The following is a 72,089-nucleotide window of genomic DNA, read 5'->3' as shown; positions in this document are numbered from 1 at the left end:
AACATTGCAAATAAAATTTCCTTCTCCATGTATGAAACAAACCAAAGGTTTTTGAGAGTGGCCAAAGAATGAAGTTCTGTTTGCTGCCAAACTTTGGAAACTGCACATTTGGTCTCTGAAGTGATATGCCAATATTTTGGGGTGGATAACAAAGAAGGAATATTCAAAGGTCTTTGGGGATATTGTAATCTACTACTACTATGTCTATCAAATGTTTGTTTTTTAAATTGAGTGTGTTTTTATTTTGTGAATTAGTTTACATACAAACACAAAACATACAAACAGTTAAAACATTAACTGTGAACAGACAACCATCAGATAGCATGTAAAAGATATATCGATAGAGCCGCATTATATCATAGAAATAGCTCAGGTACAACAAAGTTATCAATATATACAGGTATCAATGCATAAGAGACATAGATGCAAATAAGGCAAACATAGAGAACATCGAGAAACGTGCATTAGACACTGGAAAAAGTCATGAGGATTTAATTGAGTATCAGAACCATTATAATTAGAAGACCAAGGAGAACAACGAAATTAAAGACATCAACAGTAACAACCTCAAGAGTGCATCCGGGCTTAAATCCAGAGTCTCGCCATAGAGGGCAATGCAAAAGATGAGTGAAGTCATCAGCCCCAAATATGTTCATACTTTAAGTGGCATTCCCTATTAGTATGAACACAAAGTTCATGCCCCCCTAAGGCGAAACCTCCAGAGCACCTGGAGTTACAAAAAACAATACATTTTATTTTAGCCCTATTATCACCCCATACCAAGGAGGAAAGGGACTGATTAATTTTGCAAATAAAGAAGAGGTTAAAAAAATTGTCAAATGTTGCAAAACATAGAGAAACTTAATTTTAATTAGATTGATTATGCCCAACACTGAAAGAGGCTGTCTCTGCCAGGTATGAACTTTAGATTTAAAAAAAATTAGTTTGTGATTGAATGTTCAGTGGGACGTAATCACATATAGCATTAGAAATCCATATACCAAAATATTTCAAATGGGAGGTCCATTTCAGGGGGAGCAGAGCATGGTCGAAGTCCGGACAGAGACACCCAGGTGGACAATATTCGATTTATCACAGTTAATTCCTAAACCAGAATAGGTACCAAATTCATTAACTACCAGAAAGGAGGTTGTCCATTGAGCTCCATGCATCTGACAGAAACAACAACATATCATCCGTATAAAGGGCCCCCTTGTCCAGGGGCGCATGGAGCATTTTTAAGGGGGGGTTTCCCCTCCACCAAAAAACAAAAGAAAAGCGAGAGCTGCCGCGCATGCGCAGCAGCTCCGTTTAGGCAGCACTGTAGTATACAGCAGCCGCGGTGCTGTCAAAGAAGCGTCCGCGGTGGTGGACCGCTATATAGGGCACCTTTTTAGCGGAGGGGAGGGGTTTCTGGAGACCCAGAAACCCCCCCTGCGTGCGCCACTGTTGTCCTCTCTATGAGTAGCCCTAATGCCACAGATTGTGGGAGTATTATGATTTAAAGAAGCAAGAGGCTCAATGGCCAATGCAAGTAAGGTAGGAGAGAGAGGACATCCTTGTTTAGTGCCTCTTTCCAATTTGAAGGAACAGGACACATAGCCGATAACACTCGCTTGTGTCACTGGGTTAGAATAAAGGAGCTTGATGCAGCTAACAAATACAGGACCCATCCCAATCCATCTCATTACCTCCCATAGATATAACCACTCAATGGAGTTGAACGTCTTAGTGGTGTCTAAGGAAACAATCACCACTTCCTGGGAATTCGAACCGCCACCTGCATAAGGCAATATAAGCGCCATAAACTGAAACAGGTAGACTTCCAGGGCATAGGGCGGAGAGGGGTGCGCCACCACGGGGGAGCTGGGCGGGATGTACAACCACGGGGATGGGGGCGCCAGGTGTACAGGGAAGCCATCTAAAATATTGGTGGTCAGTGGGCAGCAACAGGCAGCCAATTGCTGGGCTGACTGCTGCTGTATGGGCTCCCACACTCCTGTGCGGCAGACAGGAAGTAAGACTTCACTTTCTGTCTGCCTGATGTGAGGAGCGACGCCGGCCAGAGCAGCTGAAGGTAAGTAAATGAGTGGGGGGGTGCCTATACAAATCTATACTATACTAAGGGGGGTTGCCTATACTATACTATAGGAAGGGGGGGCTGCCTATACTATACTATAGGAAGGAAGGGGGGCTGCCTATACTATACTATAGGAAGGGGGGCTGCCTATAATATAGCAAGTGGAGGCTGCCTAAACTATAGGAAGGGGGGACTGCTTATATATTATAGGATGGGGGTACTCCCTATATACTATATTATAGAAAGGGGGCACTGCCTATATACTATACTATAGGAAGGTGGGGAGGGGACTGCCTATACTAAACTATAGGAAAGTGGGGGGGCTGCCTATACTAAACTATAGGAAGGTGGGGGGCTGGGGGGGCTGCCTATACTAAACTATAGGAAGGTAGAGGGCTACCTATACTAAACTATAGGAAGGTTGGGGGGCTACCTATACTAAACTGTAGAGAGTGTAAGGGACGGGGGGGGCTACTATAATTTGTGAAGGAAAGGGGGGGTATGTTGCTATAATGTGTGATATGGGGGAAGGGAGGAGGCTGTCTCAATAACACATTGGTGGAAGGTAGGCTATTAATTTAATGGTGGTGTTTCAGTGGGGAATGATTAATTAATGTGTGCTATTTTATTTGTGGGGTGATGTCGGGGAAATTTAATTTATTTGTGGGCTATTTCATTAAATAGTGGGGCCTATTAAATTAAGATGGGGTGGTGGAACCTTTAATTTGAAGCTGGTGTAATATGGGGACAATTGCAGATAAAACAAAACAGTTGGATACAATCAAATACTATAAATATTGGATTTTATCCAACTCATTTGTTGCCTACTAGGGACAGTGTCATCTCCTACTCATTAACCACGCATTACTTATTTTTGTCCATATATCTGGAGAATTGAGTCCAATTTGATATTTGGCAAACCACTCATATCTACAGCTCTTTTTAGCTTAATCAATAGCGGCAGTCACTGAAGGGTGTACAGATTTTAATATAATATAATTATTATAATAATTTTTTTCTATTTCTTTTTCACTTGTTTTTATCCTTATATTTCGCCCATATGTTTTTCAATAAAGGCTACGGCCCTGACATTTATTATTATAATCATCATTTATGAACTAGAGTGCCCTATAGTGTTCAGTGAACCCAACTCCTTTTTTTCTTTCTACTCTTATAATATGGGGCTATTAACTAAATGTGGGGCTGAGTTTGGGGAGGAGAGTTATTTACTAAATGTGAATATAAATTATTTAATGCCAGGGATGGTTGTGGGAAATGGTAATATTAAACATAAATGTTATTAATATTTTTGCTGGGGTTGATTGGAGGGAAGTAGGTCTACTTATTAAATGTGTATACTGTTAATTTATTGTCAGGGCTAGTTGGAGTTGCATTGATTCCATTACCTCATTTTACCTTGCACTGGTCCCATTCTCAGATCACTATGTTGAACATATGGCCAGTCCCCATTGCACTGACAATATCATTAATCCTGCCTCCTTTGCACTTATCACTAGCAAACACTTGTAATAGTTCTCCCCTTTACTTATGCCATTGTCTGTCAACCCTCCCTGCACTGTTAATTCAAACCACCCCAATCACTGGGCACATTTAGGGCTTATACAAATTTGTTACAAAAGAAGTATTTTCTTGCAGATGCTATTTCACCTTTGTGATGATTGCACCTGGACAGCCATTTATTATAAAGATTATTATTAATCCACTTTTGAAACAAATGGTACACGTATTTATATGTTATCAGGGCCGGACTGGGACTAAAAATCAGCCCTGGCATTTAAAGCACACAGGCCCATCTCTTGTGGGCTCCATGCACTATATTGTTGCACACTGATGCTGGCGCAGTGCGCGTTGCTGATGCAGTACAACATGATGTAGTATAAGTGTGTGTGTGTGGGGGGGTATTTATTTCTCCTAATGACCCCCAACATTACATTGTTAGCACCCCAATTACATCAATAAATACCATGACAATACATTATTAGTACCCAAATTACAGCAGTAAATAACCCCCCCCACACGCACTCATACTACATCAATCACCCTCACATTACAGCAGCCAGCATCACCCCCACATTACAGCAACCAGCATCACCCCCACATTACAGCAACCAGCATCACCCCCCACATTACAGCAACCAGCATCACCCCCCACATTACAGCAACCAGCATCACCCCCACATTACAGCAACCAGCATCACCCTCCACATTACAGCAACCAGCATCACCCCCCACATTACAGCAACCAGCATCACCCCCACATTACAGCAACCAGCATCACCCCCACATTACAGCAACCAGCATCACCCCCACATTACAGCAACCAGCATCACCCCCACATTACAGCAACCGGCATCACCCCCCACATTACAGCCATACCCTATCATACTTATTAGCAATACTAAGCCCCAAACACACTACAACATTGCCGCCACCCCATACTACAGCAATACCACCAATTATACAGGCGCCACTGTAGGAAACCAATGTTTTGCTTTTTCCAAATCTCCCACAAAATAGCAACAACAGGGTACTTACACACACATATAGGTAACAGGTACCCTTTTCCCTCAATTAAATAGTAATGGCAGAATTTTCATGAATCATTCCGCATGAAATAAAACTAACAAATATATCAGAAAAACATAACTATTGAATGATCATTTGAACCCATACGGCTGCATTAAAAGTATTTCCATCTACAGAAAAATGGCAGAGAAAAATATTTTTTATACTACAGTAACTGGATATGCGTCTTTTCTATTCATTTTAAATAACACAGTATATTAATTAAGGGGGATAGAGGAGGTGGGTGAGTGATAATTGGATGTGATCCATCAGTTTGATTAGATAGGAAACATTTAGCTTATTTACCTGGAGACATCTACCCCCTTGACTCACAGGCAGGGCTGACAAGAGGAATTTTGGGCCCCAATACAGCTACTTCTTTGGGCCCCCGTCATATTTAACAATGAGAGACTTGCCTTTGGCAGAAGTTCATATTATGCCACACTGTAGTGCCCCCAGTTCATATTATACCACACCGTAGTGCGCCCAGTTCATATTATGCCACAGCGTAGTGCGTCATTTATATTATGCCACACAGTAGTGTGCCCAGGTCATATTATGCCACGCCATAGTGCCCCCAGGTCATATTATGCCATGCCGTAGTGCCCCCAGGTCATATTATGCCACATAATATTACCCTCAATTCATATTTGGCCATGCAGTAGTGCCCACAAATCACATACCATACAGTAGTGCCCCCAAATCATATTATGCCACAATAGTGCCCCCAAATAACATTATGCCATACAGTAGTGCCAACAAATAACATTATGCCATACAGTAGTGCCCAGACAAAAAACTCATCCACAAATAAAAATTGGTACAGCATATCAGATACTGAGAGTGTGAGTCCCAGGAGCAGCTTAATACACCATTTACAATGCAAACAAAAATAGATATATTGACACAATCACAGATAAAATTTATGACAAGCAGTGCTTTTTCCTCTTAATTAAATGTCTCTGTACAGATAAATATGCAATAAAATTACAGGGCAATAATGAGCAATGCATAGTGTTTTAAACGTCATTGGATACACAGTAGTGCTCCCAGTTCAAGAAAGGATGGTTAAAAACACATTGCACACGAGAAAATATATGAACTTGCCTGATTATGGCATCCTGTGTTCTGTTCTCCTACTGGGCACCCAGGGCGATGAGGAATCTGCAGCTGTCGGCTCACACAGGCAGTCGATAACAGGGATCGAGGGCAGTGGTCAAAGTGAATGGAGTATGAAGGCTTTATTTTTTATTTTCTTTTAACACTTGTCCCTGTTACGAGCCGCGGCTCCCCGAAGGGCTGCCGCGACTCACATCCGCCAGCGCCAGGCGTCCCGGCCGTCTCCATGACGACCGGGAAGTCACTTCCTCCTCCTACGTCCCGGTTGCCTGGGCAACAACCAGGACGCTGTTACTCTACTGCTGCAGCGCCCGGCCAGTGATCTAACACCCGGGCGCATGCAAGCAGGAAAAAATAATGCTGGCTGCATAGTGCTGTAAGACTCTGTTAGAGTCTTTTAGTAGGAAGTCTCTGGGCGCTTTTCTGACATAGGATTCTGGTGTCAGGTAGCAGGGAGGAGTCTCTCTGGTTCACATTTTCATTGGCTCTCCTTGCTATTTAAGGCAGTGAGGACAGAGCCTCATTGCCAGTTATAGCTTCCTGTGTAGCTAGGCTCCTGTTTCTGTTTTCCTGCTCCTGTGCTGTATTCTAGTTGGATTTCCCGTGTATGACCCCTGGCTTGTTTCTTGACCTCGTTGTATTGCCTGTGACCCCTGACCTCGGCTTCCTATCTGGTATCGCTGCCTGCTGCCGGCCCTTGACCTTTTGCTTGGATCTCACTCTGCTGTGTACTGCTTCACTACCCCAGGGTTAGTCCCCAGTCAGTGCACATTACACGACCCTCCGTTTGTCTGCAGCCAAGTCTGTCCCCACCTCTAGGGGCTCCAGCGAACACCAGACTTCGGAGCAGACTCCGGGTTTTGTCGTGCTGACTGAAGGAGTTCCTAACAGTCCCCTCTGTGCATTCCCATTCTTCATTACTACTTGTGTTTTATGATGGCTGCTTCCCTGATATTTCCATTCTTAAGATGTCTCTCCCTTTACACTTTCTTTTACCTATGCCCCTGCACCATCTTCTCCTATGTCCCTCTCACTTTACTCCCTGCACAACCTTCTCCCCTGGCTCTCTCACACGTCTTCCTGCACACCTTCTCCCCTGGCACTCTCACCCCTCTTCCTGCACCCCCTTCCCCCCTGGCTCTCACCCCTCTTCCAGCAACCCTTTCCCCCCTGGCTCTCTCACCCCTCTTCCAGCACCCCCTTCCCCCCTGGCTCTCTCACCTCTCTTCCAGCACCCCCTTCCCCCCTGGCTCTCTCACCCCTCTTCCAGCACCCCATTCCCCCTGGCTCTCTCACCCCTCTTCCAGCACCCCCTTCCCCCTGGCTCTCTCCCTATTCCAGCACTCCCTTCCCCCCTGGTTCTCTCACCCCGCTTTCAGCCCCCCCTTCCCCCCTGGCTCTCTCACCCCTCTTCCAGCACCCCCTTCTCCCCTGGCTCTCTCACCCCTCTTCCTGCACCCCCTTCCCCCCTGGCTCTCTCACCCCTCTTTCAGCATCCCCTTCCCCCTGGGTCTCACCCTCTTATGGCACCCCCTTCCCCCTGGCTCTCACCCTCTTCAGCACCCCCTTCCCCCCTCGCTCTCTCACCCCTTTTCCAGCACCCCCTTCCCCCCTGGCTCTCTTACCCCTTTCATCACCCCCTTTCCCCCTGGCTCTCTCACCCCTCTTTCAGCACCCCCTATGCCCCTGGCTCTTTCACCCCTCTTCCAGCACCCCCTTCCCCCCTGGCTCTCACCCCTCTTCCAGCACCACCTTCCCCCTGGCTCTTACCCTACACCAGCACCCCCTTCCCCCTGGCTCTCACCCTCTTCCAGCACCCCCTTTCCCCCTGGCTCTCTCACCCCTCTACCAGCACCACCTCCCCCACTGGCTTTTTCACCCCTCTTCCAGCACCCCCTTTCCCCCCCCTCACTCTCACCCTCTTCCAGCACCCCCTTCCCCCCCTGGCTCTCACCCTCTTCCAGCACCCCCTTCCCCCCTGGCTCTCTCACCCCTCTTCCACCACCCCCTTCCATCCTGGCTCTCTCACAGGTCTTCCTGCACCACCTTCTCCCCTGGCACTCTCACCCCTCTTCCTTCCTGTACCCCCCTTCCCCCCTGGCTCTCACCCCTCTTCCAGCACCCCCTTCACCCCTGGCTCTCTCACCCCTCTTCCAGCACCCCCTTCCCCCTGGCTCTCACTCTATTCCAGCACCCCCTTCCCCCCTGGCTCTCTCACCCCTCTTCCAGCATACCCTTCCCCCCTGGCTCTCTCACCCCTCTTCCAGCACCCCCTTCCTTCCTGGCTCTCTCACCCCTCTTCCAGCACCCCCTTCCCCCCTGGCTCTCTCACCCCTCTTCCAGCACCCCCTTCCCCCCTGGCTCTCTTACCCCTCTTCCAGCACCCCCTTCCCCCCTGGCTCTCTCACTCCTCTTCCAGCACCCCCTTCCCCCTGGGTCTCACCCTCTTATGGCACCCCCTTCCCCCTGGCTTTCACCCTCTTCAGCACCCCCTTCCCCCATGGCTCTCTCACCCCTTTTCCAGCACCCCCTTCCCCCCAGGCTCTCTCACCCCTTTCATCATCCCCTTTTCCCCTGGCTCTCTCACCCTCTTCCAGCACCCCCTTCCCCCCTGGCTCTCTCACCCCTCTTCCAGCACCCCCTTCCATCCTGGCTCTCTCACAGGTCTTCCTGCACCCCCTTCCCCCCTGGCTCTTTCACCCCTCTTCCAGCACCCCATTCCCTCCTGGCTCTCTCACCCCTCTTCCAGCACCCCCTTCCCTCCTGGCTCTCTCACCCCTCTTCCAGCACCCTTTCCTCCTGGCTCTCTCACTTCTCTTCCAGCACCCCCTTCCCCCCTGGCTCTCTCACCCCTCTTCCAGCACCACCTCCCCCACTGGCTTTCTCACCCCTCTTCCAGCACCCCCTTTCCTCCTGGCTCTCTCTCACCTCTCTTCCAGTACCCCCTTCCCTCCTGGCTCTCTCACCTCTCTTCCAGCACCCCCTTCCCTCCTGGCTCTCTGACCTCTCTCCCAGCACCCCCTTCCCTCCGGACTCTCATCCCTCTTCCAGCACCCCCTTCCCTCCTGGCTCTCACCCCTCTACCAGCACTCCCTCCCCCATCCCCCCCCCTGGCTCTCACCGTCTTCCAAAATCGCGCCCCCCCCTACTGTGTGAAAATCACGGCACCCCCCACGACCCCATGCGAAAATCGTGGCAACCCCGTGCAAAAATCGTGGCACCCCCCTCTTGCGAAAATCGCGACACCCCTCCCTGCGATCCCCTCCCTATTCAGAGACAAAAATATAAACTGTGTGCACATTGCAGGGCACAGTGCACAGGATAAGGGGGAGGGAGCAGAGGAGCTCTCGTCCATCGCGCAACAGAGGTGCCCAGGAATCCAAGAAGTGTCGGCTGGCCCATCTAGCCATTGGCTCTTCTGGCATTTGCCAGAAGTCCGAGATGGCCTGTCCGGCCCTGTATGTTATATAGAGAGAGAGATTTAACTGGTAGTTTGCATTTCATGATGTCAAGGAAACAACAGTGCGGTGAGGTGCTCATATGCTGCTCTGGCAGTCTGATCAAATACGATTGTGCCAACATGTTTTGCAACAGTTAAACTTATTAAACAAAGTCAGGTATGTTTCTATGAAGGGACTTTTCGAAGGATGTGTTAGTAGGCAACTAAACAAGTTGGAGCACAGAGACATAAACCAGTCGCAGATAATGTAAAAGGATTCATGTAATTTTATAGCACAGGACTGGCAGCATTTGCCCTGCATTGCTTTAGAGATGACCCACTGTGTGTAAAGTGATCAAATCTAGGTTTTCCTAAATGTTACTACAACCACCTTCCAGAAGTTCTAAATCCCACCTACTTTTGTGTTGGCTCCACCTACAGTTATTTTGGTCTCTTCCACATGAGGCCACTTCAATCATTTTTTCCAGGGCCACTTTAATTTCCCAATCTGCCCCTGGATGGAGGGGACACATTGTGATGGAGGGGGCACATTGAGATGAGTGAAGAGGTATATTGTGATGACAGGTGCACAGTATTATAATATGAACTGAGATCTGCATAGGAGCGAAGGACAATAAAAGCTTTGCTGTATCTTTAACTGAGTTATTCTCTGGAGTGTTAATAGTTAACTTTTTGATACGCCCATCCGGTGTCATAGGGGAGGGGTATAGGGCTATAAGTTGGATGGGCGGAGTGTGGTTCAGCCTTGGCAGATCTGGATGTTGCCCACCCACCCTCCCTGTTTCATTTGGTTCCTGGGAGAAAAAGGAATTGGCTGGATGCTGTTACGATAGATATCAGCGTTGGAGGCAGGCATGGTTCTCCGCAAAGATGGATGGAGTATTGGCCGGAAAAGCAGTACAGTCGACGGCCAGCGGTTGTTTGGACGCACATTTACGGTATTGGGCATGGTGAACCCGCCTCTCTTCTAGTGAATCGGCTATTAGTCTCGGTTTCAGGTACCGCCCCTGTGGGTTGCCCTGTGGTTGCTTCCCGTATAGCCCAGAGGAGGGGCGGGTTCGGTAGAATTGGGACGTGGTGCCCCGTCCAGGTAGATATGTGCGCCCGGGGTTTGATTGGTTGGTCCCCCACTTGAACCCAGGGGTTTGGTTGTTCCCCAGTGAGTAGTCCTAAGGATATGCTAGGACAGTTGGGTTTTGCCTGGCACACATCGAATTGACTGCTTTATTCACCTCCACCATAGTTAAATAAATAATTTAATTTTGCCACACTCAAGTCTCGCGTCGTTACTATTAAAGTTATAGTTGAATAAGAGGAAGAAGGTAAAAGAGGTTAAGATATCAGACATAAGACTTTTATGAGGGCACAATATGATAAAGAGTTCAAAATGTGATGGAGGGGGTACAGTGTGATGAGTGAGGGCACAGTGTGATGAATGGGGCACAGTGGGATAATGAGGGCCCAGAGCGATGGAGGGGCACAGTGTGAGTGAGGGGGCACATTGAGATGATTGAAGAGGCATATTGTGATGAATGGTGTACAGTGTCATAATGAGGGCCAAATATGATAAAGAGTGCACAGTGTGATAGAGGGAGCACAGTGTGATTAGTGAGGGGGCACAGTGTGATGAATGGGGAACAGTGTGATGAAGGAGGACACAGTGTGATGAGTGAGGGGGCACAATGTGATGAATGGGGCACAGTGTGATGAGTGAGGGGGCACAGTGGGATAATAAGGGGTCCAGTGTGATGGAGGGACACAGTGTGATGGAGGGAGGGCATTGATATGAGTGAAGAGGCATATTGAGATGAACAGAACACACAGTGTGATAATGAGGGCACACTATGATAAAGAGTGCATAGTGTGATAGAGGTGGCACAGTGTGGTGAAGGAGGACACAGGCACAGCATGACCTTGTTAAACGGACCTGCACCGATCTCTGCCTGCCCTGACCTTAGCCTGTTTAAATGGAATTGCATTTAACTTTGACTGTCCTAACCTTGACTTGTTTGACGAAATTTCATTAACCCCTGCCTGTCCTGATCTCACTTTGTTTTGGACTATTCTGATACATACGCATACCTGGATCCCAAAATTTTTTAAAGAATACCTTTCCAAAACACTCTCAGAGGGTCATAGTTAAGTAAGAGAGAACAAAATATAACTGCAATAAAGTAAAATTAAAAAAGAGAGAAAGGAGATGTAATTGGCCTTAACATCAAGGTCCCTCCATCCTAAAATTGAGAATAGTGAACATAATAATCAGCAATATGAGAACCCAAATAACACATGAGATCTGAAAAAATCCCCCACATTACAAACAAGATCAATGACCAATATCTAGGAGGAATAGTATGTTAAGCTGGGTACACACTACAGGCTTTTTGTCCAATAATCGGCTCAACCAGCCGACATAAGACCGCTCCTGTCATTTTATACACTCAGACATGGGCGTTCGTTTCTGCTGTGGACCAATCAGCGATGATGCCCGCAGAGAATGGAGCATTGTGGGCGATGCCTATTCGTGTATAATAACCTCGTGTATGGAGATTTTGGGCTCTTACTTTAACCCGTACAGGACCATTACATAGGAAGGGATTTTATTATTAGAGAATAATTATTGCACTGCACTTTACAGGTTAAATGTTTTTTCTAAATTTTATGTATGGTAATAAACTTCTATTTTATAGGAATGAATGAAGAGACAGTGTGGCCTTCTCATTTTATGCGGTTTTGGGTGTTAATTATAATGAAAGCTCTGCCCCTTTATGCTAATGTATTTGGTATATTGTTACATGCCCCGCAAATGTTGCTTCTGTGTGTACGAAATTAAAATCATTGCTCACGACAGCATGGCTGTAAAAAGTCGCTACTGGGACGGCCGCTCTTCCCTTTATCGTCTAAAACAAGGCTAGTGTGTATGCAGTCCATGGACCGACCGATCTGATGTAAAATCGATCGGCATAAAAAGTTGGTGGAAAATTATGTAGTGTGTACCCAGCTTTAGTTAGTAATAGGCAGTACATCGTATTGAACAGTAAACATTAGCATACAATACTCGTCCTACTACAGAGCAGTGCAGGAGAGAGCGTCTGCATAAAGAGGTTAATAGAAGGCAGTAAAGGGCAAAATCATGGTGTCAGGCGCTGTCCCCGCTGATTACCTGTCAGTCGGAGACGAACGCCTTTCCTTCCGGGCCGCAGCGCTCTGTTGCTAGGCAACAGACGCGCTGCGGCTTCCGCTTCTGGAGGCCAGTCGGGCGCATGCACCCTATCTCGTCCCTGTTCCACTTCTTCCCCGCCTCCTGGCTCCTACAATCAGTCTCTTTGCCTGCACTATTTAAACCTGGCTCTGGCGCCATTAGGGTGCCAGAGTAACAGGTCCTGTTCCTTGTAATCCTGGTTCTCCTGCTCCCTTCTCCTGATTAGTGCTACTTCTGTTCCTGCTCTCCGTTGTGACCCGGCTTGGCGACTACCCCTTGATCTGTGTGACCCATATTGTTCTGCGACCTTGTCTTGTTGACTACCCCTTTGGATTCTTCCTAGTACCGTACATTCCTGATTGGCTCGACCCGGACCGTCTGACCCTTCTACACTACACCGGCAACTGGCTAGTAGGACCGCGACCTGCGTACCCTGTGCAGCGAAGTCCAAACCTCCTTGCGGGGGTCCCTGGCGAACACCAGGGGTACGTTAGACTCCGTACCTGCTAGTTCAGTGGCGCTAATACCGGTTAGTGTTTTGCTCCGTTGTACTCCTTAGAAGGCCTACGGCCTGACACATGGAGGAACATTTCTATGAAGCCATTCTCCTGTGGAGAATCAAAGAAGTGTGTGGGACCCTCTGCAACCACACATAACCATGCCGGATAGAGCATAGTATAGGGCAACTGGATATTCCGCAACTGTCTCTTAACTTGGATGAATTGAGCTCTGCTCTTTTGCACATCAAAGGAGATGTCAGGAAAGACAGTGACATGCTGGTTTTGATACAGCAGAGGACCTTCACTGCGTGATAAGCGTAACACAGCATTTCTGTCCTTGCAGTGGAGGATTTTAGCAATAAAAGTACGTGGAGTTGCACCCTGTGGCTGTCACACATTAGAAATGCGGTGCAAATTGATCAGAGAATTCACCTCTATCATACAGTTACGTCCCACACATCTCCAGAAAACTCTCGGGGTTGACACCCTCTACCTTTTCAGGAATAAATACAAAATGGATATTATTGCGTCTCAGATGCCCTACAATGTCCAACAGCTTCGGTTTACAGGAATCCTTTTGCGATTCCAAATTAGCAATTTGTCATTTCATAGGTGCAATATTGTTCTCCAGAGTTTTTGCATGTCTTGATTCAATAAGGACCAATCTACCTGCATCTCACCAATTTTTCTCCGTCACCCTTTTTTCAGAGGAATTAATGGCATGTAAGACCTCCTGCAGGGTAATCGTGGGCACACCAGCATATGGTGTCCCCTGACTAGGGTCCCCTAGAAGTAGATTGCGGCACTTCACCTGTCGTAGAAGTGCAGGCAGAGAGGTCAAAGCAATCTTGCCCATATTAGTTAGCGGGTATAGGCAGTCCATAGACACATACCCCTTGGAGAATGAGAAATTGACAATAAAAAGTTCTTGTTAGGAAATAAAAATCAGGGCTTGTGGTACTGCAATGCGAAATGCAGAAAATGCAATAACGAATAGTAGAACGAGCAGAAAGAAAAAACAAATACTGAGAGAGCTGTGTAGAAAAATCAAATTGAAAGACAACTATGCACGCAGACGAGCAATTAGTGCAGGGGAAAGTGAAAGGAGTCTAAACGTGGAGGTATAATATTAAAGCACCAGACAGTACAGTAGATTCAGCCACAAGGTGTATGTTATGTACTCAATAACTACTTATAGCCAGTAAGTACAATACCTAAAATAGTGGTAGCCACACCAGGATAGGGTTAACAGGAAAGAATATTCGGAGGCACATGCAGAGGACACAGTCAGTATAACAAAGAACATACAGTAGCAACGTGTCTGTCACCACAAACAGCTTGGCATCTCACTAGTTAGAGTGGTGCAGCTGCCAGCATTCCAGGTCCCAACAGCTAGAGGAGTAAGCAGAGGACACACCGTCCATGCAGTATAATGAAGCCAAGATGGCGCCAAGACTGGCCAGTGGCGGGAACAAGCCATCAGGACTCCTGAACACTCTGGGGCACCAGAGGTCTGGGTATATGGATACACCTGTGGGTGCAGTAGATAACAGTTTGGCCTCCAAGTGATGACACCACGAGGGGTTACAGACCTGGCTCCGTCTCCATTGTATGTGAAGGTAGACGGCTGGGCTGGATATGGGGGGACTGCAGGTCACGTTCTCGGAGCAACAGTAAAGGGGGGGGTTAAAAACCCCTCTGGAGAGTGTCTGGGGAGAGGATTTCGCCAGAGCAAGATGAATGGACGAATTATGAGGATGGAGAACATGCAGCAAAACATGCTACTCCATGAATGACCAGGAGACACCGCCGGTCTTTCAAAAGTGTTTACTTTCTCTCAAAGGTGATTATATATTGGCAGGTCCATCAGATGTGGAGAAGAGTTCCATTAGTGGTCACAATTCAATGCAACAAATAATCTTTATAAAATACCAGCAGACCTATAATGGGAACCCCCTTCTCCAATATCGCTGGAGAAGGAGCTCATTTTATTTAGTCATTCAGCTCCTTCAGTTCACTTCAGTCTGTTTCTGTAACTAGCATGTGTCCAATGTTAGGCTTTAACATTATTATCTTCAAATTATAGAGCTTTCAGCTGTATGCACATCCACCTAAATGCTTTTGTATTTTGCTAATTGTTCATTGTTACATTGCCAAGTACTGGCTGCAGTGTTCTGTTCCTTGCTGCTTATTTGTCAAAAGCTGTTACTTTGTGATCTATATGAAAGAGTATCCTGTTACTTGTTGTTAGTGTCATAAATCTACTGCAGTGACGTTTAACCTGATTCACTTCGGTGTGGCTCTCTAGCCTTCAGAAGGGCCGCACATTACCCTTAATCTCAGTAACAAGTTAAAATAATACATCTAATAAATTAAAGAGACACCTATCTGTAATAACATATCAGCAGGCATTGTAAAGAAGTGTCACACGCTAGAACAAATACATCTGACATAAAGCGGGAAAGAGTTTGGGGCTGCATGTAAAGGCTTGGAGGGCCGCATGTGGCTCTAGGGTCACCTGTTGCCCACCACTGATCTACTGGTTGCTAGTATTAGCCAGCCAAGAGACAGATATGCTAACTCTATAATCTAGTTCAATACTGAATAGTAAAGCTGCTGACAAAATTGTCCAGCTATATGTTTTATCATTAGTTCTCCTGTTGTATTTGTATTTAGTGATAGCACCTTAATAATGTGTCCCTGTTGAGCCAGAGTTCCAGTCTTAGGTTTGATCTTCGATCTTGTGGACTCAATGGACCTAAATCTTAATGGCACTTTTCTTTCTATTCAGACCATTCAAAGGATTTCTTGTTTCCCCACCATGAGCCCATTATTTTTCATTCACAAACAGTTGTACCCCTTTGCCCCAACCTGGCCCTTAAGAAGGCCTTGACACGCCCAGGATGGATATACATTCCACTGGCAAGAGTCTCCAGCATGTGATACCTCCATGTTACAGGAGGTCAACACGATTCCCAGAAGGTGTGGATTGTGGAGCACTCATATATTTATTGGGCGAGCAAGAGCGCATCAGTAAAAACCTCAGCCATTTTCCTGGGAGCTATTAACATCAGATGGTTGGGTTTTAGGGACATGCAATGGTCTTCCCTAATTGGAAATCTGATCCTTGCAGAATCTAAATTTGGGGTTCCCGATGTGCTAATTATCTATTTAAAAAAGAATGATCTAGGAAAGCTGAATGACATGGATCTTATTTGGATCTTAAGGCTAAGGCCAATTTAAACACAGACATGGTGCATTGGCATAGCGCCCAAATTATTCCCAGGATGGTGTTGTGGTGTACCAGTAAAGGCTCTCATATTGATATTGCCCATACTACTATGATTTTTACTACTGAGCAAAAGGGGTGGGTGTTCACGGCCTAAAGGGGTCAGGGGCTTTGGGTCACCCATATTTGGTGTTAGTAATGACTTGTAGCTGATTGACTTTTGCTTTTTTTCACCACCACTGATGTGATTTAGTTCAATACAGCAGTGACTTTTCTCCACCAAGCAAGTACCCTGTGTCATTATTTCTCCGTTAAGGGATGTTTAACTGTTGTCAGGGGGCATAATGCAATGTGGACTTTGGATCAACCTCTAGGCAGTTTAAAGAGTAGTCATATTACAAGATGAGGTCATGGCAAGCTGCACTCAAGGCCCAAGTCAGGCAAATTATCAAACACAGCAATGGACTGAAGGATTAGCATACCAAGATATGCAAAACAAACAGTCACTTGCTAAATGCCAGGGTTGGCCTTAAATAAGCTCATTAGTACTGCTTGTTCACCATTTTAAAATAGCACCTGAAAGGAGATGCATGAACCAATAGGGAGTCACATGCTTTGTGCTTGCGGCTTCTTATTGGTCGTCACGGTCAAACCCACTCCGCAGCATCACACAGCCCCAACCATCGGCCAGTCCTGTGAAACAAGTGAAGGCAGAGGCGGGACTAGAGCGCTCTTGGACCTGGTGCAGGTAAGCGGGGTGGATGGGCCATGGGCCCCTGTGCACCAACGGTAGTTCCGCCACTGTGTGAAGGGATCCTGGGAAAAACAGTGCATTGAGCAGCCCTGGAGTTCTTGAGAGAGGGGCAGTTACCAAAGTTCCTGATTCCCTTACAATTGGCAATCATGAATAGTAACTGACTCAACACATTAAAAAAAATAGGATAGCCTAAAAATAATGATATATATTTATATATATATATATATATCACTGTAAAATTATCAAATTCCATTCACTAAATTTCCACTTGGACCATTGTGCATATCTATATGAAGACTAATACACATAGTAACCAGGGGCGCACGCAGGGGGGATTTTCTGGTTCTCCAGAAACCCCTCTCCTCCGCGAAGAACAGTGTCCCTACATAGCGGCACTGTACTATACAGCAGCGGCGGCGCTGTCAAAGATGCGTCCGCAGCGGTGCTGTATTGTACTACAATACAGCACCACTGCGGACGCTTCTTTGACGACAGCGCCACAACTGCTGTTGCTGTTCAGTGCAGTGCCGCCGAAATGGAGCTGCGCAGCAGCTCTCTCTATATTTTTTTGGGGGGGGTAACCCCCCATCCTTAAAAATCCTGCGTGTGCCCCTGCTAACTTATCTAAAATAACACACCTTTGTAAGAAGTTCGGGCAGTTCATGCGGCACTCCCAAGGCTGGGTCAATTGGTGTATCACTTAAAAATAGGGGTTTTCAGTGTAATGTAGAGCTGGAAAAAGGGATGTGCATTCCCTTTGCACATATTCATTAGAGCAGAGGTGCTGAAACCCAATCCGCAAGAGCTATCAACAGGTCATGTTTGCAGGATTTCTTTCTGTAGAAAGAGTGGGATCATTACTGACCCAGCCAAATACTCACCTGTTCATGGTTAATACAATTATAAAGACATGACTGGTGGTAGCTCTTGAGGACTTATTTGCAGGCACCTCTGAAGATGAGCTCTCATTTTCCTAGCCTAGATCATAGCTTCAAAATACATCCTTTTTAATACATCGCTACAGCGTATGCTGGCGCTAAATAAATATTAAGATGATCCTCCCACTTGTGCAAGCTCCACCTCTTTCAGGGTCGTAAAATCAGGAAAGTTGGGAAGTATGCCTTAAGAGCGTACTACAAGCACCTAACACTATATACAAATATGCCAGTGTGGATTTTGCAAATGACGTTGAAGTCAAAAATGAATAGAACACTTGTCAGAAACTGTGTACATATGCTGGAAGTACATACATTAAATCTTTAAAATGATTGCATGTACTATGTGTTTTGGAGCCCGTTTTATTGCCTACGCCCTCTGTTGTAGAATAATTTGAAATATACCAGACGCATGTTTAGAAAACCCAAATCAGCTGTACCACTAACTAACCTGTTAATGTAAACTCAATGTTAATTTTGCTAAAACATGCTGTTATCCGTGTTCGACTGGGCATTGTACTAAACCACTGGTGGTTATCTTGATCATTGTAGCAGAAACAGGAATCAACACAAACGCCTCCTCCCCATTGTGAATCAGACTCATGTGATCATTAAAATTTCCCAACCGCGAAACTTCCTCATTCAGACTGAGACGCTTCTTTCTGTCTCTGCCCCTACCAGGAAATGCCCTCCCATTCTCTCCTTACAACCTACCACAGCCGTCCAGTTACCCCCTCCCCTCATCAACACACACAACAGAGGAAGCTGAACACTTCTATTCTGAGATCTCCCGGCAGGTTTGTGTCTGTAACATTTCTCTCCCGGGGTCACACTATGTACATTTAAATAGTTTATAAACTTACCTATGTCTCTCGTGATTCAGCTGTATTTGATGCAGTTTTAGCTTAGCATAAGCTGATATTATTAGCCTTATTATAGGCTTCCCATTAGATCTTTGCTAGTGTTTACATTATGTAACTACCTGTTTAAATATTTTGTCATAACCCAGCTGTAAACTCTGCATTGATACACAGACACCCACACACTCTACTGTCTGATTATACACTTGCTGCTTCACCATTACACTTTGACAACTGCCCTTCTATGCATGTGCCCAACACACACAACACTATATCTACTGTCACTTAATCCATTCATTATTGAATTTTAATTTATTTTCAGGCGCAAAAATGGGCTCCATTTTTAGAGGGGAGGAGATGTGCTTGGCACAGCTATTTTTGCAGTCTGGTTCTGAGTATCAGTGTGTAAGTGAGTTAGGGGAACTCGGCTTGGTGGAATTCAGAGATGTAAGTACATTGTGCAATAATCTATGTTCAACTATTGCTGTTTTTTTTGTATTTTTAACATTAAATTATAAAGTTCAGACTATGATAATTAATGGTAAGAATTGCATATAATGAGTAGAAAAATGGAAATGTTTTGAAAAATAGGGACATTTCTTGGGATGATAATTCGAAAGGACAAATGTTTCAAATCTGGCAACTGCGTATTTCATCAAAGTTGCATTACAACTATAATAGGGACTTTGTAGGTTTTGTATGGTGTCTGTAGAATAGTGGAGAATAATGTTTATAGCCGCATATAACATGAACACTTCCTGTCCATACGGTTATAATGATACTACAAACCATAGTAATTAATAATTCTTTACTTGTATAGTGCCTTTCTCCCAATAGGACGTAAAGCACGTTACATTGCTGCAACGGGTGAGGCAGCCATCTTGGGTGTGCTCAGCTGCTATCCTAGAATCCTTCACATCAGTCCTTGTCCCATTGGAGCTTACAGTCTAAATTCTCTAACAGACAAGGGTCTATTTTTGTCAGAATATTGTGTGGTAGGAACCCCAAGCAAACACAGGGCAAACCTACAAACTCCACACAGATAACGCCCTTGTTACAATCTAACCCATAGCCCCAGAGCTGTTAGGTAGCAATGCTAACCACTGTGCTACCCTCAAACAAAATTTAAATTTTTCAGTATATAAAATAGTAACACATACTGTGAACTATAAATAAAATAAGAGAAGTAGGACTGTGCAATTTGGAAAAGTGTAGACATTGTTGGAGACAAAAACTTCTATGATATATTGCCTTTTAGCACTTGGTTCTGCACCGTACAGGAAACTCAGTGGCCAGATGGGAGGTGTGCAGTGAATGTGAGAACTGTGGTCATTCATGTAGCTACTGCTTTCTGTGTACAGCTTCCATTGTAACAGCTTTAACCACTAGTGTTGAAAATTGTCTGCTACATCATGGTCCTGGAGTAGGTATTAAGTAACAGGTAGACACTCCAAGTCCATTGTTTTGTTTTTTTGTTTGTTTTTTGTTTTTTTCCCGGAGGGTAGTTGTTAAATATGGATATAGTCCCAGGGTGCCTAAACCATGGTAGCCAGTAGTTTCAGAAATGCTTAGTTAGTTAACATTTGTCATTTTCTTCTCTGCTTCTATATCAATTTTATAGAATGAGATGGATGGAACAGAATTAGCAGGCATTCTGGTGCTTAAAAGAAATATGTCCCCTGCCACAATCTCAAATAGACAAACCGTTATTTTGGGGTTTAAAGATAATTATAATACGCCTGCTAAACATGCATGTATACATAAATGTGTTATTGCGTAGCTGAATTACCTATTGTCCAAGTCCTGCATATAAAAAATATTGTTTAGTATGTAGTGGACTAGGGTCAGAGAATCTCCACCCTTATTGTAATAATATTATTATATTAGTATTTTTCTCCTACGTGGAGGGTGTATCCAGTTTTGAAGTATGATGGGATATAGCAAGTTTTTATTAATTGGATCATTGTAGTATTCATAACAGCACAGTTTTTCCATGAGATGAATGTGCTGATTATGCTGACTCAGTGACCCATCCACTTTAGTGATTGATGTTGGTGAAGACAGGGCTGCATGTGACAGGAGGAATGTCATGATGAGCGGAGGGAATGGAGAAGAGCAGGAAGTCATAGCCAGAGATAGTTATTGGAAATAGCCTGATAGTAGCTCATACTTGCTGACTTTTGAAACCCGGAAGGTCATGTGACAGGTGTATTATGGGGCTGTCGCCATTACGTCACGGTGGCCCCGCTCCTGCAGGGAAATTGCCAAATCAATGCCATTGCCTAGCAGGGGGCAGGACTTAATGTCGCGAATTTGCGTCATTAAGCCCCGCCCCACAGCGTTCCAGGAGGATGCCTAGTTTTCCGGAGACAGAAATTCCGAGAGTAGGCTAGTAAGCAGTAGCTTCACATTGCTAATATGTTGAAATTGGTGTTAAATACACTTTTACATTACAAATATTGAACTTGTTTGTCCTTTTAACTTTGCAGCTCAATGAGAATGTTAACGCCTTCCAGCGTCGCTATGTATCTGAGATCAGACGTTGTGACGACATGGAGATAAACTTTGGTGAGTGCCAGGGCTTTTCTTGAGGTGATAAATGTCCGTACTGTCTGTCCTTGTGGTTCTAAGGTTGATTTTATTTTTTTCAGGGTACCTAGAGCAGGAACTTCGCAAAGCTGGCATGACTGTACCTGTTTCATTGCTGTCTCCACCTGCTCCTTCACCCAGAGATGCACTGAGGATTCAGGAGGAATCTGAGCAGCTGGCAAGAGAGCTGCGGGAGGTGTCTGGCAACAGACAGACTCTGCGGGAGCGCCTACGTGAACTGCGGGAATACGCTAATATACTACGTGAAAGTCAGAGGTTCACAGGGCCGCTGGTGAGTGTCTGGGACTAGCTGGGTTATATAGTACATTGCTTCTCAACATTTTTCTTGTAAAGTACCTTATACTTTAAATATATAATGGCATGCATTATATATTTAAGGGCATATATGAAAATATAGCCTGTCATTCACTAGGAACAAGTTACACCACTGAGGTATCATAACCAGTATTTGGAAGCAGTGGGTTCTAGTAGTTTAATTCTCGTAAATATTGGTCTAAGCCACAAAATGACTTCCTACAGCCTGTGTAGGCGACACGTGCATTTGAAAGTAGGGCCAACATACTTTTAATACAAAAATCCTAGGTCTTTGTGACATAACATTCATTGTTTACCATATAAAAATCACACTATTCTTTCCCTTAGGTTCCATATGCATTAAAATAGTTTGATAACATAGTTCCACTAAATAATTTAATCCAGTTACATGGAGATTCTGAATTCTAGGAAAGTATACACCAAAGATTTTTAACCGGGAGGTTCTTTTTGTGAAAACCATGACACATTGGGGTCTTTCCTTTTTAAAAGGACATCTAAATACAAATTTGGGGACATTTAAAACTGGTGTAAGGAAAGGTGGTGGTTCTCATAGCAACTAATCGGATTATGTAATCTTTCAATTGTGGTTAAGTACCTTAATGTGTACATTTGATTGGTTGTTGTTCACTTTGGACTATCCCAGCTGGATCTGTGCAGCTTTAGAGCAGCCAGCACTAGAGAATGTACTAGGTGCCTAATTGAAGTCTGAAGGGACTCGAGGTGAGTAGTGAATGGGGCTGGACCTGAATGAACCATGAGCCGTGGATTCGATGGAATCAGTTGCTGCGTTCAGTATAAACTTCCTCTGATACCAGATTAAATACCGAGGACTGCTCTAAAACCAGCTCTTAAGTGGTCTGCCAGCAGTGCTCTGACTGAGCCCAATTTGACAGCTCCTATGAGGTAGAAGTTCTGTTTCCAAGGCCATACACAATGGCTTGAATTGGGGTATTTATTAAAGTGAGTAAATCATCACAATGTGGGCAACACTTTGAAATAAATAAATACACTGTATATTGTCCCATATTTGTGTCAATAAAACAGGTAGATGGACAGCAGCTACTAGAGGCTGAAGACTGGCCTAGCCTCAACTGCATTATTGTTTTAGTTTTTATTACATTTGTATATAAGTAGTAAATGGCATTTATAATGTGTGCATAATATATTTCAGCCCACCCTTTAAAGGCACACTAAGTTACCATTTTTTCCTTTTTTGTTAAAATCATACGCTAGATATAGTTTATAGATTTATTTATTTATTTATTTTTTTTGCACAAACCAAAGAGTTTGTATTAGTCCCCCCCCCCCCCAAGCTCTGTCTGTTGGTTTGCCAAGGACTAGCCATGGACATAATGATGTTATGCCACACACCCACGTATGACAGATACATGACTGCACCACAGTGCATTGCAAGAGGATTTTTAAACATAAGTAAGATTGTTCAGAGGGTTATAGTATACTGACAAATAAACTTCTAATGCATGGTTATAAATTAATAACATTTAAACTTACAAACAACACCATTATTATATATTCATTATCTAAAAAGCAGAATTAAACAATTTGGTTAGTTTTCCTTTAAGACCAAAGAAAGCAACACCGCATTGATTTATTGCATGTTAAGAAAGGAAGTAAGAGAAGCTCTTTTGTACCTGCTGTGCTTCTTTCCTTTTAAAAATTGAAAAACCGGTTATGTCATGGGATATGTTAAATGCAGTGTGTTTAAAAGAAAAAAACCTATCCACTTTGTTTTATACTGGCCTTTTATATATTTAAAAAACATTTTAGGGGAATTGAATTCCCCTCAGAGTAATGCCGCGCTAAGTTTTAAAATGACCCTATTAACGGTAATACAGAGTTCTGCTCAGGGAGCCGGGAGCAAAAAGCCAGCGTTAAAATGACGGTATTAACTGTAATTATGCACACTATTACTGTAATATTGGTAATGGTGCACAGGCCGCTTTTTACAGTAACGTGGCCAATTGAATTCCCTCCATAATGTAGGCTAATCTGAATACACATTTTAAAACTGTTGCTTTTGACAGCCTCTGAAAGAAGTCCTACTTATTCCTCTGGTCTGGTATGTGTTCCTAATGCTACAACAATGCAAATTTTTTTTCCACGCTCCTAATGCTTTGACAGCTTAGAAATTCACAGTACAATTAAAGGTAATGTTGCTTATTGGCTGTATCACTGGTTAAAGTATAGAGATCTCGGCGACAGTAACACTTTGGAGTGTTGGCTGACTAATCCCCTAAATGTAATCTGTATCCCTATCAATAAAGTGGGGTGAATCCTGTAACAGCCACAACGTTTTCTATTGTTTCTTTTGAAGCCTTCAGGTGAGTGCCTACCTAATTACTGGTGAGCTCCACACTAATCATAGATTCATGCTGACCTCCTTGCATCACTATTGATAGATTATGCCCATTTGTTACATTGTAATGTGGAGTGAATAATCTTTTTCTTTGTAACAGCCGGAGACAGAGGCATGGAGGGAAAGGACAGAGACTGACCCTTTGATTGACCCTACAGTAGCCTCCAGACATGACCTCAGAGTTAGGTGAGTTGCTCTCATCTGTCCATGTACAGTTGTTCTAAAACAGAAATAGAGTACCAATGGGTCATGTTGTAGCACAAAAAATGTCAAATTAATTCAGGTCAGTTCCACGTATGCCATGTAATGACTTTTATTTATTCAGAGGAATATTGCCATGGTCTTCTGTTATATATTGTGAATTAGATTGTTTGTATCTCTGGCATCTTGCCCAGAACGTATCAATGTAATCATGTACCCAGGATTTAATAAAAGTAAATCAATCACGGTTCTGTCGAGTAGCAGCTGTATATATTTACTTTAGAGCGGCAGTTCATTGTTTTAAGTGTGAAGGTAACAAATAAAAATTGGAGGTGAGAGGTCCTCTTTTTAATTTGCACATTTCATATCACATTAGACACCTGGCTAGAAATATTTGCTATCTGTCTTTGAAAATAACTTAAGGACAAATCGGGTATTATTAATGCTCATTTATCATTTAAAAAGCATATTAGGATGTTGTAGCAGCATTATCTACACGGAGATTTAATTCAGAAATTCTGTAATCATCCTGTACATGTCTGGACTCATATCTTGTGCCCAGTTTAATATAACATATCCGGTCCCAAGTACCATACCTTACTGACTCTCAGCTGTCATTGGTGGCTGCTGTCCCTCTCTGGACACTTCGCCACTGTGAGACCCAACTAGACGCCTATTGTATGGTAGCGCTGCTTCTGTCTTACGCTGAAGTTGGGCCATAAAATGTATGATCAGACAGTGCATGTTCAGGGTAGGATAAAATCAGACTCTTGATTGTCTTTGGATATATATTTAATCATATTGGACCATTTATCTCCCACATCGTCATGTTTGTTTATGCCCATTGATGAAATGATTGGATTGTAACATCTGTGGACAGCTTTGGATAAAAAATGCTTCCCTCACAATCTTTATCTTCAGTATAACGCTATGATGTACACACACTGAAAACTTTAGGTTACAATTTAGTTTTAGGTGCTGGAGTAACAGACATAGTAACTTGTCAAAGGTTAGAAGGTGATAAAGGCTGCAATTCAGATCACTAGTTGGCCTTTTTAGAGAGATTTTATATCTCTAAAAAGTCACCTTCCACCCTTTTTTTTTTTTTTTTTTTTTTTTTTTTGTACTATGAGACTTTTGTATTTTTTATGTTTGCTTTCTGTTTAAAAACAAAAGGGGGAAAAAACAAGAAATGTTAATTCCCTAATTTGTGCCATTGGTGTGAACCTTGGCAAAGTTGCCTCCAGTCAATTACCTTCTTCCTCCCTTGCTTCTACTAATTTGGTATGTGTGCAATTTATTTTCTCTCAGATGAGATTGTATTGCTTTTCTTTTTTCTTTTTTTTCCTTTCAAGTTTTAGAGCAATAGACTGTTCTGCTAACAAAACGTGTATTTTTACATGCCGTGCAGGTTATTGTTGCACTTTTTGATTGAAAACAATTGTTATTTGCTGTCCTAAATAACCAGCCATGATGTGACTTGAATTTGTGAATTAATATTTAAAACTCTAGTCTACTTCTCTTCCTTCAGTTTCATGGCTGGTGTCATACACCCCTGGCGCATTAATGCGTTTGAACGCTTATTATGGCGAGCCTGCCGCGGTTACCTTATTGTCAACTTTGTAGAGATGTCTGAGCCCATGGAGGACTTGGTGACGGTGAGAAATCGCTACCATTGATTTTTCTTTTTTTTTTCTTTTCTCTACTATTATTACACTTAAATTGAACTGGCAAGTTAGTTAAATTTGTTTACAATTAAAATAGTGTAAACTCTCATGACTGAAGGTATCTAATTTTATTTGTTACTGATCAGTCCAGTTTGAATGTTTGTGATGGTTGTACATAGAAGAGGGGCCGGATCTCTCACAGTTGGCCTCACACACTTATGTACAAATAGCTAAATCTGACAGAGATTTGATGGCCAGGCTGAGAGGCCAGAATGGCCACTGTATGGCCACTATTACAGTCTGATGCAATTTGAGGGTGTCTGGCAAGACTTTGTTATAATATTGTGAATGTAGCTTTTTTTTTTTTTATATAAAGCAGCTCATGTTTTCTATTTACTTTTAAACCGGGAAGTTCCTCCTTTCCTGGTTTTGAATATTTACTTTGCTTCATCTGTAATATAAACTTCAATCACTAGTAAATGAGTGTGGAAAATACATCTGAGATGTTCAACCTAGGATTTAAACGGCCAATCAGATGTCGGCTCTTTGTTACCAACATTGGCTCACTTCCAGTCTGGTCTTTAGAACATGTACAGTACTCCTATAAGATGTTTTAGAGGAGGAAATACACCTAATTTGTTTTTAGTACGTTAAAATCTTGTTCTTGATATTGATCAGTATAATAGACATTTATTCATGTATTTGAAAATTACATAGATTGGCTCTGATTTCAGCCTTCACTACCTGATGGCTGCGATGATAATGTCACCCAAAGTGGGTGCTTTGTATGTACAGAACAATGAAATTAGTAAGTGCTGTACTTGAACATTTAAAAAATAATAGGAAGTCTATATGTAATGTTGCATATATTCTTCTCATGGACCCCTGATGGTCTGTCAATGGTTTAACTGGATTCTGCTCAGTTAGGTACACAGCATGTCATAGACTAAAGAGGTTTGTAGTGTCAGTGCTTTAAAACCTCTTTTTCAGGGTTGATTCCCTTATGATCTATTCCCTGATTGCAGCAATTGGAGCTGGCAAAGGTATTCAACCACCTGTGGACTAGAATGCATAGGTGGCAGCCGCACCTGACTAGATGGACACATATCCTGTGCAAGAGCTATATTCACTTTTGCTTTTCAATGTTTCAGGTCCAAATACTCTGGATGGCTCCAGTCTTCCTCTCAGATTAGATGGTAGAAGTAACAAGTAATGATGGAGGAACCATTGCAGACATCCTAAACATGGGGGAGGGGCAGTATTAAAAAACAAAGAAAAAAAGAAACGTGTAAAGCATGTTTAAAATTTTGATACGTTACCCTAGCACACAATCCTTTTTTTTTTTTTTTTTTTTTAAGGGTGAGAGTGTTACACAGATTATATTCCTAATTTCATACTGGGGTGAAAGAATTGGAGAGAAGGTTAAAAAGATTGCAAACTGGTGAGTGTCCGTGTGCAAACATGGCAATTGTCTTTACAGTTACAGCTAGATACCATGTCTGCCGTCCTTAATCTCACATCACTGCCTTTCTCCTAGTTTTCACTGTCACATTTACCCATATGCGGAAGATGAATCTACCAGGCTCGAAACGCTGAAAGATCTCTTGGTGCGGATCCAAGACATGCAAAAGGTGACAAATATGGTCCTACATAGAAATGTTTGTCTATAGAGCCATTAATGGGCAATTAAACATAAACTACAAGTTTTTGATCTAAAAGTGCTACAAATATAATTCACTGTGACACATTTGAGAGATTTAACATTCGATTTTCATTTGCTATGCAGCTGCACACAAGCTATTAGTCTGCCTTATCAGTCATTTTTATCTAAAGAGCCTAACTGCTTCAATGGGATTACGGACAGGAATTCTGCTGTGTAAAATATCTCTTCTCACTATCTCGACGTTGTTTCAAAAGTCTTCCGTTCTGACAAGTGCCTTTTAGTAGCTCTTCTATGAGACAAGTTTTTTGGAATGGAACTTGATACGATATGAAAAAATGTTCATGTAAAAGCTACCATAACACATCAGGGCTCATTTAGAGATCCAGCTAGAGGGTGCAATTTTGCACCTTGGAAAACCATGTTGTGCCTTGGAGGGATGGGCAGATGTAAAATGTCTGGACATATTTTAGTTGGGAGTACAAGCACAAATACATATTGCTTTATTCTGTTCTGTTATATTAGTGCATGAAACATAAACAAAAAAATAGGATTTTTGTACTACCCGTAAAATGCCTTTCTCGTAGTCCATTGGGGACACCAGTATACATATAGTAGGTGATACTAGGAGTCCAGGCACTTAAACAGTTAAATCTGTGAGTGACACTCCACCCCTGTAATATCCCTCCCACAGGAAAGATATTCAGTTTATGCATAACAAATCCCGAAGGAGGTTAACTAAGTTAGCTAATCACAACCACACAGTCAACCTTACAACATTCAGAGCAAGGGTGGGTCCATAGTGTCCCCCAATGGACTACGAGAAAGGGATTTTACAGTGAGTAAAAAAACTCTATTTTCTCATACGTCCAATTGGGGGACACTGCGATACATAGGGGACCTACCAAAGCTGCCCTCTATGGGAGGGACTGCTCTGACATGGCTGCACGCAGAACCCTACGGCCAAAGCTGGCATCCTGTGATGTAAAGCCCTGTAACTTATATAATTTCACAAACGTGAACAGACGTCCACATAGCCGCCCGGCACAGCTGTTCAGCAGAAGCTCCGTGATGCGCTGCGCAGGTAGCACCCACAGCCCTAGTGGAGTGAGCTGACAAACCTCCTGGCAATGGTCTATCTGATCTTGAATAAGTCAACTTAGTGGAGTTAATCCACCAAGCTAAAGAGACTTTAGAAACAAGCCAACCGCTCTTCTTCGCGTCATAAAGCACAAAAAGATCTGTGGTTTTGCGCAAACTAGCTGTGCGGTCCACATAGCACCTAAGAGCCCTGACTACATCCAAACACAACAAAGACTGATCCTGTGACCTAGTACTTTGAGGAAAGGCAGGTACAACAATTTTCTGATTTAAATGAAAACGAGAAACAACCTTAGGTGACAAATGAGGGCTTGGTGCGAAGCACCGCCCTGTCTTCATGAAAAATCAAAAAGGGGGGAGAACAAGATAAAGCCCCCAACTCAGAAACTCGGCGTGCTGAAGACACCGCTAAAAGAAAAGCCACCTTCAAAGTAAGGAAACTAAATTCCACAAACTGTAAAGGCTCAAAAGGATCCTTAATCAAAGCCTGGAGAACCAAATTCAGTTCACATGGCTCGACAGGATGAACAAATGGAGGCAAAATATGAAGCACCCCTGTAAGAAAGTTTGAACTTATGGGAGGGAAGCCAGTTTATGCTGGAAATAAATGGACAATGCTGAAAACTACGATTTCAACGATGCTAAGCGCAACCCCTTGTCCAAACCTGTTTGAAGAAAGGCCAGCATTCCTAGGGGCATATTCAATTAGCTTTTGGATTCGCGGTAACGCGCGTTGCCGCGAAAAGTGCACGTTCTTGCGGGTATTACGGTACCGCATTAACGCGGATTTTCGTTCGCAACCCTATGGGCTGCGAACGAAAATCCACGTTATTGCGGTACCGTGTATTACGTTTCGCGGCTGTTCCGGCGCGTTATCGCGAATCCAAAAGCTAATTGAATATGCCCCCTAGAGAGCTTAAAACAGGAAGTCTTCCATGATCTGTAATAATTAGCCGCTGATGAAGCCTGGTCTTGATCATGGTCTTAACTACTTTAGTAGAAAAACCCCTGGCCTTCAGAATCATGGTTTCAATAGCCACGTAGTTAAAGTCAGGCGACCTAATGAGCGGCACTGAAGGGGACCCTGAGTGACTAAGTCTGGCCTGAGAGGCAGTCTGAACAGGTTCTACTACCATACCTAGCAGATATGAGTACCAGGCTCGGCGCGGCCAGTCTGGAGCCACTAAGATGGCCTTCACCCATTCCCTCTTCAGTTTCTTGAGAACCTACTTTTCTACTTGTACATAAAAATGCAAAAGTTTCAGTCGCCACTCCACGGCGCTTTTGCTAATAGGGTGGTGCTAACTCTAATCTATGAGAGTCCCATATATTTGGGCCATACACATGTGTTTTGAAATTGAGCTAACTTACCAAGAGGTACCCCAGAAGCCTCCAAATGGCAATACAGCACCCCTCAGCTACTGACACCAACATGCCTCTCAAACGAACAATGCAAGTGGAAATTGCTCAATCAATTAATATACCTTCGAATTTTTAGGTACAAATAGAAATGGCAGCTCCTTTGCTGGCTATAGCAGTGTGCTGGGGGATTTTTCTCTGTTTGTTCCTTTCAAGCTAAAAACTCTCCCTGTTCCATAGCCTCAATCACTGACCTGAGAGATTCCATCATAGAGAACGTCTTGCTGCTATAACTAATGCAGAGAGCTTATCAGCGAGAGAATTAACATCCTGTGGAGCCTGCCCTACAAACTCCGAAGCCTCTTTAATATGATCAGAGAGCACCAATGATTCGTCACTAAGGGGCTCCATCCCAGAGACCCTTTGACAGCTGCTCTGCTCATGATTGGATAGCCTTATTGACCCAGGCAGTGGACATGGCCAGCCTGAAAACACTACCAGCTGCTTCATATGCCAACCTGAGCAAATCAAATTTTGTGTCTGTGGCATCTTTGAGGGAAATAATACCCTCAACTGGTAAAGTGGTTGTTCTAGTCAACCTGGCTATGGGAGGGTCCATCCTTGGAAGTCACAATCTTCAGCTGGAAGAGGGTAGAGCGTTTTACATTTCGCTGGCCTGGAAAAACGGCAATCGGGCTTCAGAAATAATTTCCATTAATTGAGTTGAAAGAAGAAGGGAAAAGAGGGGACTTACGTTAAATTTCTCTGATTCGGTCTGGGGGACACTACTTACCATGGGTTGTGGAGGGAAGCACGGGAGTTGGCACCTAGCTAGTTAACTTTAGTACTGCTGACAGACCCCTCCCCTCTACAATCCCCCTGCCTCTTCCTCTTCCTCTCAGTTAATTAAAAAGCCCTAAGGAGAAAAGGCCAATCAACCAAGAGCACACAGAAGAAAAGCAGAAGGGAGGGATCGCAGTGTCCCCCAGACGGAATCAGAGAAACGGATTTAACGTAAGTACATAAATCTTCTTTTCTCTTTCATCCAGTCTGGGGGACACTGCTTACCATGGGGATGTTCTAAAGCAGCCCCCTAAGGGTGGGACCACTCTGAAAGCCCCGCTCATAGAGCACTACGAGCGAAATTTGCATCTGAAGACGCAAACACATTAAACTGATAGAATTTTTCAAAAGTATGGATAGAAGACCAGGTGACTCTCTGCACAGTTGGTCCTCAGAAGCCCCACTTCTCGCTGCCCAAGACGCCCCACCGAACGGGTGGAATGGGCCGTAACTCTCTCGGACACAGGACGGTTAGCCTTGATGTAAGCCTGTGTAATTGTTGCCCTAATCCATCTCACAATTCACTGCTTAGTGGCTGGCCAGCCTCTATGAGAATCAATAAGAACAAACAGAAAATCGTTAAACCGAATTTGGGAAGCTCTCTAACCATAAATGCGGAGAGCCCTAACCACATATAATTTATCAGACTGAGAAGCTGTCTGAAAAACCAGAACCACAATTTTCTGGTTTAAATGAAAGGCTGAAACACCCTTCGGAACAAAGGAAGGGAGAGTTCTCAATACCGCTCTGTCCTCATGTAACATCAATTATGGTTATCAACAGAACAGAGATCCCAACTCTGAACTTTTACGAGCGGATGCAATAGCTAACAGAAAGATCATCTTGCAGGTTAGAGACCTAATCTGCCGAAAGAAAGGATTCAAAGGAGGCCCTGTAAGCATATGAAGCACCAGACAAAGATCACATGGTGCTGTAGGAGAAGTGAAAGGAGGCTAGATATGTAAGACCCCCTGAAGAAACATCCTGATATCTGGCAAATCTACTAACTTCAGGTGGAAAGAAACTGAAAGGGCATATACCTATGCCTTTAAGGAACCTAAGCGGGGACCTGCCTCAAGACAATCCTGAAGAAAGGCCAGAAGTCGGAAAAGACGAAAAGAGGACGTATGACAGGACCTATTGTCACACCTTGTGATATAGGCTCGCCAAATGCGACGATAGATACGAGCCGAACAGGTTTACAAGCTCGTAGCTGAGTGTACACTACACTGGGTGAAAAAAACCCTAGCCCTCCAGAGCCTGGCTACGACAGCCATACGGTTAAATTCAGTCAAGCTAAATCCTGGTGATGAAAAGGACCCCGAACGAGTAGATCTTGTCAGTGCAGAAGACATAGCTCTTGCCCTACTGCCATAAAGATTATGTACGCGTACCACACTCGCCGCGGCCATGCAGGTGCTATCAATTACCGACAGACCGCTCTGCCTCACTTGTCTGAGTACTCAAGGAATCATGGGAATGGGGGGTGGGTTGGAGGGACAGATATCCCAACCCAAAGTCCCCTGACATGGTCATTACGTCCGCTGCTACTGCCAAGGGGTCCCTTGCCCTTGCGCAAAACCTGGGAACCTTCCTGTTGTGTTTGGAGGCCATGATATCTATATCCGGTAGACCACACCTCTGAACCAGAGACTGAAAAGCTTCCACATGGAGGGACTACTCCCCTGACATCATCGCATTGCGACTGAAATAATCGGCCTCCCAGTTCTTTATTCCTGGAATGAACACAGCCGAGATTGCTGGAACATATTGTTCCGCCCAAGCGAATATCTGAGCCGATGCCCGCATTGCCTCTGCTCTTCTCGTTCCTCCTTGTCTGTTGACCTATGTCACAGCCGTGGCATTGTCGGACTGAACTCTGGGTAGATGACCCTGAAGAAAGGTTCTGGGCCCCCGAAGAGCCAAAAGGATTGCCTTCAACTCTAACGAGTTGATGGATCGAGAGGACTCCTGGACTGACCAAAGACCCTGGAGTCGGAGATGAAGGGATACAGCCCCCCCCCCCCCCAACCTTTCAGGCTGGTGTCTGTGGCGATTATGATCCATAACCATGGAGCAAAAGACCTGCCCACCGACATGTGATCTGGAATCAGCCACCACTGAAGCGAATTTCTCGCATCTGGAGACAGAGAAATTTTCTGGCGATCCAAATGTAGGTGGGATCCCGACCCTTTTGTCAAGAGGTCCCACTAAAAGCACGACGAATAAGCATGACCGAAGGGGACCGTTTCGAAGGAGGCCACCATCTTCCCTTGTAGACGCATGCACAAGTGTATTGAAGGACTGGGAGAGGACAAGACCTGAGATGTTATCCTCTGAACCAACCTGATCTTCTCTTCTGGCAGAAACACTTTCTGTTGTTTGATGTTCATTACGAGTCCCAGGAAGATCCTGTGTTGGCGCGGAATCACCTGGGATTTCCTTGAGTGTATTAACCATCCATGGCTCTTGAGGAAAGCTATGGTGAAGGACATGTGCTGTTGCAAGCAAATCTCTGAGGCGGATCTTATGAGAAGATCGTCTAAGTAATGCACGACCTGAATTCCCCTTGAGTGAAGACAAGCTGCCGTACTGACATAATTTTTTTTATGAAAATCCCCTGGAGCCAAAGAGAGCCGAAGGGAAGAGCCCGAAACTGATAGTGAGAGGCCCCCACTCTGAATCTCAGGAGATACTGATGACTGTTCCAGACAGAAACGTGGAGGTATGCGTCCTTTATGTCTATGGAGGCCTTAAACTGATTCACTCACTTTTAAGTGCATATTTAGGTTCTTTAGATTTAAGATGGTTCGAAAGGAACCGTCCGGCTTCTTGACAAGGGTTTGAATAACACTTTTCCCTTTCTGGATTACTGGGACCCTGCAAATAACTCTTGCTGAAAGAAGAGAGGCGACCCAATTCTGTATTACCTGCCTTCTTTGTGGAACTCGAGCTAGCGGGGTTACAAAGAGAATAGGACCCAAGAGATCTATCCTGTACCCCCTAGTTATACTGCCCCGAATCCAAGGATCCTGAGAAGATGCTGTCCACTGTTCTAGAAAAGAGACAGGCCCCCCCCCCCACACTCTCGCCACCTCCTGGCGGGTAGAATGGCAGTCGGGGTGCAGGCTTCTCCTGAACCTTGGAGGCCTGACGTCTAGCTGAGAAAGAGGATCTACCTCTGACTGAGAAGCTTCTAGAATTTGTGTGGTCTGCCCCTGGATGACTGGCCCCTAGGAAAGGAGGTCCTCCGAAAGGACTGCCTAAAGGAGCTGAAATGCGGGAGGGGGGCTCTACCCACACTCACTGGCAAAAAGGTGTTCTTCTGGCACCCGTTGACTGGGAAATCAAACTGTGTAATTCCGTCCCGAACTAACCTGATGTTAAAAAAGGAATGGTTTCTAGGGATTTCTTAGATTCCGAATCAGGCTTCCAGGATTTCAGCCCTAAGGTTCTTCTTGCTGAAATTTCCGAAGCCTGAATAGAGGAAGACACAGATGCTGTGATCTGAGCTGCCTCGTAAAGACACCCAGACGCCTCTTTCAAAATGTAAAGCCCGGGGAAGTAATTATGAGTTCTGCAAGGCCTCAGCTAGGTGCTCTGCCCATGCTTTCATGGCTCTAGGGACACTAGCCGAAGCAAATGTGGGTCTAAAGGAAGAACCCGCTGCTACAATATAGACTTTAGCTGAGATTCAATTCTGCGGTTAGTCTGTTCTGCAGTGTTGCAGTGTCCCGAACCGGCAAGGTAGTGTGGCGGGCTAAACGAGCTACAGGAGTATCCACCCTAGGGATTCCTTTCCCGTGAGCCAGATCCTCTTCCTGTAATGGATATAAGGAAGAGAATTTTTTGGAATAGAAAACTTTTAATCAGGTTGTTTCTATATTCCCTCAGCAACATTTCCCAATTCCACCAAAGGAGGTAAAGGAATAACCTCTCTTCTGGCTTTCTTAAAGAGACTTCTGTTTATAGGACTAGGATCCTCTGACTCTGAGAGGCCCAAGGCCAGCCTTACCGCTAAAAGCAATCATCAATGGCCTGATATCTGGCGGTTTCTTCCCGATTAGACACCTGAACCTGATCAGGATCAAAATTTGTTTCCCCTTCCTCAGAAAAGGATTTGCGGATCTACATCGATTTCTTTTAGTAGGGGCCAAATATGGGGATTCAGAAACTGGTTTAGCCTGGCGAGAAAGGGGTCTGATCAGTTATGAAAAAAAGAAGGGCCTGCTATAGCCGTCCCAGTAGAAGCAGCCGCAGCAGGACCCCCCACATTCGTGACAGCATTATCCAATATAGAAGAAAGTGCTGCTGAGCTTGTCAATAACGAAGTAGATTTAGTGAGAAGCTGGGCTAAAGAGTAAACTGACTGTGTCAGAGAGTCTGCAGGGTTTGCGCAGGTGGGGAATCCTTTTCGCAATCCGAAGAAAGCGCCAACGGGTCCCTCTGCCCATATGGTAATTTAACCTTACATCTATAATAGGTAAAATATTTTCCATAGGACCTTTTCCTTTATCTAACATTTTACAAAGTAAAGAATCACAAGCACACCATTGACTTGAAGGAGACAGAGAGAAAAAACAAGTTATCAACTAATCTACAATAAAAGTTGCACTTGTTCCTTTAAATAAACAATGTTATTTTTGTTTTGGCAAGTGAAGAGTACGATAATGTTACCCATACTAGCCCCACTTTGTTAGTAAAGCAATACAGTTTTTTATAAATGCTTAATAAAAAAAAAAAAAAAAATACTTAGCCAAAAGGCGAAACGTAGGAGAGAAGTCCACCAGCAATGTCCTGATGCCTGCTCCCACAAGGCAGTCTCTGTTCCCAGGCTGCTTCTTAGCTCCAGAAGACCGGAATACTGCCCGTAAATTGAAGAGCAGGGGAGCTCTATATAATTTTAACTCCCCCTCTTCCTGTCTCCATTTTTTTCTTTTTTTCTTTTTTTTTTTTTTTTTTTTAGAAAAATAAATAATAATTAGCAGAGTAATGGAGACCTTGAAAAGATTGAGGTCTCCTGCAGTGGTTCTGACCCCGATGCCCCCTCCTATTACTGAGGGGGGATCTTGGTATAGCCCCCTTCTTGCCGCATGTCTAAACTCCAGAGGTCCGATCCAAGATGGCCGCCGGCTAGTGATCCGATAACCGGCGCCCTCTGCCTGCAGTGGCAGCGCCGGTTATCGGGGAGGCTCTGAGAGTGACAGTGGTCTTGAGACCGCTTCTCACTCTAAGACACCAAAAGCTGTGCCAGTGAGAGCCCTCGGCTCTCATCTGACAGAGCCATGTCTGCGCTGCGGGTCTGGGAGTGTGTTCTCTATGGTAGAACACACTCCCAGGTCTGCCTTCAAAATAAAAGTCCCTGTAATTTAAAAAATTAAGTTAAGAAAAGAAAAAAATAAAATAAAAATTAATAAATTAACACTAGCAATTAATATAACAGCCCAACTCCTTTGGGCACCTAGAAAAAACTGAGCGGAAGAGGCAGGGGGATTGTAGAGGGGAGGGGTCTGTCAGCAGTACTAAAGTTAACTAGCTAGGTGCCAACTCCCGTGCTCCCCTCCACAACCCATGGTAAGCAGTGTCCCCCAGACTGGATGAAAGAGAAAAGTTGTTTCATCTGTCTCTTAAACAGAGAAAAAACAGCCTCCCGAGATACCTCTGGGTTGGTGAAGCCTAAAGTCTGGCATAACAGACCCTGCAGCAGTTCCCTTTTTAGAGGTCCCCTTTGCAGTCATGGCTGATGTGAAGGGTCCAGGATGTATATAAGCGTATATCCGGTAACCCCTACAGTGTAAACTAGCAAACAGTACAAGATGAAGAATTTTCCTAACGGATCTAATTGTAACAATGACCACCAATAAATCCTCATGCACACAAAAACTCTTAAAGACAATTCCATTGTATAAAGAGAGCATAACAAAGGTAAAAACCTTTCCTGTTTGAGGGGCACAGCAGGGCTCCTTCCTCCACAGTGTGGGAATGGCGCTGAAAGCTTTATGCTAGCGCCAGGAAGTAGGAGAGGAGTTCCAGGACTCCCCTTTCCTCCGGCCAATGGCTGTCTCTGCCTCCTCCACAGTGTTCTGTGCCCCTCTCTGTGCGGTGCAGCCACATCTGTGCTCTCTGATTCAACGGAGATCGGCTGTGGCTGCTCTGATCCTCCTTCTGCCGGCAATGCTCGTTGCCTAGGTGGGTGGGGGACACGACCGCAGCACCTGTCAGTGTGCTGCAGTCACGGCTGACAGCCGACTGCCGTCAAGGTAAAAATAATCTCCTACAGAGATAGAGGCCGGTATTGCTGGGGGTGAGATAGCTGTCAAAGCCTCTGGGAGGCTTCCCGGAGCCCAGCATTTTCTCCCTGTATAAAAATAAATACAATTAAATAAATTTAAATAAAATGAAATCCAGGGCAGGAGCCCTGGAAAACATGCCCGACTCCTGAGGACACTAAAACTAAACTGAATATCTTCCTGTGGAAGGGGTATAGCAGGGGTGGAGTTTCACTCACAGATTTAACTGCTTAAATGCCTGGGCTCCTGGTACCACCTACTATACCCCTATGTATAGCAGTGTCCCCCAATTAGATGTATGAGAAAAATGCTTTTGCATTATTTAGCGGGATTTGCTCCTAACTTTAAATGAGACCCGTTGACTGTATCTTTGTATGGGTGATGGAGAAGGCGATCTAACTCTTGCCTCAAACATTTGAGGCTCTGAAATTCTTTGCAGACAGGAAGTCTGGATTGCTCTGGAAATTGCTTTTCTCTTATCTTGAATATCACTCTGTTAATAGTAGCTCTTTTATATAAACAACTTGTATTTCATGATTTTAATTGACAATGAGCGAATCATCCAATAGTTGACTTGTTTCTGACTTCATCCCCAGTGTGCTTTTGTTGTTGGGTGGTGAGATGCATCAGTTTATTGTATATGTCTAATATTCTACAGGTGCTGTCACAAACTGAGGGATTCTTGGCTCAAGTGCTTAGTCGAGCTGCTTCATTTTTGCACCCTTGGAGAGTCTCTGTGAGGAAAATGAAGCACATATATCAAATTCTGAACTTGTGCAGTGTACGAGAACGATGCCTGATTGGTGAGGTGTGGTGTCCAGTGTCTGATTTGCCCGTACTCCAGGGGGCGCTAGCCCGAGCTTCGGTGAGCATCTTCTTATGGAGAGCCAGATTAATACCATGGTGCTGTAAAGCTATATCTAGGGAGAAGTTGCATTTCATTATTCATTTCTTCAATTACAAGTCCATCAATTGGATTCATGTTGACTGAATGGTCCGTGCAAGGATCCATACACCCAAAAATGTAGACTTTTGTTGACATAATAGATCACATATAATCTGTCTAGTCTGTGCTGTTACCTGAATACTAAGTCATTTTATAGATAGCTTAAATAGATTAAATTCCCATATTTGTGCATTCGGTGTTGAATGTTTTTATTTTTAATTCCCATCCGGTATACTTGTTTGCAGCAACCATTTTTTTTTTTTTTTAGTAAAGTAATAACACTACTTTGTCTTTTCTCTAAACAAAAATGACACTTTCAGCTAAATATCCATTTTAGCTTTTAGCGGTTTAGAGCGCTTTAAGGGGGGTATTCAATTGTTGCTTTTAACGCGCTAAAACAAAAAAAACGAGCGCTCGAAAAATATTACAGTTTATACGGTAATATGCGCGTAAATGCCGTTAATACGGTAGTTTACTCGCTGAATTTCATCTCGCAGCTCAGGGAGCTGCGAGATGAAATTTAGCGAGTAATTACCGTATTAACGCTAATATTTTTAGAGCGCTGGTTTTTTTTTTTTGTTTTAGCGCGTTAAAAGCAACAATTGAATACCCCCCTTAGTAATGATATTGTTGGTATAGTGTTAAACATTTACTTTCGAAAATGCCAAAACGCTGAATGTATTATACTGAAAAAGTTGAATGTTGCTTAAAGCTTCAAAAATGGAAATTTGGAATTGATGAGCTTTAGTGCAATGTAATAATTCTAAGAATGTTCTTCTAGGTGAACAGTGGAGGTGGTGGAGAATCGTTCTGTCAACGGATTCCTTGCTCAGTCAGTCCCCCCACCTTAATACGGACCAACAAATTCACCTCTGGATTTCAAGGAATTGTGGATTCCTATGGAGTAGCCAGTTACCAGGAGGTAAATCCAGGTATGTGTGATAGATTTAATTTGTCCTTTGTGGGTCTGTTGTTTTAAACCTCTAGCTTTCTTTATTTGGGAATAAAAAAATATTTCTTTGCATCTTCTTTCAGCTCTCTACACAATCATAACATTCCCATTTCTTTTTGCTGTGATGTTTGGGGACATAGGCCATGGGCTCCTCATGTTCCTGTTTGCCCTTTGGCTGGTTCTTGGGGAGGACAACCCAAAACTTAAAAATGCAGAAAATGAGGTAAGTGGCTACAATATGGAAGGCGAACAGCGTGACTGCCGAAGAGGAGATCTTAAGGTTGCTTCTCTACCTTTTGTCTACACAGATTTTCTCCATGTGTTTTGGAGGCCGTTATCTAGTCCTTTTGATGGGCCTGTTGTCTATATACACTGGCTTTATATATAATGAGTGTTTCAGCCGAGCAACAGTGATTTTTCCCTCGGGTTGGAGTGTTGCTGCAATGGCGAATGATAAGGGCTGGACGTAAGTGGACAATCAGTAGGGTGTCTGTGTTAGAGGGTGTTTGTTGCTTTAATATAGCTCTTATTTCTCTAACATTTAGGAATGAATTCTTGAAGAACTCTATTCCTGCACCGCTGGACCCCAACATAACCAATGTCTTTACTGATGTTTATCCTTTCGGCATTGATCCGGTGAGGGAAGCATCTTGACCCTTGTCTACCTGTGTATTTTACATGAAAAAAATTACTCATTTGTGCACATTAAACGTAGATTAGAAGTTATTGTAGCGAAGGATATTTTAAATGCCTTTATACAATAGTAAATGCATTTCCACTATATTGTAATGTATCATTCTGTAATGATCAGCTTTTCAATTTGGAATGTCACATTACTTATTTGTGTGACTTGCATAGTATATTAATAACTGTAAAATAAATCTATCTATGTCACTATCTATGTCACTTGTTATATGACTTATTCTAAAAGTGTTCCATGATGGAATGCAACTGTTTGACATGTTTTAGGCTTTCTACAATGAGAAATTTTGTTTCTTTGTTCTTAGTGCTTCAATTTATATACAGTCCTAGTCAATTACAGTATTTTTGTAATGTACATTAGGAAGGTTTGTAACACTGCTTTGCTTTTACTTCCATTCCAGATCTGGAGCCTTGCCATAAACCGACTCACATTCCTAAATTCCTTTAAGATGAAAATGTCTGTCATTTTGGGGGTGTGCCACATGTCCTTTGGAGTTTTACTTAGTATCTTTAACTTTATGTGAGTATTATTACTGCATTGAGAATTTTAAGAACCACTTGTCACCTACACAGAGCAGGGGAAACCATTTTGTGGATAGTGCCATCCCTGCCCCCTTTTACGTCATCATTTTGCTTCAGGCGAATGGTGTTTAAAAGTCCCAGCGCCAATAGTTACTGCACTAAGGGATGGTGGATTATTACTGCATTAAAATATTGAAAAACACAAACAGTGGAATTAGCTTTACAATTTGTGCCACAATTGGCATCAGAACAGTGCCACTCTGTATTACCTAGCAAAATATGTCTCAAACATGGCATTACCCTTTATTATATTCCACAAGAAGAGCCTAAAAACATAAAATGCTTATATTTAAGATTTTATTTAAAATACCCCTTTAGTTGGCAGTTATTTTTGTAATATTGAATATGTCTATCTGCAGCATAAAGGAGTAGAATGATTTTATATTTATCTCTCAGTCATTTTAAACAGAAATACCGCATTCTTGTGGTGTCCATCCCAGAGCTCCTCTTCCTCCTTTGCCTCTTTGGTTATCTAGTATTCATGGTTTTCTACAAATGGTTTGCATTCAATGTAAAGGACGCTCAGACGGCTCCAAGTCTTCTCATTCATTTTATCGACATGTTTCTGTTCACCAAGAATGAAGCCAACACAGACCTCTATCATGGACAAGTAAGTTTCCAATCCACACAATTATATGGGCTTAGTACATAAAATCATCTTGGGTTTTTTTTTTTTTCAATCGTCCATCATAACAGATTTGTAAATCGTGCTTGGATGTACATGAATTAGATAAAGTTTCAGAAGGCAGATAGGTGTAGAGTGGAATTAAATTTGCTAGTGAATTGTACCTTATTCAGTGCACTCACAACTGGTAATCCTAGTACTTGTTACTTGTGACCGCACAGGTTGCTAGTAGTTCTTTATAACCATCTGTCCCTGACAGGTCTGGTCCTTGGGTAACAGAAGGGGAATGTTTCTCCTCCAGGGTTCCATACCCAGTTGCTAACTGTGATAATGGCCTTTCATGGACACAGATCAATGTTGCATTAATACCCAAGGAGGTGGCTGAAAAGTTAATAACTTGGATATCAAGAAAATGAGGAAAGATTTATCTTAAAAACTGGTTGGAAAGACTCCTTAGCTAACCAGATCGTTATGCACAACAGTATCCCCCCATTGTATGTCTTAAACTTGCTCAGTTGGTCTTGTGCTTAAATGGGAAATCATGAAGTGAGCTCTAATCTCTCTTTCCTTAGTAATGCTAAACTCTATGCCTAGTACAAACCGGGAGTGATCGGCATGCCGTGTATCTAGTTGAGGTTCACGTGTGTGTGTATGTGTATATACGTGTGTAAATTTGAAAGTATTTTCAGCAAATACCATAGCAATATTTTTGATAGAAGCAAAATTTCTCAGCAGAAAAGAACTTACAGGTCTGTCATCATCGCCAATTCCACAGCGCTGTACAGAGAATCTTTGTCTTTCACATCTGTCCCTGCCCCATTGGAGCTTACAGTCTAAATTCCGTAACACACAGAGAGACTAGTGTTCATTTTGTTAGCAGCCAATTAATCTACCAGTATGTTTTTGGAATGTGGGAGGAAAACTGAGAACACAGGGGTAACATACAAACTGCACACAGATAGGGCCCTCTTTCGGGAAATCAAATTCATGACCCCAGCCCTGTGCTAACCACTGCGCCCTTTTTTTTGTGTGTGTTTGTATGCATTCTTGGTTTTTGTTACCATGGCTGTACCCACCACAACTGCTGGGAGACTATTCCAAAGCTCTTTCATCATTTTTGTGTAGTAAAAACAATACAATTCTTATATTATCACTAAAGGATCCAGAAACTTTTTGTGTCCAAGGATTCTAGCTTCTGGCGGAAGGATTTGATTAATGGTGCTACGAGCGCTACTTTTTCTTTTAATGTTCTTGGGTGTATAACATCTGGACCCACTGACTTGCCTACTTTTAATTTGGAGAGTTCAAGTAACACCTCTTTTGCAGTAAATAGATTTGTGTCTACAGTACAGCAGGGTGCGTCTTTCTTTTCTATTTTCCATTTTCAACTCTAAATACAGAGCAAAAATAATTATTTATGCAGTCTGCAATTTGTAGCATTAAACATATCCACCCCTTTAGTTCTTCTATTATTATGCCTTCGTTTTTTTATTTAATAAAATCCATAAATATCAATGTACCTAAGAAAGTTTTGTATAAAACATATATTATACTGATTATGCAACCTTTTTTTCTATTTGCACTTCAGCACATTTTACTGTGTGTTTTATACTAGCTTTAGGTGTATGCTTTTATCCTTATCCTGTTGTCTCTCTCTATTTCTTGTTTGCTGCTTTTTTAGTACATATGCCAACTGGCACTTCCTGGGGGAACCATATTGGTTTTGTCTTCCATTTTGCTTATTTTTATTAAATATCTGGCACATAGCTCTAATGTATTGTAATAATGCGTTTTTTAGCCCCTTCTGCTGTTTCGGCCTTTGAATTCCCACTCTGTTAGAGATGCGTGTAAAGGATTTCACATTTGCCTGTCTAAAATCCCACATTTGTTTTGGTACAGTTCTCCTTTCCTGTATATTAAACCACACTGACCAATGGTCGCTAGACCTCAAGTTCTCTCCTACATACACATTTGTGACTATGCGTCTCCATATGTGAGAACTGACTAATTGTTTGAGAGATGCCCCACACAAGAAACCAGAATTGTACTAGTCCTGACTGAGCAATTGACAGACTTCAGTCTACATCAGACATATTGATATCATAATTGTCACCTCACCTTCTCATTGACATATCAGTGATTTCCTTTAGCAATAATCTATCCAATTCCTCATCTTGTCCTGACTGTCTATAAATACATCTTTCTTGCCAGTTTCTGGAGGTGCCTAAATACGTATCTGCAGTGTCCTGTATTATAGTTTCTTTTATCTCATTATTTAACTATAAATCCACTCCTTTTTCTCCTCCTCTTTATTGTCTAAACAGGGTATAACTGATAACTATGTCCAGTGTGATGGTTAACATTGTACTATAACCCAGTAATAACTCCTAGATATAACTATGGAAATCTTATTACAGAGCTTTTTTGCTAAATTGTAAGCATTTGTACTCCTCATTTAAGATTGTACCACTTTTCTGTAACCTGACATTCTCATCAATGCATTCCAATACCACTTTTTTTTTTGAGATGCCCTCCTTAACTAATTATAAATAACCAATAATGACATGCCTGCACTGCTTGCTATGAACCTCTGTTCCCCTAGTCTCGGGATGTAAGTAATCCCTTTGGTCAGTGTCTTATCCTTCCAAATTCCCTTTAATGACTGACCTATTCAAATCCTACCTCCTTGCATGAACTCTTTAACCAAGGGTAAAGGCTGGGATGTGAAGCATCCAATCATCCTTCGCCTTATCAACAGGCCGTACTTCCGAGATGGACACTGCCAGCACAAGCTCCTTTCCTAACAGCCAGAAATATTGACTAAAGATATTCATTGGGCAAAATCTGTGCAGTTGTCATTGTGTGTCTAAGTTCTTTGTGTTATTTTGTAGCAAGATGTCCAAAAGGCTCTGGTGGTTGTAGCTGTGATTTGTATCCCAGTTCTGCTGCTGGGGGACCCAATCTGTCTCTACATTCAGCATCGCAGGAAGAAAGGAAACCAGCAGCGTAATGGGCAGGTATGACATGATACATGTGCCAACTGTTTATTTTTTTAAAGAAAACAAATTAAAATAAAAAGCTTGTAGATCTGTTGCTGAATTAAGCCATGTCTGAAAAAATTATTTGTTCATATATTGTTGCTTGGTAAATTTCCTCTTTTTAAACAACTGGGAACATTCTAGCATAGGCATCTGTGGCTGATATGTCACTTTAAATTGACCAATCCAGCTGTATAGTATCTCCCACATGAGCAGTGTGGTTGGAATGTGCTGATCACATGTCTGTGTATCAAAGTCAGGTGCTCTTTTATAGTGATTTAAAGACTTTTGAAATTATTTGTTCAAATTAATGGGATACTGGACTTTAAAATTAAATAAAAAAAAAAAAATAGTGATTCACAAGTTTTATTGTGTTTTTGATGTATTCACAACATTTTTTAGGACTGCATTCAAATTGGAGTCCAATTCGTTCAGTGCTAACAGCGATATTGCTTTTAGGATTTAGTAAATGATGACGAAAGGACACTGGTGGGAGAGGATGTTGATTCTGTAGACGATCCAGGACATAAGGAACAAGAGAAACATGACAGCAAGGAGGTAACTTTTCCCTGTGACATTATTTTTGCCACTGTCCAGAAGCATCTAGAGTGTGTGTGTGTGTGTGTGTGTGTGTGTGTGCACAATTCTATACTTCAGATAAAGACCTTGTAGCATCATTACTTAAAATGTTGTATATTGGAATATTTAAGTTATTGAGGGCAAAACACACCTAGATAAGAAGAACATTAATGAACAAATGGTTACTAATTATGCTGACCTAATATTGATAATAACAAGTCTGTTTTTTTTCTCCCATTTATAGTTTGACGCAGGCGAGGTTTTCATGCACCAGATGATTCATACCATAGAGTACTGCCTGGGCTGCATCTCTAATACAGCGTCCTATCTACGACTGTGGGCGTTAAGTCTGGCTCATGCACGTAAATATAATTTTATTTCTACATTCCACTATCATCATCCTTCTTCCTTAACTGTTAACTATTCCTGCTCCAGTTAAGCATAAACTTGAGCATAAACACATGAAGTTATACACCCTTTATGTATGTGTAGTTCTTTTCTTTTTGTGACCTAGTTTCTTTGATTGTGTAAGACTGCTTGCAGAGCTCCTCATTCACTAGAGGCGTTATTGTTTGATATCTTTCGCCAAAGGCACTTTGTCTTCACACAGAACTCTTATTGCTTTGTGATTGTCTTCTTACAATTCAGTATCTTAAGAAATGTGGCCTACGGGTAAGAAATACATGTGACATTATTAGGGGCATGGTATTATGTAGTTTGAAGATCAGTTATAACATGGCTGAAACTATGATAAGGAACAAGGAAAGAGGGTGGCAGACTTAACCTCCTGAGTTGCATAGCTATCCTGCGCCGGTCCTTTTTTTTTCCCTCAGCACTTCTGATCAGTAGGAAGCTCTTGGAAGACTAAAGTGGAAGAGTTAGGTTAGCACTGGAGAGACACCGTTCTGCCCACACAGATCACATGCGAACAAGTTGAACAGGTGTCTGTGCTCTCTTGTTCTCACTCTTATGCAATAGAACTCCCTACTGGTCTGGAACATTGAAAAAAATGTTCAACCTGGTGTCAGGTTCACTGGAATATCCACCATATTTTTGTTACTAAACCAATAATTGATTATGGTAGTGTTTTTTTGTTTTTTCTTCTTCTATGAATTCCAAATGTTGTCCCTTGGGTATCATGGACTTTATTTATAGCAATGAGTTAGCTGGGATGACCCCAAAGGTAGAGCAGACCTTCGCTTCCCTAATTCTGTTCATCTCTCCATGTGGCAGAACTGTCAGAAGTGCTGTGGAATATGGTGATGCGCATTGGATTTTCCACCTCGGACTTCAAATGGAGTATCGTTCTTGTGCCCATCTTTGCTGCCTTTGCTGTACTAACGGTGGCTATCCTGCTTGTCATGGAAGGGCTCTCTGCATTTCTACATGCCCTTCGTCTGCACTGGTAAGTGGCAGAGAGTAATAAACACCAATATAGTCTAGTTTTGTTTTTGAAGTGGCACTACACCTGGAAACAAAGTCTGATATGTTGTGGAGGCTGATCTGTATTATCTGGCCTTTTACCTACTTATTTGGTAGCCTGCTTACATACCACACTTCTCCAAAACACATATTTGCCAGAAAGCCTTTATATTTTAGTAGATTGCCCCTTATCTCAAACCCCAGTCAGCACAAGTTAAGACTGTATAACTTATGTAAGTCTGTATGAAATATGTGTATATCTGTTATGAATAGATTTGATTTAAGTGGAATTTAAAAAATAAGTTGCATGTTTTGCATTTTGCTCCTTGGGTGGGGGGGGGGGGGGTAGCATTTTTTTTAAATTCTTATTCACATACTCACTCTCTCCTTCCTTTTTTTTTTTTTTTTTTTTTTCTTCTTCTTTCCTCTGCAGGGTGGAGTTTCAGAATAAATTCTATTCTGGCACTGGATACAAATTTACACCATTTTGTTTTGAGCCTCTTTATTGATTTAAAATGTTTGGGGTGTTTTTTTTTTCTCTTCTGCAAAGCCTCAACTTGGGAGAGTCAAGGGCATAGGGACCAGCTCTGTGGGTGCTTGAGCACTCCCCAGTATTGTGCTGCCGCACCACTAACCATGTCTATGCATGGCATTTTTCAGTCATATAGATGGTAGCCCCAATCATTTTATAAAGTTGGCTCCTATTATCAAGGGCATTTTTCTATTGGGGATATCAAAGTGTACTTGATGGCAAAATAAATTCATTTTAAGCGTTGTTCTATAGTAAGAGTAGTATTTGCTAACTCATTAAATATCTACGTTATGTATATTGTACAATGGTCATTTATACTACTTTCTACAAGTGAAACCATGGGTGTGTTTATTATATTATTATCATTAATTTGTATGATGCCACACTGCTCCGCAGCACTGGACAGTGGGGAAAAACTGGGACATGCAAAATAATTCCAGACATGAAATCAATGGGTAGGAAGGGCCCTGCTCATGTGGCTTACAATCCAACACAAATATTCTAATACCTACTAAAATAAAGAGCAGTCGTTTATCTCCATTGTACATCATGCTTAAAAGAAAATTCAGTACTTATGGCATATGAGTAAGGGGGATGTTTAACATTCCCCATAGTGTGTGTCTTGTTTTGCAATCACCTGATAATAAATGTAGGTTAAACTTGATTAAGTATTGTAAATAACCTTATGGATGAATACATTTACTGATTCAATATAAAATATAGCTAGCTTGTTATATAGTAGTTGTAATATGTTCTAGGAATATTTACTTTATTGTAAGATTACTGAGGTGCCCTCTCTCTTGACCTCCTTGAGTATCCAAGTCAGCATGGCTATTGGAGAAATTATATACTCTTGTGGAGAGACTGTTCCCTTAAATTTGATAAATGGCATGCCTGCTCAGAAAGTTGGCTTCCCAATTTTTCACCCCTGGAGTGAATAAAGCCAAAATTGCTGGTTTATACCTTTCTGCCCAGTGCATAATCTTGATTGTCTTCTTCATGGCTAGTGGGCTTTTGGTGCCCTCATGATTTATGAATGAGACAACTGTGGCGTCCAGCTGTAAGAGAATCCCAGCCCTGGGATTCCAGCATCTCCATTGTTAATCTAGTTTGCAGCAGAACGTTTAACACTGCTCTGAACTGAAGAGCATTTTTGGAAAGCTTTGGCCTACAGGCCCTGTAGTCAGAGGTTCAGCATCGCTATTCCCCCACCCCAGTATGTTGACATCTGTGTTCACAATGGTCCAGTCCCAGATGGAGAAGGGATGACCCATGTTGGAATTTTGTTTATTTAGCCACACAAGAGGGGGCTGATGAGTCCGCAGCGGCTATTTGAAAAACTGTTGCAAAAAGAGAGTTGGACATTGACCACCTGGCCAGAATTTTGTTCAGGAAAATCTGAGAGGTATTTTTTTTTTTTTTTCCAAAGTAATGCAGTTTGCACACTTCATTTTCCCCATAAGATTCATGCAATGGAAAACTGATACCTGTTTGAGAGTTAACAGAGCCTTCACCTGTTTTTGAATGGTTAAAAGTCTGTTTGCTAAAAGAAAATATCCTAACATCTGGGGTAAATGTATCAAGCTGCGAGTTTCCGGTGAGTTTCAAAAGTGGAGATGTTGCCTATGGCACCCAATCAGGTTCTAGTTATTTATTTTAATTAAAGTATTTTTATTGAGATTTTTATACAACAATAAAAAAACAAATAATAAGCATCCTACCTACCCATGTCACTTGCATCACTGTATGTTAATATTGTGTGAACCAGTAAATTTGGATGACCATAGGAAAATCATTTGGTTAATATCTCCTTTTAGAGAATCATATTTATTTACATTCCATATTACTAACTGGGTATTAGCAAACCTAGTTGTTCAAATGATCTCGTCTCAAAAACACTGCTAATAGAGCTGCGCAGGGCTTTTTCCCTGGTGACTCCCCAAGCCAATCACATCATCATGATGAGGGTGAGTACAAATTATGACTCATACCAATGATGCCATACGTTGTGATACTTATGCATGGCATTCCCACTTTTATACATGGGAAGTGATGAGGAGGCGGAGGAGATGCCAGATATAGAGACGGAGCAGTCAGAGAGATAGGAGTTGAACCAAAAGAGGACCGTGTCGGAAAGGCTAAAGGAGCGAAGGGTATGCAGCAGGAGGAGGTGATCGACCGTATCCAAGGTCGCAGAGAGATCCAAGAGGATGAGAAGGGAGCAGTGGCCTTTCAATATGGCAGTTAAGAGGTCATTGGTGACTTTAGCAAGGGCAGTTTCGGTGGCGTAGAGGGGGGCGAAACCGGGTTGAAGAGGATAAAGGAGGGAGTTGTCAGAGATGTAGTTGGTGAGATAGCTGTTAGAGATTGGACAGCAAGGTGGGATCAAGATTCGGTTTATGAGACTAGTGCATTTTTGAAGGTAGAAGGGAAGATACCAGATGAAAGGGATAAATTGAAGAGGTGAGCAGGCAATGGCTGAGAGGGATCTGAGGAGGTGAGAGGGGATTGGGTCAAGGGGGCAGGTGGAGGGGGGAAGAGGACAAAAGTAAGGAATTAACTTCCTCACTGGAGATGGGGCGTAAGGAGCACATGAACTTGAAGTTTATCCTCTTCTACACAATCTATGTACTATGTAGAATCTATGTACTATGTAGAAGTGTACCTGCTGGAATTGGAGACAAGAGGTGGCATCTCTAGTACCGCCTATCACCATACTTCACTCCTCATCTGAGAGAACACCAATATCAGCCTCCCACCTACTTCTAAGCAGATCCAGCCCTCCCGGCGTCACCTGAGACAACAATAAGGCATACAATACAGATATTGTTTTACAGGAGCCTACAGATCGCAATACATTTTTAACAGGAGAATCTAAAAGCTGGGGCAAGCCCATGGGCAACTGTTGTAGTTGCAAGTAACAGAAGAACTGGGAGTTAGGCAGCAGGAGGGTGGTTCTTAGTTGTTCAAATGACTGTAAATGACAGAGTGTGTGTGTGTGTTCAATTTGACCAGCTCCCTGAAACTATAATTAAACAACACGGAAGTGTCCAGGTCCTGCCCTTCACTCCCCGTAAATCACTGACCAGATTGTGAAAACCTGCTGTAATATAGGAGCCACTCCACTGGGGCTGTGACTGTTCAACAAAACGTGTAGTGATCCAAGGGAGGGTTCAACTGCTCACCCAAAAGTGCCCAGGAACTGTGTCCTGGGAAGCACCAAGCAAAGGACCAAATGTGTAAGCTGGGAAGCCAGGTAATAAATTCTGCGAATAAGTAGGGTCAACCTTGCTGAGTTTTTGGGTCCTGCACAGAGTATTAAAACGCATACTCGCTTTCTTACCACCCCATACCAGTGTAATTAAATATTTATTAATATTAAGGAACACATGCCAGGGTAAATACACCGGGGAATGCTGTAGGGGGTATAAGTATTTTGGGCTGAACCACAATTTTTCTAAGGTTAATCCTACCAATGATTGTAAGATGGATTTTCTGCCATTTATGGCACTTATTGTTTAAATATTCAGTTATTGGGTCAATATTAAGCTGAACATAATTAGACACATTGGCTATCACCCAAATGCCTAAATATTTGAACTTATTGGTCCACAATAGACTCACAGGATATAGCACCAGGTGGAGACTGGCAGCATGCCAATGGAAATACCACTGATTTGCTCCAATTGATCTTAAGTATAGTGCTATGGTCTCGGTAACTTTTTCCATCCTGATGCCTGTGATGTTAATGTGGGAGCGGACCAAACAGGCCATGGGTTCGATAACTAGGGCAAGCAGGGCTGGGGATAATGGACAGCCCTGACGAGTTCCTTAACCCAGACCAACCTGGGCTGTCGTAAAACCATTGGCACTGATACTGGCTGTCCGTGCAGAATAAAGTAACTGAACAAGGCTAATAAACTGAGGTCCAACACCAAAGCTCTCCAGCTTATGCCAGAGATATCCCCACTCAACTGAGTCGAAGGCCTTGGCCGCATCAAGGGATACAACCACTGCCCTTTTTTCCGCCGACCGTGTCCTCTGAATTTGTGTAAATCTGATATTAGTAAGCGTGGACTTGCCAGTTATAAACACCGTCTGGTTCGGATAGACAACCTTGTGAATTTAGTCTGAGGAGGAGAATTTTGGCGAGTATTTTGGCATCAGTAGAGATTGGGGAAATAGGGCGGTATGATTTTGGATACAAAGCAGCTTTACCAGGTTTAGGTATAAGGACGACTATGGCTTCAGACATGGAGGGGGGAAGTGAACCATACTCCAACAATTGAGAATCAATCTCTAACAGTTTGGGAACAAAGAAATATTGCTTATATACCTCTATAGGGATACCATCAATTTCTGTGGCTTTACGATTGGAAAACAAAGAGATGCTTGCTGCAATTTCCTCTTAAAGAGGTCTACGACTCTTGTGACAATTGTGGAAGTCTAATGCCAGTCATGTAGGCAGTAAGCTGGGTGGGTGTATACTGAGCTTGTGAAGAATAGAGGTTACTGTAGCAATCAAAAAACACAGCCAGTTCAGTCTGTCACTGACAGTACATGAACCTAAATACAATACCTCTAACTCCCGGCATCTCTGCTCCACTGCCTACCTCTGCCTACTAAGTTTTTGATTCCTGCTATCTCATTTATTAGGTACCCTTAACAAAGGCCTTGTATGAGTCCCACAGCACAGCTGGGCTTACCTCCACTGAGTTATCATTGAAGTACCCCTCTCAGAGACACGCCAGACCAGTACCTCTGCCAAATCTGGACAACCAATGGGGATTCAGTTTCTAGAACTGTAAGCCTCGCTCAGCCCAAAAGTCAAAATCGGACAGAACTGGGGAGTGATGCCCCTATGAAGGTAATCCTCCCCAGAGACCAGGAGAACCAGACTGTGGGATGCAAAGACCATATATTCTCGACAGGGAGTGGCGAGTATGAGAGTGACAAGAGAAGTGTTTGACATCCGGTTTCCTAAATCTCCACCAGCCCCATGTCCCCAATAAGTTTGCCAAAGTTAGTCAGCCTTCTGGGGACTGCAAGGGGATCCTCACGTAACCTATCCACTGATACATCCACTACATTATTGGAGTCCCCTACAGTCATGGCCAAAAGTTTTGAGAATGACACAAATATTATTTTTCACAAAGTCTGCTGCTTCAGCTTTTATGATGGCAATTTGCATGTACTCCAGAATGTCATGAAGAGTGAGCAGATGAATTGTAATTAATTTCAAAGTCCCTCTTTGCCATGACAATGAACTTTATCCGAAAAACAACATTTCCACTGCATTTCAGCCCTGCCACAAAATGACCAGCTGACATCAGGTCAGTTATTCTCTCGTTAACACAGGTGAGAGTGTTAACGATGACAAGGATGGAGATCACTCTGTCATGCTGGTTGAATTAGAATAACAGGCTGAACTGTTCTTCCTCTGTTAACCATGGTTATCTGCAAGGAAACACGTGCAGTCATCATTGCTTTGCACAAAAAGGGCTTCACAGGCAAGGATATTGCTGCTAGTAAGATTGCACCTAAATCAACCATTTATCGGATTATCAAGAACTTCAAGGAGAGAGTTTCAATAGCTGTGAAGAAGGCTTCATGGCACCCAAGAACATCCAGCAAGCACCAGGATCTTCTCTTAAACTTGATTCAGCTGTGGGATCGGGGCATCACCAGTGCAGAGCTTGCTCAGGAATGGCAACAGGCATGTGTGAGTACATCTGCACGCACAGTGAGGCAAAGACTTTTGGAGGATGGCCTGGTGTCAAGAAGGTCAGCAAAGAAGCTACTTTTCTCCAGGAAAAACATCAGGGACAGACTGATATTCTGCAAAAGGAACAGTCCTTGGAATGCTGAGGACTGGGTTAAAATGATTTTCTCTGATAAATCCCCTTTCAGGTTGTTTGGGGCATCTGGAAAAATGCTTGTCCGGAGATGGAAAGGTGAGCGCTACCATCAGTTCTGTGTCATGCCAACAGTAAAGCACCCTGAGACCATTCATGTGTGGAGTTGCTTCTCAGCCATGGGAGTGGACAATTTTCCCTAAGAACACAGCCATGAATAAAGAATGGTACCAAATATTTTAAAAGAGCAACTTCTCCCAACCATCAAAGAACAGTTTGGTGATGAACAATGAGTTTTCCAGCATGATGGAGCACCTTGCCATAAGGCAAAAGAGATAACTAAGTGGCTCGGGGATCAAAACATCGAAATTTGGGGTCCATGACCAGGAAACGCCCCAAACCTTAATCCCATTGAGAACTTGTGGTCAATCCTCAAGAGATGGATGGACAAACAAAAACCCACAAATTCTAACAAACTCCAAGCATTGATTTGCAGATCACCATGATTAACAGAGGAAGAACAGTCCAGTCTGTTGTTCTAACTAAATCAGCATGACAGAGTGATCTGCAGCCTTGTCCTTGTCAGCACTCTCACCTGTGTTAACGAGAGAATCACTGACCTGATGTCAGCTGGTCCTTTTCAGCCCTGCTACAATGCAGTGGAAATGTTGTTTTTGGGGTAAAGTTCATTGCCATGGCAAAGAGGGACTTGAAATTAATTGCAATTCATCTGATCACTCTTCATGACATTCTGGAGTATATGCAAATTGTCATCATAAAAGCTGAGGCAGCAGACTTTGAGAAAATAATATTTGTGTCATTCTCAAAACTTTTGACCATGACTGTATATACATAGTTGAGAATTTGGCACAAAAATAAGTTCCCAGTTATGGATCCCTGTGCTGTAAGTACAGATTTGTGAAGTTGTTACAATAATAATAAGTCCCAAGTTACAAACCCCCATGCTGTATGTACAAATTTGTGGGTGATTCTTCCAGTATATCCGGTATGTGGTGGGTAGTAAGCACCCCTTTTTATTTATTTTCCTCCACAGTCCAGAATAGATGATACATGTGTAGACAAGTATGTGCCACTTGTGCACCAGAGCTGAGGTGTACAGCACTAGTAAAATAGCAAAGGTAATCACATCCCATCTCAACAATTACAGGAGACACAAAAGGAAAGTGCTGCAGGCTAGATAGTTGGATTCAAGTAAGATTTAGTCATGCAAAAGGCTGGAGGTGCTCACTGCAGCTGAGAGGCATGTAGAAAGACAGGCAGGATGTTCCGTGCCAAAAACAGAAATCATATGCAAACATCCACAAAATGGTGGCAGGGAGCTTTTAAACTCCTGGATCATCTGCTCTTTATATGTGCCAGACGTTCAGCTGCAGACTCCCAGAGGGTAGGAGCCAGGTTAATTTGCTGGATCAATTGCATCCAGGGATGCGATGCTGGCCTCTTACTTTATTGCTGTCAAGATGGCGCATGCACTCGGAAGGAGGTGGGAGAGGCACCGAGCGCTCCACTGCCAGGTCCAATGGAACCACTAAGAAGGGGTCGCCAACATAGTGCCACAAGGGGAAACAGGAGAAGCGGGTCCATGATCGATGGGTATTTCTCCCTTCCTCTTCAATGTCAATGGCGGCACCTGGAGCAGCACTTCCTCCTGATGAGTAGGCACGAGAGCTGGAGTGACGCACTTGAACCTCCAAAAGCAATCAAGCAGAGGGCAGTAGGTAGCAAGGATCTGCAGGGTAAGTTTGCCAGCAATATTGAGGTCACAGCTTGTGGTATGAAGGATGATTGAGCAGGATATTTTGGAAGAGTGGGATCCACAAGTCCTACTCCATACCAAGCTGGGCCATTATATATATATATATGTCCCTAGTTATCATTTATTTAGTACATTCTACATGAAAGCTAGAATCTGTTTGATTTCAAGTGATGTTTGCTTAAAGTGTGGAGTTAGATCCAGTAGGGAGTTGAAACCAGGAAGGGGTTTAATCTGATAAGTGGCTAGTAAAGTTTAGTACTCTCGAGTTCACTGTAGGCTATAAGAAGTTAGGTTAGACATAATAAGATGAGTGGTAGATCTCACTCAATGCATATCTTGTCATATGAATGCACACTTGGAGCAATTGTTTCAAGGTATATACCTCTGAGAAATGTGAGCAATTGGTCTCTTTGGAAGCCCAGGTAACTGATCTAAAGCAGATCATTGCAGCATTGAGAGAGATTGCCAACCTGGAGTTTACAGCTCACCGTTGATGTGTTAGTTGAGCAGGGTGGAGCAAAGACAGAGAAGGACACACAGGTAGACAGCTGGGTAACAGTTACTAGGGGTAGCAGAGGGAGGAAGAGGCAAGCCAGTTCTGAGCTAAACAATCCCAGCAGATGTGCCAGATTAGATGAAGATACCGTGGAAGGCAGTTCAGAATTGGTAGAGTTGGATGAGACTGCTTCCTCTAGCAAACCAGGGGAACGGTCTCTCCAGCATATAGGGGACCAAAGTTACTCAGGGACCCAGGCAGAATGTGATGGTAGGGGATTCAATTATTAGGAAGGTAGATAGGGCAATCTGTTACCGGGACCGTGCATGCCGAACAGTGTGTTGTCTCCCGAGTGCTCAGACTCGGCATGTTACGGATCGGTTGGACAGATTGTTGGGAGGGGCTGGGAATGACCTGGCGGTTTTGGTGCATTTTGGCACCAATAACCGAGTTAGAGGAAGAAGGGGTGTCCTAAAGAATGATTTCAGGACACAGGTCGCAAACTTAAGGCAAGTACATCCAAGGTAGTATTTTCGGAAATACTACCTGTGCCACGCGCTAGTCCAGGGAGGGAGCGGAAGATTAGGGAGGTTAATGCGTGGCTAAAAGATTGGTGTAGGAAGGAGGGTTTTGGATTCTTAGAGCACTGGGCTGATTTCTCGGTCAGTTGCCATCTTTATTGTTGAGATGGATTGCACCTGAATGAGGAGGGGGCAGCTGTGGGGGAGAGGATGGTTAGAAGGTTGGAGGAGATTTTAAACTAGGCTACGGGGGGTTGGGGCAAGCAAGTATTTATGGGATAGACATTGAGAGTAGTAAGGAGGAATATAACAAGAGTCAAAGGAGTGGAGAGGGGGAAAGGGAAGCATAGCCGATAAGGAGAGGCCCTTTTTATGATATTAGTATATGATTTAGTATGATATTATAGGTATTACAGAGACCTGGTGGGATGATACACATGACTGGGCAATCAACTTGGAAGGCTATTCTCTCTTCAGGAGGGATAGGGTAAATAAAAGGGGAGGAGAAGTATCTCTTTATATTAAGCCAGAGTTAAAACCAAGTATTCAGGAAGTTATTTACAAGAATATTGCTAATAATATAGAGGCATTGTGGGTGGAAATATCCAGCGGAGGAAAAAGTTTAGAAAAGTTGCTGATAGGGATATGCTATAAACCGCCAGATATTGGTATGATTGAGGAAGCCGAACTTCTACAGCAAATTAAAAAGGCTACACAACTAGGTCAAATTTTAATTATGGGGGATTTTAATTATCCGGACATTGATTGGAGTACTGAAACCTGCAGTATAGCTAGGGTAAATAGGTTTCTGAGCACGCTTAAAGACTATTACATGTCCCAATTAGTTGAGGAAACAACTAGGAACAGGACTATACTGGACCTAGTAATAACACATAATGTAGACGTAATATCATATATTCAAGTAAGGGAGCACTTGGGAAACAGTGATCATAATATGGTCTCATTTGAAATTAGATTCCAGAATCAATTGTATAAGGGATCAACTAGGACTTTAAACTTTAGAAAGGCAAATTTTAATATGCTGAAGTTGTCTATAAAGTGCATAGATTGGGACAAAGTTTTTGAAGGAAAAACTATGGAAGAAAAGTGGGCTGTCTTTAAAATGTTGTTGGAAACATACACGTATAAGTTCATTCCTAAGGGAAATAAATGTAAAAGAATTAAGTCTGAACCAATGTGGCTAAATAAAAAGGTAAGGGAAAAAATGCATTTAAATTGTTTAAGTCTGAAGGGTCAGAGGAGTCCTTCAAGGAATGTAATAAAACACACAAAAATAAATTAGATTGGCTAAATTAGAAAATGAAAAGCAAGTTGCAAAAGAAAGTAAGACAAACCCCAAAAAGTTTTTTAAGTATATAAATGGCAAAATGATTAAAAAAGATAATATAGGACCCCTAAAAAGTGAGATGGGTGAAATAAATGATACTAAGGAAAAAGTAGAGGTATTAAACACTTTCTTTTCTTCAGTATTTACTAGAGAGAAACAAATGGTAGGAGTGATACATAAAAATGGAAATGAAACCATACCATTAATTAATACTTGGTTGTCAGAGGAAGAAGTCCAAAGGCGACTGAAGAATATTAAGATTAATAAAGCTTCGGGTCCAGATGGCATACAGCCAAGGGTCCTTTTGGAGCTAAACTCAGAAATAGCTAAACTGCTATTCTTAATTTTCAGAAATTCAATCTCATCAGTCTCAGTACCAGGGGATTGGCGAATAGCAGATGTGGTGCCGTTGTTTAAAAAGGGGACGAGATCACAACCAGGGAATTATAGACCAGTAAGCCTGACATCAATAGTGGGGAAACTACTGGATGGTATATTAAGGGATAGTATTCAGGATTAATTGGTGCGCAATAAGATTATTAGTGGGAATCAACATAATTTGTTAGGGATAGGTCATGTCAAACTAATCTAATTAGTTTCTACAAGGAACTTAGTGGGGACTTAGACCAGGGTAGCACGGTAGATGTGGTCTAGATTTTGCAAAGACCTTTGATACAGTGCCACACAAGAGGTTGGTTTACAAAATAAGGGAACTGGATCTAGGAAACAACATTTGTACTTGGATTGAATACTGGTTAGAGAATAGGGAACAGAGAGTTGTGATAAATGGAACATTTTCTAATTGGTCAAAAGTCTTAAGTGGAGTACCTCAAGGTTCTGTGCTGGGGCCACTCCTTTTTAATATATTTATTAATGACCTTGGTTATGGTTTAGAGAGTAAAGTTTCTATTTTTGCAGATTACACTAAACTCTGTAAGGTAATAAAATCAGAGCAAGATGTAGCTTCTCTACAGATGGACTTAAATAAACTGGAGGATTGGGCGGCCAAATGAAATATGAGGTTTAACATAGATAAATGTAAGGTTATTATTATTATTTATTTATAAGGCGCCACAAGGTTTCCGCAGCGCCGAACACAGTACAAACAATGGACAGTACAGGGAATAACAGTACAGGGAATAACAGTACAGAACAATAAACGAGTAATACCGAGACTTCAGATGCTCCAGGAAAATCAAGAATATTGAGGTTGGAGCAGAAGAGAAGGTAGAGAGACAGGAGGGAGAAGGGCCCTGCTCATTAGAGCTTACATCCTAAAGGTTATGCATTTAGGGATCAAAAACAAGAACGCAATCTATAAAGTAAATGGAATTAATTTAAGAGAATCTATAATGGAAACTGATTTGGGAGTGCTACTAGACAGTAGACTTAGCAATAGTGCTCAATGTCAAGCAGCAGCTGCAAGGGCAAATAAAGTATTGGCATGCATAAAAAGGGGCATAGATGCAAGGGAAGACACTGTAATTTTGCAACTGTATATATCGTTGGTAAGACCTCATCTTGAATATGCAGTACAGTTCTGGGCACCACTCTATAAAAAAGTAGGGATGAGCGCGCTCGGATTTCTGAAATCCGAGCCCACCCGAACGTTGCGGATCCGAGTCGGATCCGAGACAGATCCGGGTATTGGCGCCAAATTCAAAAGTGAAACTGAGGCTCTGACTCATAATCCCGTTGTCGGATCTCGCGATACTCGGATCCTATAAATTCCCCGCTAGTCGCCGCCATCTTCACTCGGGCATTGATCAGGGTAGAGGGAGGGTGTGTTAGGTGGTCCTCTGTGCTGTTTAGTTCTGTGCTGTTTAGTTCTGTGCTGTTTAGTGCTGTGCTGTGCTGTTTAGTGCTGTGCTGTGCTGTGCTGTGCTGTGTTCTGCAGTATCAGTCCAGTGGTGCTGTGTGCTGTGCTCTGTCCTTCTGAGGTCAGTGGTGCTGCTGGGTCCTGTGCTGTGTCCTGTTCAGTCCAGTGGTGCTGTGTCCTGTGCTCTGTGCTTCTAAGGGCATAGTTATTTCCCCAATATTCCCCTGTGTTTAAAAAAATAAAAAAAAGTTTTTTTAAAAAATACCAAAAACTACTTTAATATTTTTTAATTACCACAAAATTTTCACAACCAATCCTGCAGTATAAGCCCATTGGTACTGCAATATTACCAAGTTCACACATTCAGCAGTAAAAGTCCAGTGGTACTGCAATATTACAAAGTTCACACATTCTGCAGTATCAGTCCAGTGGTGCTGTGTCCTGTGCTCTGTCCTGCTGAGTTCCGTAGTGCTGCTGGGTCCTGTGCCGTGTCCTGTTCAGTCCAGTGGTGCTGTGTCCTGTGCTCTGTGCTTCTAAGGGCATAGTTATTTCCCCACTATTCCCAAGTTTTTAAAAAATAAAAAAAAAGTAAAAAAAAATAAAAAATTTAAAAAAATAAATAAATATAATAATTATAACCAAATTTGCAAAACCAATCCAGCATTATAAGTCCATTGGTACTGCAATATTACCAAGTTCACACATTCTGCAGTATCAGTCCAGTGGTGCTGTGTCCTGTGCTCTGTCCTGCTGAGTTCCGTAGTGCTGCTGGGTCCTGTGCCGTGTCCTGTTCAGTCCAGTGGTGCTGTGTCCTGTGCTCTGTGCTTCTAAGGGCATAGTTATTTCCCCACTATTCCCAAGTTTTTTAAAAATAAAAAAAAAGTAAAAAAAAATAAAAAATTTAAAAAAAAAAATAAATATAATAATTATAACCAAATTTGCAAAACCAATCCAGCATTATAAGTCCATTGGTACTGCAATATTACCAAGTTCACACATTCTGCAGTATCAGTCCAGTGGTGCTGTGTCCTGTGCTCTGTCCTGCTGAGTTCCGTAGTGCTGCTGGGTCCTGTGCCGTGTCCTGTTCAGTCCAGTGGTGCTGTGTCCTGTGCTCTGTGCTTCTAAGGGCATAGTTATTTCCCCACTATTCCCAAGTTTTTTAAAAATAAAAAAAAAGTAAAAAAAAATAAAAAATTTTAAAAAAAAAATAAATATAATAATTATAACCAAATTTGCAAAACCAATCCAGCATTATAAGTCCATTGGTACTGCAATATTACCAAGTTCACACATTCTGCAGTATCTTGTGCTACATATAATGGAGACCAAAAATTTGGAGGATAAAGTAGGGAAAGATCAAGACCCACTTCCTCCTAATGCTGAAGCTGCTGCCACTAGTCATGACATAGACGATGAAATGCCATCAACGTCGTCTTCCAAGCCCGATGCCCAATCTCGTAGTACCGGGCATGTAAAATCCAAAAAGCCCAAGTTAAGAAAAAGTAGCAAAAAGAGAAACTTAAAATCATCTGAGGAGAAACGTAAAGTTGCCAATATGCCATTTACGACACGGAGTGGCAAGGAACGGCTTAGGCCCTGGCCCGTGTTCATGACTAGTGGTTCAGCTTCACCCACGGATCTTAGCCCTCCTCCTCCTCCCTACAAAAAATTGAAGAGAGTTATGCTGTCAGCAACAAAACAGCAAACAACTCTGCCTTCTAAAGAGAAATTATCACAAATCCACAAGGCAAGTCCAAGGATGTTGGTGGTTGTCAAGCCTGACCTTCCCATCACTGTACGGGAAGAGGTGGCTCGGGAGGAGGCTATTGATGATGTAGCTGGCGCTGTGGAGGAACTTGATGATGAGGATGGTGATGTGGTTATTGTAAATGAGGCACCAGGGGGGGAAACAGCTGATGTCCATGGGATGAAAAAGCCCATCGTCATGCCTGGTCAGAAGACCAAAAAATGCACCTCTTCGGTCTGGAGTTATTTTTATCCAAATCCAGACAACCAATGTATGGCAATATGTAGCTTATGTAAAGCTCAAATAAGCAGGGGTAAGGATCTTGCCCACCTAGGAACATCCTCCCTTATACGTCACCTGAATAACCTTCATAGTTCAGTGGTTAGTTCAGGAACTGGGGCTAGGACCCTCATCGGTACAGGGACACCTAAATCCCGTGGTCCAGTTGGATACACACCAGCAACACCCTCCTCGTCAACTTCCTCCACAATCTCCATCAGATTCAGTCCTGCAGCCCAAGTCAGCAGCCAGACTGAGTCCTCCTCAATACGGGATTCATCCGAGGAATCCTGCAGCGGTACGCCTACTACTGCCACTGCTGCTGTTGCTGCTGTTAGTCGGTCATCTTCCCAGAGGGGAAGTCGTAAGACCGCTAAGTCTTTCACCAAACAATTGACCGTCCAACAGTCGTTTGCCATGACCACCAAATACGATAGTAGTCACCCTATTGCAAAGCATATAACTGCGGCTGTAACTGCAATGTTGGTGTTAGACGTGCGCCCGGTGTCCGCCATCAGTGGAGTGGGATTTAGAGGGTTGATGGAGGTATTGTGTCCCCGGTACCAAATCCCCTCGAGATTCCACTTCACTAGGCAGGCGATACCAAAAATGTACAGAGAAGTACGATCAAGTGTCCTCAGTGCTCTTAAAAATGCGGTTGTACCCACTGTCCACTTAACCACGGACATGTGGACAAGTGGTTCTGGGCAAACGAAGGACTATATGACTGTGACAGCCCACTGGGTAGATGCATCCCCTTCCGCAGCAACAGCAACAGCTGCATCAGTAGCAGCATCTACAAAATGGCTGCTCATGCAAAGGCAGGCAACATTGTGCATTACAGGCTTTAATAAGAGGCACAACGCTGACAACATATTAGAGAAAATGAGGGAAATTATCTCCCAGTGGCTTACCCCACTTAGACTCTCATGGGGATTTGTGGTGTCAGACAATGCCAGTAACATTGTGCGGGCATTAAATATGGGCAATTTCCAGCACGTCCCATGTTTTGCCCACACCATTAATTTGGTGGTGCAGCATTACCTCAAGAGTGACAGGGGTGTGCAGGAGATGCTTGCGGTGGCCCGCAAAATTGCTGGACACTTTCGGCATTCAGCCAGTGCCTACCGCAGACTAGAGGCACATCAAAAAAGCTTGAACCTGCCCTGCCATCACCTCAAACAAGAGGTTGTGACGCGCTGGAACTCCACCCTCTATATGCTGCAGAGGATGGAGGAGCAGCAAAAGGCCATTCAGGCCTACACAGCCACCTACGACATAGGCAAAGGAGTGGGGATGCGCCTGAGTCAAGCGCAGTGGAGACTGATTTCCGTGTTGTGCAAGGTTCTGCAGCCATTTGAACTTGCCACACGAGAAGTCAGTTCCGACACTGCCAGCTTGAGTCAGGTCATTCCCCTGATCAGGCTGTTGCAGAAGCAGCTGGAGAAAGTGAGGGAGGAGCTGGTAAGCCATTGCGATTACAGCAAGCATGTAGCTCTTGTGGATGTAGCCCTTCGTACGCTTTGCCAGGATCCGAGGGTGGTCACTCTTTTAAAGTCAGAGGAATACATTCTGGCCACCGTGCTCGATCCTCGGTTTAAAGCGTATGTTGTGTCTCTGTTTCCGGCGGACACAAATCTACAGCGGTGCAAAGACCTGCTGGTCAGGAGATTGTCCTCTGAAGAGGACCGTGACATGCCAACAGCTCCACCCTCATTTTCTTCCACATCTATGGCTGCGAGGAAAAAGCTCAGTTTTCCCAAAAGAGGCACTGGCGGGGATGCTGATAACATCTGGTCCGGACTGAAGGACCTGCCAACCATTGCAGACATGTCTACTCTCGCTGCATTGGATGCTGTGACAATAGAAAAAATTGTGGATGATTACTTTGCTGACACCATCCAAGTAGACATGTCAGACAGTCCATATTGTTACTGGCAGGAAAAAAAGGCAGTTTGGAAGCCCCTGTACAAACTGGCTCTATTTTACCTGAGTTGTCCCCCCTCCAGTGTGTACTCGGAAAGAGTTTTTAGTGCAGCGGGGAACCTGGTCAGTGAGCGGCGAAGGAGGTTGCTTCCTCACAACGTTGAAAAAATGATGTTTATAAAAATGAATAATCAATTCCTCAATGAAGTACAGCACTGCCCTCCAGATACTACAGAGGGACCTGTGGTTGTGGAGTCCAGCGGGGACGAATTGATAATGTGTGATGAGGAGGAAGTACACACTGTAGGGGGAGAGGAATCAGAGGTTGAGGATGAGGACGACATCTTGCCTCAGTAGAGCCTGTTTAGTCTGTACAGGGAGAGATGAATAGCTTTTTTGGTGTGGGGGCCCAAACAAACCAATCATTTCAGTCAAAGTTGTTTGGTAGGCCCTGTCGCTGAAATGATTGGTTTGTTAAAGTGTGCATGTCCTATTTCAACAACAGACCTCTCAACTGCAGCTCATCCCTCCTCTGCGGGGATAATGTCTCCTGTGCTCTGACACGTCACTCTGTGTACTCTCAGCCTCAGGATCTGACACTACAGCTACCATGCCTCTTGTAGCAGCCCTCACTCCAGGGCCTCTTCCATGTGCAGTGTCCCCCTCTCTCTTGGGTTCACTATAGTGGCATGGAGTTCTCCCCCTCATCCAGGGCACACATTCCTTGCCCTGGCTCAGTCACCACGCTCAGACTTCCAGGCAATGCTGGGGGAGCCTGGGAGCTTCCACCCCAGGTCCCCAGCTACAACTCTCCTCTCCTGTGTCTTCTCTCTCTTTCTGACACTTTAAAGATCGTGCCTTTAAATGAAAAAGTCAGTCTTCATTGCACGACTATGTGCAAGTGCAACAGGGACATTTTTTTGGGTTTACAAAGTCAAACAATAACACTACGACCCTGTCTGTCTGGGGTCTGTCAATGACGAATTGTCTGTAGCATGTTTGGAGGAGGTATTGTGGCCCCGGTATCAAATTGGGTACCGGGGCCACCCCACTATGCAGTCCAGATACTTGTTTGGTGGAATTCCGACACGTGGAGGGTTTTTAAATTATATTGTGGCCTCGGTACCAAATTGTGTACCGGGGCCACCACACTACGCAGTCAAGATACTTGTTTGGTGGAATTCAGACCAGTTGAGGGTTTTATTATTATATTGTGTGGACCACTCTATCTATACCACACTACAACTCTATACCACTCTATTTCCTACTTTAATTCTATTTAATTCTATTTCCTACTTTAATTCTATTACTAATTAATTACCATAAAGAGGAACAAAAAAAACCAATTTTACCAAAAGTATAATATGACTTAGACTTACAAACACTACACTTGAAAGATCGTGCCTTTAAATGAAAAAGTCAGTCTTCATTGCACGACTATGTGCAACAGGGACAGTTTTTTTGTTTACAAAGTCAACTAATAACACTTGGACCCTGTCTGTCTTTAACATACTTGATGGGATCTCAATGACGAATTGTCTGTAGCATGTTTGGAGGAGGTATTGTGGCCCCGGTATCAAATTGGGTACCGGGGCCACCCCACTACGCAGTCCAGATACTTGTTTGGTGGAATTCTGACACGTGGAGGGTGTATTTATTTTATTGTGGCCCCGGTATCAAATTGGGTACCGGGGCCACCCCACTACGCAGTCCAGATACTTGTTTGGTGGAATTCTGACACGTGGAGGGTGTATTTATTTTATTGTGGCCCCGGTATCAAATTGGGTACCGGGGCCACCCCACTACGCAGTCCAGATACTTGTTTGGTGGAATTCTGACACGTGGAGGGTGTATTTATTTTATTGTGGCCCCGGTATCAAATTGGGTACCGGGGCCACCCCACTACGCAGTCCAGATACTTGTTTGGTGGAATTCTGACACGTGGAGGGTTTTTTAATTATATTGTGGCCTCGGTACCAAATTGTGTACCGGGGCCACCACACTACGCAGTCAAGATAGATAGATGCGTATCATAGATAAAGTACATTCAGTGGTGTGGGGCAAATTGAAAAATATTCAAAATGCACTGACATTATCAAAAACAAGAGGTTGTCACACGCTAAAACTCCAACATGTATATGATGGAGAGGATGGAGGAGCAGCCGTATGTGTAGTGTAATGCAGACCTGTTGAAGGTTTTTTATATATTTTATTGTGGTGCCCAGTGCCCACTCCTCTAGGCAGTCCAGGTACATTTATTGGTGCGATTCATAAAAGTTCAGGGTTTTTAATATATTGTGGTGACCCACTCCTCTACGCAGTCCAGGTACAATTATTGGTGCGAATCATAAAAGTTCAGGGTTTTTAATATATTGTGGTGACCCACTCCTCTACGCAGTCCAGGTACATTTATTGGTGCGAATCATAAAAGTTCAGGGTTTTTAATATATCTTGTGGTGACCCACTCCTCTACGCAGTCCAGGTACATTTATTGGTGCGATTCATAAAAGTTCAGGGTTTTTAATATATTGTGGTGACCCACTCCTCTACGCAGTCCAGGTACATTTATTGGTGCGAATCAAACAAGTTGATGGTTTTCTTATTATATATATTGTGGTGACCCACTCCTCTACGCAGTCCAGGTACATTTATTGGTGCGATTCATAAAAGTTCAGGGTTTTTAATATATTGTGGTGACCCACTCCTCTACGCAGTCCAGGTACATTTATTGGTGCGAATCATAAAAGTTCAGGGTTTTTAATATATCTTGTGGTGACCCACTCCTCTACGCAGTCCAGGTACATTTATTGGTGCGATTCATAAAAGTTCAGGGTTTTTAATATATTGTGGTGACCCACTCCTCTACGCAGTCCAGGTACATTTATTGGTGCGAATCAAACAAGTTGATGGTTTTCTTATTATATATATTGTGGTGACCCACTCCTCTACGCAGTCCAGGTACATTTATTGGTGCGATTCATAAAAGTTCAGGGTTTTTAATATATTGTGGTGACCCACTCCTCTACGCAGTCCAGGTACAATTATTGGTGCGAATCATAAAAGTTCAGGGTTTTTAAGATATTGTGGTGACCCACTCCTCTACGCAGTCCAGGTACAATTATTGGTGCGAATCATAAAAGTTCAGGGTTTTTAAGATATTGTGGTGACCCACTCCTCTACGCAGTCCAGGTACAATTATTGGTGCGAATCATAAAAGTTCAGGGTTTTTAAGATATTGTGGTGACCCACTCCTCTACGCAGTCCAGGTACAATTATTGGTGCGAATCATAAAAGTTCAGGGTTTTTAAGATATTGTGGTGACCCACTCCTCTACGCAGTCCAGGTACAATTATTGGTGCGAATCATAAAAGTTCAGGGTTTTTAATATATATTGTGGTGACCCACTCCTCTACGCAGTCCAGAAAGATACCTTGTTGCAACGTTTTGGACTAATAACTATATTGTGAGGTGTTCAGAATACACTGTAAATTAGTGGAAATGCTTGTTATTGAATGTTATTGAGGTTAATAATAGCCTAGGAGTGAAAATAAGCCCAAAAACTTGATTTTTAAACTTTTTATGTTTTTTTCAAAAAAAATCCGAATCCAATACCTTTAAATCCGAACCGAGACCTTTCGTCAAGTGTTTTGCGAGACAAATCCGAACCTCAAAAATAACGAAAATCCAGATCCAAAACACAAAACACGAGACCTCAAAAGTCGCCGGTGCACATCCCTATAAAAAAGATAATTTGGAACTAGAAAGGGTTCAGAGAAGGGTGACAAAATTGATAAAGGGTATGGAGTCATTAAGTTATGAGGAAAGGTTAGACAGTTTAGACATGTTTGCTTTACAAAAGAGGAGTCTAAGAGGAGATATGATTACTATGTACAAATACATTAAGGGTCAATACAGAGAACTTTCATGGGAACTTTTTACCCCAAGGACTATACACAGGACACGTGGTCATCCCCTAATGTTAGGGGAGAGGATATTTCACAACCAGCAAAGGAAGGGGTACTTTACAGTAAGGGTAGTCAATATATAGAATTCATTGCCAGGGAAGGTGGTGATGGCAGATTCAATAGATATGTTTAAGAAAGGGTTAGACACATTTTTAGCGGGAAAGTGTATCCAGGGATATGACCGTTAATTAAAATGAAGGATAGTAGTGGATATAAGGTAAAAATAGGACTGCAATATTGGGTCTGGGGGGATTTTCACAATTGAAACAGATTGGTGGTTGCTTATTATATTACTATGTTACTATGATACATCCACCCCCTGGTGTCAAAGAGGAGAGCCAGAAATATCATGCATTTGGCTGTTATAAGATTGAAATTGTGATAGTTTATCACCCAGCCATGGGATTCCAGCATCTCCACTGTTATCCGCAAATAGATCAGGAGAAGCAGGGGCAGGCTGGGCTGGGGGCATGGGAGCATCTGCCCCCCCTGGGCCAAACCCATAATGGGCTACTTTAGGCTGGGTAACTGGGCCACCTGCATTTTTTCCTTTAAAATAACTCGACTCAGCTGCCTATGCCCCCCGGGCTGAAATTTGCCAGTCTCCCCTGAGGAGAAGTGAAGCAGATCATCATCAACATTTATTTATATAGTGCCATCAAATTCTGTAGTGCTTTACATTATTAACAGACATTATTAAAATAATACTGGATAATACATATAGACAGAGAGGTAAGATGGCCCTGATCGCAAGCTTACAATCTATGGGACAATGGGAGTTTGATACACAAGGGTAAGTGCTACATCATATTGCTTATTGGTCCAGCTAGAATGTAAAAGAAAAAAGTATTGTGTGGGCTGTATGATCAGTCACACAGCAATGTTGGTCACAGTGCTATTGTCTTGTGTTAGCTGTGCAGAGGGTGGTAATAGGGTATCCTAGGGAGATTAAGATGGTGGTTGAGGAATATTATAAGTTTGTATGAAGAGGTGGGTTTTCAGAAAGTGCTTGAAGGTTTGAAGACTAGAGGAAAGTCTTACTGTGCAAAGGAGGGAATTCCACAAAGTGGATGCAGCCCGGAAAAAGTTCTGTAACCGGGAATGAGAAGATGTGATGAGAGTGAAAGAGAGACACAGATCTTGTGCAGAAAGGAGGTATTGAGTTGGGAGATATTTTGAGACAAGTGAGAAGATGTACATCTGTACAATCTTGTTGATGGCCTTGCATGTTAGTAGAAGAATTTTATATTGGATTTTTTGAAAAACAGGCAACCAATGTAGAGACTGACAGAGTGGCTCAGCAGAGAAAGAACAGTTTGCAAGGAAAATCAATCTAGCTGCTGCGTGCAAAATGTATTGTAGGAGTTTGAGACTGATTTTGGGATGACCAGTAAGGTCTTCCGAAAATCAGGGAATTGAGAGAATTGCAATAGTCAATGCGGTAGATAATGAGTGCATGAATTAAGTATTTGCAGTGTCTTGTGTGAGATATGTGCGTATTCTGGAAATGTTTTTAGATGCATGTAACATGATTTAGATATAGAGTTGATGTGGGGAACAAAGGATAGTTGTGAGTCAAGGATTACACCTAGGCAGTGAGCATGCAGAGTGGGATTTATTGTCATGTTGTCAACAGAAATAGATTTGTTAGGCAGGAATCTTCTGTTTTTTGGTGGGAATATTATTAATTCTGGTTTTGAAAGATTGTGTTTGAGTTGGCAAGAGGACATCCAAGACGTAACATGAGACAACACAGATGGTGAGAGATCAGGGGGTAAATGTATGAAAGTCCGGTTTTTTCAACTCGCCGGAAGTCGGCGAGTTTACAGCTAAAATTTAAAGCGGCGCTGGCTTGTAAAGGCAAACTTGCCTTTGCAAGTCAGACCTAGGACTGCATTAAGGTGGGCAGGGGAGGTCAGGTGGGGGTTCCTACTGTAGAAGTGCTCACTAGGGATGGACATGGAAAGGGGACCTGTGTACTGACATTGCCATTACAATAATAGAAAAAAAGAGAAAGGGGTAAGTTTTCTTTAGGGCACTCTGGGAGGGATTGTATTAATAAAGCATAATATTTATTTATTGTTGAGTCATTAAAATTATTAAAATGAAATAAAATCAATTAATGTTTGTGTGATAATTGTGAAAATAAAGCAAATTAAAATGCAGCGTAAACTGCACTATCTCTGTTGTCTGTTCTTTTCAAATTGTGTAATATTTAATGAAAGCCCATGTTATTATTGTTAGCCAAGGCTCCATATATTACTATATCAAATATCTTGTGTTATTGGCTGTCAGAGACCACAGGTTCTTACATATTTTTAACAGATTTACAGCAGTTTACAAAATCCACCAATTTAATCCTTTGGAGAAGTAAAGGAAATTTTTATATAATGAACCTTCAAATGTATACACCAGGATTAATAAATTCAATTGCTACTCCACCTACATAGGCTTCACTAATATTGGTGAGTGCACATTCTACTGGTGTAGTTTACGCTATTCAGCATTTTAAGTAACTGATCGTCACAGGCTTTTTTCTTAGCTGAGCGTCTGTGGCAATCCCTTTGTTGAGCCTTTTAAGCAGGTTTACAGTATCTTATAGAATGCACCAGTTAGATGTCTAAAACAGGTCAGACCTGTTTTGAAGTCTATTGCATGAACCAGGATCGTAGATTTTCATTACTATAACTTCTATATACACTCTTACTTTCATTAAGTGTAATTAGTAGTAGTGTGTTTCTCTGCTCTCCATCTCAGGCACACATGCCATTAATACTTATTAGTTTAACTGACCCTCGTACCTGCTAATGGCAGATTCTATCCCTGTTTTACACAATCATTTAATTGAAATATAATGGGAGTCGAACAGACAACTTCGTAGAATGCAGACACGTGTTTTGCTAATGTAGCTTTTTCAGAGCAAGTGGAGTGATAGAAATTGTCAGCCTTAAGTAAATATTTCAACAAAGCACCCTTAGTGACATCACTTCTCAATGACCAATCATCTTTCTTAATTTCAATTCTCATTCTAAGAAATGGACAGGTATCCTACTAATTCATTCTTGATTATATACGTATAATAATATAATTTATTGTTCTTCAAAATACCATGTCTGGACTGTTATGTGTGTATTGTCGCTAACCAATAACGATTGTCGAACCTCGATTTGTGTTTCCAACGCACAAAGATTTATTCGCAAATAGTAGAATAATATGCTCAAGCGAAGTGATAATAAATTACTTATCGCAGGCGCTCTGGATCCAGTGTGCAGCATTCAATCCTGAAGTCTGGGGACAAGATGTCTGAACACTAGATGTGAAGCTGCTGCTTATAGACACACAAAAATACAGTAACACAAAGAAGATGGTATAGCTTGCATCTATTGGTCCAGGTCTCAGGAAGGTCCAAGGGGTTGTCAATCATTGGCGAGTTCATCCTAAGGAATCCAAAGGAGGGGGTCACCTCTCCAGGGGGTATGCTCGGCTCTTCCCGCCAAGATTCCTTAGTCTTAAGTAGTTCATAATTCCCTATCATTCATAACTTGTGTATGCACCCTGCGATTCCCTCGCAGGGTGAACCAAACAGTAGGATATGTAAAAAGGTTTATTATGATACCACTCATGATATGATTCCTTCAACCTGTTCCATGTATTTCACTAATATGCATGTAACTCTAATAATAACATATAAATACTACTATATTTCGACATAACTGACTATGTGTTGCAACTACCATTAATGTGTACTATTTTATAAGTATGCGTGTTTGTGCGAATGTATGGTAAAAGACCAATTACTGTTGCTGCCACGTGTAGTGGATGCGTACGCCCTTTCACGCCGCAGCGTGCCCTTGTACGTCGATGCGTACCGTACGCATCTATTCAGACAAAGACGACCAAGTTCGCTAGACTTTAATTGAAATGACTTTATCCAATTTGCTGACTTCGACAGCTCCACCCTTTGATAGTGTACTAAACTATCACCCAATCACCGTTTCAAGTTCAGGATTATACAATACTTCTTCACAGACCATGATCTCGGTATCTGGTACCACCCTTTCAGTCTCTTTCTCAGTGTTACTCCTATGAGACCATTTTCCACACTTCAACACAGTAGGAACACATTTGACAACTAAACCAATTGCTAAGATGACACCCAGTATAAGGAGAAGGAGCTTACCTACACTAGCAACCATTTCCTGTACCCACTCCCCCAGACCGGAGAACCATTTCACAGGGTTCAACCACGAGAACCAACCCGCCACCTTTTCCCCGACCTCATATAACGAAGAATTATGGCTCTTTCGAAATTCCCATTTCAGCTGCATAATTTCATCCATTTTCCGGTCTATAACCTCTTTAGGGTCATCCGTATTATTAGTAATGTACGTGCAACATTTGACACCGAACTGGGTGGCCAGTGTCACACAGTACCCACCAGTAATAGAGGTGAGATAATTTAGTACCAGTCGATGTTGCACCAACTCCTTCTTGTACGCTTGTAGCTCCCTTCCAGTATACCTGAAAGTGTCATCATACATTTCGGTGATATTATCTATTAATTTGGCTAGGTCTTGGATATATTTAAAGTTTAATGTTCCCCGAGCGGTCCTGGTGAGTTCTAGAGCAACCAACCATAACTTGGAAACCAGCAGTTTCACTAATCAATTTTGTAGCTATGGGTTCCTCACCAGGAATCATATTTCTCTTGCCATGGTGTTCATACTGTGTGTGTATGTATGGTGGTGATGTAGTCTTGTGAATACCAACCATTTCTTCATGAGTAATAGTCATGATTTCAGGAACCAGTTTAGCTAAGAAACACAAGCCCTTGGAACTCGGAGTTACCCAGGAATAAGCTTTCCTCCCACAAACAAAATACACATCATCAGGGAGAACATAAGGAGCAGTATGCCCATGAATTATATCACACAGAGTTTTGATAAAACTACCCATGCCCAGTGTCTCCATTTGTTCTAGACACGTGTCGACATTAATGACATTTTTACATTTATCTGTAGAGACTTTTCCAATGGATACCTTCTTATGTTTGGTTATACGCCCTAATCTGTGACTTCCATCAACATTCCTGCCTAGCAGTGACCTTGTGAGTCTCCCTCTAAAATGAGTGTGGTGAGCCATTGTCTGATCTGATAGGTCAGCCTCCCAATTCTCCAGGCGCTTTGCACGAGATATGTTTAGGCACAGCAAAGATCTGCCTATGGAGTATTGTCGAAGCGTCAGACTAGGGGACCTAGTGTTATTGTACCTCCCGTCTATGGGCCTCCCACCCCTCAATTCGAGTACTTCAGATATGTTTAGAGGGAATGGCACTAGTCCTATATTATGCTGCCCTTGCGGAAAGTGAGAGCACACCCAACACTCGGTTTGGTTTAGCACCTTACCCACCAGGGAGTGATAATCCTCCAAAGGATGCCCGCCTATATTCAGAGTACTGGGGGACTGGCATCGTTGGATGCATCTCTCTTCAACTAGAGAGTCGCAGAACTTGCAGATACAATACTCATCAAACAATAGCCCCTCACACTGCCTCCGAGTTCCTGAGCTAGCAGACCTTTTCATAACCCCTGGACCAAGTTTGATAATGGGCTGCTCTGAGTATCCTATTAACTTTTTTTCTGCCTCCATTTCATCCGTATCACTCCCAGAACTCTCCTCCGTCCTCCATCCTCCTTCACAAAAATAGAATGTCCTAGAAAGAGTAAAAACAAGGAAAATCCTGTAACAAAAGAAAAACAAAAACCGCCACTCCATCGCTGGAAAGATAGTTCTGAGGCAACGTCTCTGGTTCAGGTGTCTCGACTGC

General features: G+C 42.9%; 1 protein-coding gene across 1 annotated transcript; it reads left to right on the top strand.

The window, feature by feature from the left end:
- The first annotated feature begins 18,564 nt into the window (after window positions 1–18,564).
- On the top strand, window positions 18,565–46,772 carry TCIRG1 (T cell immune regulator 1, ATPase H+ transporting V0 subunit a3). The gene is made up of 20 exons (XM_075176395.1): window positions 18,565–18,665; window positions 19,051–19,175; window positions 21,218–21,296; window positions 21,380–21,609; window positions 24,131–24,216; window positions 25,763–25,889; window positions 27,257–27,339; window positions 27,436–27,529; window positions 37,810–38,016; window positions 38,879–39,029; window positions 39,133–39,272; window positions 39,358–39,515; window positions 39,595–39,685; window positions 40,153–40,271; window positions 40,730–40,943; window positions 43,850–43,975; window positions 44,456–44,554; window positions 44,820–44,937; window positions 45,809–45,980; window positions 46,431–46,772. Exons 2-20 carry the CDS (start codon window positions 19,059–19,061, stop codon window positions 46,504–46,506), a joined length of 2,487 nt encoding a protein of 828 aa, XP_075032496.1. The 5' UTR covers window positions 18,565–18,665; window positions 19,051–19,058; the 3' UTR covers window positions 46,507–46,772.
- Window positions 46,773–72,089: the final 25,317 nt, after the last annotated feature.

This window comes from Mixophyes fleayi, chromosome 6 (genome assembly GCF_038048845.1).
Source record: "Mixophyes fleayi isolate aMixFle1 chromosome 6, aMixFle1.hap1, whole genome shotgun sequence".
Taxonomy (NCBI): Eukaryota; Metazoa; Chordata; class Amphibia; order Anura; family Limnodynastidae; genus Mixophyes; species Mixophyes fleayi.
This window is presented reverse-complemented; position numbering and strand designations above follow the sequence as displayed.

Bases quoted from the DNA above. Each gene is read 5' to 3' on its own strand.
- TCIRG1 (XM_075176395.1), top strand. From the start codon at position 19,059: ATGGGCTCCATTTTTAGAGGGGAGGAGATGTGCTTGGCACAGCTATTT. The intron at 43,976-44,455 runs GTATGACATGAT...TATTGCTTTTAG, and splicing joins ACCAGCAGCGTAATGGGCAG to GATTTAGTAAATGATGACGA. The intron at 45,981-46,430 runs GTAAGTGGCAGA...TTTCCTCTGCAG, and splicing joins CATGCCCTTCGTCTGCACTG to GGTGGAGTTTCAGAATAAAT.